This window comes from Hippoglossus hippoglossus, chromosome 5 (genome assembly GCF_009819705.1).
Source record: "Hippoglossus hippoglossus isolate fHipHip1 chromosome 5, fHipHip1.pri, whole genome shotgun sequence".
Lineage (NCBI taxonomy): Eukaryota > Metazoa > Chordata > Actinopteri > Pleuronectiformes > Pleuronectidae > Hippoglossus > Hippoglossus hippoglossus.
Window position 1 is genome coordinate 2,950,442 of NC_047155.1, and position 72,089 is coordinate 3,022,530.

A 72,089-nucleotide genomic window follows, 5' to 3' on the forward strand; every position below is an offset into this window, starting at 1 on the left:
TAGTACACGTTTAGTCTCATCACAGGACAGAAAACTTTCATGTGATGGAGACAAAGCCCAGAGACGTGTTTTCTCGAGCATCTTCACTGAACTGAATTTGTGTTCTCGTTGTGCGACAGGTTCATCGGCCAACCACCGGACGGAATTCTGCTGGATCCCGAGGACAGTTTCTGGTGTCAGGCGCTCGAGGACCTGGAGACCTGCGGCCAATCAGAGCTACTCAGAGAGATCGAGGTCAGTCGGCACGTTAGCACTCGCGTCCTTCATCGAAATGGTCAAACTCCCAAAACCACAAATTCAAAATAAACATAGGTACTTGCTGTTATGTTCAAAACCTAGTTAATGTGTGTGTGTGTGCAGGCGTCCATCATGACAGGCACGGCCATTAGTCTGGGCGTGGATGGCGTCAACAAGCCTCCATCTGAGCCCATACTGAGCCACAACAGGATGAGCCCCCTGCGGAGAAACTCTCTCCTGCACCAGGGAAACCTCCTGCACCAGGGCACGCACCTCCACCAGGGGGCCCACCTGCACGAGGAGGCCCACCTGCATGAAGAGGCCCAACTTCACCAAGGTCAGTGGCAGACGCGTCAGAACCGAAGGTGGTTGTGTCTCCGGGCAACTGACAGGAGGACGGATGAAAGGGGAAAAACAAAATGCCGTGCGGCAAATGCTCGCTGATATACTGTCAACTACAAACCTGTGATTTCCCCTCAGAATCCCTCCTGCACCAGGAGATCCATTTCAACCAGGAGGCCCTGCTGCACCACGACAACCAGTCCCCTCTCCTGCACCATGAGCCCAAACCCAAGGCCTCCCTGAGGGTGTCGGAGAGGACGTGGGAGTCTCGACGGATTAAAGAGGAGATGCAGGGCATTCTGTCCCCGACGCCTCTGGAGCTGCACAAAGTGAGTTCAGAGCTGCGAGCGACCCAGTGAGTGGTAAACAGAAGGGATCGCTTCTTCCTTAAAAGATCAACTGGGGGACAAAGGTTTGAGGGATGCTAAAAGGCTTTTTAGGATTCTAGTTGAGAGCTTAGTGAGAAGATCCGTCCACTTTCATGGCCGGAACATGGGGTGAGGAGGTAATTTGAGGCATATGCAGGTTTTTAAAATTCCTTTCCTATTGCCAGTAGAGGTGTTTGCCTTTTGGTTTCTTTCCCTGCACCGCGATTCATTTTTGACGTCATGAAAGTGACTGAAACTGAAACGTTCTCTCCCGCTGTCTTGATGCATTATATGCAGATAAAAGGTCGCTGTCGCACGTTGTTCACAAGATGTAAAAAAGTACACAAAGGTTCATGGCTGTTTAAACACCAGCGCCTGGAAATTCAATGTGCGTCATAACGTCTCACAGAAAAATGTGCGGCGTCAAGACAAGAACAAAAATGAGCTCGTTCCCCCTGGTGTCCTGTTTCCATCACTGTCCATCAGAGCCAGAGCCGGTGTCATTGCAGACAAAAGCCAGATGTTACTGGGTGTTAATGGTTTTCTTCGACCAATGGAGAAGTCGCTATAGAGACAATCTGATTCCCCCTGCTTCCAAAATTCTAAATGATTTCTACCAGTGCTGCTAAAAAGTTCCGTCTAGTTTTTTCAAATGTGAAGACAAACACGTTTTCAAATGTCGTGAGGAGGAGTTACGTAATGTTCCTGACAGATCCGTCGTCTGGCAGCGGCTCGGCAGCAGCGGACAGTCTGTCGGCGGCACCGGGACATTTCCCCCGCGGGCCCCGAGGGTTGTTTTGGTTCTGAACATTCAACAGCAATGAGTCAAAGACCTCTCAGAATCCACACTTTCATTTTTATCATCCAAACGGGTGAGGAGTCGTGACCAGAAACCATCGCATGCTATTAACGTTAACGGTTCACAGCTGGAATAAACCAGCGTCCCAGTGCTGCTGATGGGCCGTCCGACCACTGACCACGACTTTCAGCTGCTTCCACTTTGCAAGGCCATAAAAACGACCTCTCCAGGATTTGTTTTTGTGAGGAAGACGTTACATTTGCACACTGCAGGGTGTTATGTAACAAAGTGGGGAATGTACTGCTCGTCTGCTCCGGCCTGTGCAGCCCGGGATGAGACAGACATTTGTTATCCAGGGAGAAAGTACATTAAAGTGAATCCTCGGCTGTTTCACTGATGGACTCGTTGGCCCTCAGCCAAAGTGTTACAGTCTTTAAATGGTGCCTCGTTAAAAGATCATGTAATATTCATACATCATGCGCTGCCTCTCCAGCTTTTTGTTAAGCCGTATTTCTCAGGAGAACATCTGGTCCTCATTACTTATTGTAAAAATATCCATTTTGCATTTAGCTCTTTGACTCTGTTGAATGGTTTAGAGAAGAAGCCGTCATGCTTCAGTGAAGTGATGCAACATGGCTGAAAACTGAACAGTGGATCATTTAGTAGAAACACATCTTAACACAAGGGGTTGGTTGTTTTTAAATAATTGATTCTCAGGATGTTAAAGTCTAACATATACATAAAAAAGCATTTAGATAATCTTGCCGTTCATTTACAAAGGTCTTAAATGTTGTTTAAGTTATTGTTATATACTTCAGGGAGGTGATGAAGAAATGTACGATAATAATAATGTATATTTCTAGGTCATCATACTTTATTACATAGGATTCAGGAAACTGTGCTTTTTTAAATCAGGAGGATTTTCTGTCACTTTAAGGGTGAAAGTAAAAAAAAGTGGCAAAATATCCTGCAGCCATTTTAGTTAGTTCAGCTCTTTCAATTAGTGGAACAGGAGCTGTCGAGACTACAGAAATAGTCACTTTACCTTTTTTGCACAGTCTCTATTTATGTCTTGCACCTTTCTTTTCATCTTTCACAAGCGAGTCTGTGGGCAAACAACACCGGAGACATTTTTAGAAGTTTTACAATTGAGTGACAATTTAGAATGATCGTCATCAACCGTTGTCTTTGTGTGACGTTCCAGGTATTTCCTAACTTAACAGAGAGTAGTCAGTCAGTTAGCTCTAGCTCGTGTTTCTTTTTTTAAATATAATCTCCAAGTATTATTCCTATCTCTCGAGCAGCCTTTGTTTTTCATTCAACTAAATTGAGTTAAACGAGCCCGTTTTCCCTCGTTCCTCTTCCGCAGGTGACGGTGATAAAAGACCCAGAGAGCGACGACTTTGGCTTCAGCGTGTCGGACGGTTTCCTGGAGAAAGGAGTTTACGTCAACATGATCAGACCTGATGGACCCGCTGACCGAGCCGGGCTCAGACCCTATGACAGGATCCTGCAGGTAATGATGACACCGAGAGAGCTCCACAACAGGAGGAGCAAAGGTGGTGCATCAGCAGGAGGAAACCTGTGGGTCTGGGACTTCAGATATTAGCTCCAAGGATTTAGCACTAAATACTAAGTTGTAATCAGGAAATATCGTTTAACCTGAGTGGATTTCTGTCTTTGCAAGTCACAAACTGGCGAACCATTTCCATTGTCTCTGTCCAGGTGAACCACGTGAGGACGAGGGACTTCGACTGCTGCCTGGCGGTTCCTCTGATTACAGAAGCAGGAGACCGACTGGAGCTGGTCATCAGCCGCAACCCGCTGGCCAACGATGACCCGGAGGACAATAACAACACTTTGGACCATCCACTAGACCTGTAACACACACACACGAGGACACGGAGACGGATCTGCAGACACACACATCCACTCTGTCTCACTCAGCCAGGAGACAAAGTGGTGGAAACTTACAGTATATCTGGAACTGGCCCAAACATACACACACACACACAAAAACACACACACACAAAAACACACACACACACACACACATTCAATCCAGCAGCTTGCAATAATTCTACGAAAGCGGGGCCAGTGTGCAGAGAAACCACCAGAGGCTCCGTGACGACTCGGCTCGGACGCCTCACGTTGCTGCTCGAGCACAAACGACCACTAACCTGGGACGTAAAAAAAAACAAAACATTTTAACTGATACAGATTGTTGTTTTTGTTTTTTTCTTAAAACAAACCTGAAATTTGAGCAAAGTGATTTCAGCTGCGTTTCAACGTGAGGCCCACAGCTTCGCAGAAAGTCCCAGTGCTGATGGTTCCAGACGAATCTGCCTTATTACACATTCTAGGAATTTCCAAGTGCAACTGAAGTGATGAAGAGAACACGGCCTTGCTTAGGTTTCAGATTTTGTTTTGGGGTGTTTTTTACATTGTGTCTGTACAGATGTGGCCATATTGTTGCTAACGTTCTGCTCAAATATTCCTGCTCCCATGCAATTCCCGAGAGTCAGTTCCTGGAAAAGGTCGAGTGGAGCTGTTTTTCCAGGTGTCCGGTCCTGTAGTCGTACTTCTATATCGGATGTTGCACGTCAAGTCACCACGCTGCTTCAAAAAAAAAGGAAGAAAATCTGAGTCTTTGCCATCATCACATGGTCGAGACAACGATGTCAACTGCCGAACTCTCTGGCAGCTGCGTTCGTTAGATAACAACTTGTTATACCACTGAATGTGCTGTGTGTAGCACTTCTGAGAAATCCAGTAGAACAGGAAACAGGGATTGAGCCGTACTCTATAAAAACACAGTTAAAGCTTGTGAGCTTGATAAAAACAGATGGCAGATGAAATGAAAAGCCAACGCGAACGTGTTTATCCAACTTGGTTAATCTTTACATTAGAGGAACAAACATGTTGCATAAGAGCCATTGGTAATACCCACTGGCAAACATCAGAACTCGCCTGGGCAGGAAATGTCAGCGCTTAAGACCAGTGCTGACCCGTGAACACTCCACATCCACTCTGTTAGCGAGCTCAATGTTGAAGAACGAGCATTGATGCTTCCCACTTGCACTGGTAAAACTTTCCGGCATAACTGAGCAAGTTCAGCATCGTTGCTGTTGCACATTCTTCTGCGACCAGAGTCACAAAAACAAGCAACTTCATAACAGGAAGCAACAGGTTCCCAGTGTTGATTAAATGAAATATCTCAAAGCATTAACAACACCGGCGTTGCAGAACAGATGCTCACAATTATCACCACTACAACAAGATACAACAATTTTCAAATGCTACACACAGCACTTCCAAACGGTTCCAGTGGATCGATCATGACCACTTAGTGTTAGTGCTGTGGGGGGAAACGGCCCAGATCCCAGATGCAGATGACGGTATCATCTGCAAACAGTGTGACTGGATTCGTCCGGCTGCAGATGAAGCACCAAGTTGTTCAGACTCGCGGCGTGTCACACACACACACACACACAGATATGTTTACACAAGAGGGCCAGTATGCAGTGTGTATGTGACTTTACATTTGTTCATGTTCCTGGATGTTTGGATCTAGTGGACTACAGTGATCAGTGAGTGATTTCAGACACAACCAGGATGTTTCCCTCTCGATTCAGCTGCTGAAGCTTCTGTGTCGTACGATCACTTTTACATCGTAACTTCACAGACGGTATAAACAGGTATGAACTGGAACTTCTGCCAACTTCAACATCGGCCAAGAAACCACAACGTTATAACCAGTTACCAGTAGAACCAAATGTATAATCTGATGGTGAAGGCCTACGTTGAACCCATAATCTTTAATTTCTGAGACATCAAGTTTGGTATGGAAGAGGATTTAAAACTGCATTTCCCATGAGCCTTAGCTGCTGTTGCTTTGGAGACAAAGCCTCATAACCCCTGTATCAATTTCAATGCTCAGTCATTGCTGTTAAAGACAAAACCACCGTAGTTGTTGAATTCATCCAAAAGTGAGAATTCACTTCAGTTAATCATATTAGTTCTCTCATTAATACGTTTTTTACTTTACCGAGTTTTAACCTCTGTTATGAGACATTTAGCATTTTAAAAGAAACAGATGCATTTGCAAATATTTTACATGGAGGATGAATCCAAGCAAATGTCATGTCCATCCACGTCTGTAGAGACAATGTGTGATGGACCAAGTATCTCCTCCCTCTTTGCAACTATGGCGAGAAATCCAAGACTATTCTTAACCCTCCCACCGCTCCTCTAACTCATATTTTGTTCCGTTTGGTAACGACAGATTCTTCCACTTCTGTCACCTCCTGTTTTTCATGGTTTTCTCATGATTCCTTCCAAAATAACTTGTGTGATTCCAGTGTGGATCGACATGAGCGCCCTTCCCACTGCAGCTGAGCACACGTGTTTATTTGATGGAGGGAGAACGTACACAGGTCAGAAGGTGACACATGTGTGGCAGAGGAGAGAACTCACAAAGTGATGTGTGTGTGTGTGTGTGCAAAAATGTGTAAAAACTACACAACACACAGGAATAATACACGTGAGAATGTGTGAAAGAGAGAAGGAGGGAACAGGAACAATCACAGCTTCTGTTCTCTCGCTCTCTTTCACTTGGGTTGGGTCTCTCACTCTTTCCTCACATTGTTACATAACACAGTTAGAATCCAGCTGCCCCCTCAGAGAAGGCCCCTATATATGTGTGTGTGTGTGTGTGTGACTTTTTATTGTCACGTGTGCATCTGTGTGTGTGTGTGTGTGTGTGTTGGTTTCTGTGTGCACTATATACATGTGTGCTTACATGTGTGCATGACTCTTTTTTTCTTTCTTCCTTTTGAACCCGTTTTAACTCTTCTGAGCTTCTGAGCTCGAGTGTTAGCGAGTGTGTGTGTGAGTCAGAGCGAGCGTTAGGTGGTGTACATTTCATTGTACAGTGGTGATTTCTATCAGGGCCGTTCACCAAAACCCTGAAGAGACAGAAAACAGGACAGACTCGGTTTCTGTGAGCGAGCCAGAGAACCTTTTCATGAAGAACACACACAAAAAAAAACTAAAGGGACTTCAACCTCTTTCCAAGCACTTACTACAAAAAGAGAAGCACACTGTTGAATACCATGCACTGTAAGTATTTTCATGTACAACGTTAAAAAAAAAAAAAAGAGAGTTTTTATCTTACGCAAAAATCAAGTGGCCAAAAAAAAAATGAAATGGAAAAAAGCGACAAAAGAGAGAGACGTTTAAAAAGCCTTCCAAACTGTTCTGTTGGTTTTCATGTATGTATGTAAATACGTATGTGGTCAGTCATACTCCCTATGCATTTCTGGGGTCAAAGGTCAGTTCAAAGCCAAATCCAGAATCGTAACACAACAGTCAACAGTGGAGTCGAGTTTTTATTGTGATTTGTATTTTAACGTAATTTCATGTTTACAGTTGAATGGTTGAGATTTACGATTGACACTGCAATTATACTAATGACTATTACTGCATGTTATGACTCCGCCCTGTCATCACCCTGAAGCCATTAACAGATAGTTATAAGCTTTATAATCTGGAATCAGCTGCAGGAAGTCGGTGTCACGTGCCCGCCTGCCCCCCCCCCCCCCTTTAATACCCACACATCCCCACAAAAATCCACTGTGTTTACATTGTTCACCTTTAGCCTGAAGTGAATCCACTGTCTAACGAGGAGGATTCCATTTTTCTTGACCAGAGAATCGAGCCTGGAAGAAAAGATTTTAATTCCTCATTTCTCAGAGTGACAGCGGCTCGTTGTGTTTCTACAACAAGTTCCCATGTGTTGAGGTTTCTGTCGCATGGATTCTCACGTGCAGTCGATCCTTCTTTGGAGACACTTGAGAAAAGATCCCGATGCTGTTGTTTCCTTTCAGTTTGGTTTTTCTAGATAAGGAGAGGCCATACTGAAAATATAATATACAACTACACTATATTATATAATATATGATATAGTCAACTTACCATTAGCTTTCTGCCTGGAAAAGTAATGACATTTTGAAGCATATATCTTGTTAAACTATTGAAATGGTCTTATCTTCTCTTATCTTATCGGAGCTCATCCATCTTGGAATTTATCAACTCGTCTCCTCGGCAGAAAACCGCCCAGATAACTGATCTGAATTCATCGAATTTGCTCCATTTCCAGTCAAATCACGTGAATCAATTCCCGAAGAACCACCGTGACTGTGTTGCTCAGTTAACTTGGTCATCTGAGCATCCGGTCGTTTAATTTTAACCATATGGACGTTACTGTAAACATGAATTTAACGTTATACTCTGGACTTCCAGCAAACTGTCTGTACACAAAAGGGGAAATGTGGCATATTTCCAAAAAAGCACATTTTGGTGTCTCTGACTATCTGTTGGTATTTTCAATATTTGCTTCACATTTCTGATAATTACATGTCAACATTTGGCATAACGGCTTTTTTTTTGTATGTATTTGTTCATTTTGACATTAAATCATTTTTGAAAAGATGTGTTGACAAGTGGCATCAAACTGTGTTACGATTCCGGATCGTGTTTCTTGTAATGTATGCGACGTGTTGACATTGTGGTTTGTTTGTTTTTTTTCAGATTGTGTAAAGTTCTATTCTATGTAATATAGTATTTTTCTATGACGATATTACAGAAAATACAAAACAAACAATATGAAAAGGGAAAATAAAATGTATAACTTTGTCGTTGTTTGTCCTTTTTTTTTTCATTTTCTATGAAACAAAGCGTGTACTGCTATACTTCTCTTTTTGAGAAGAACGTGAGAAAAAAATGAAAGAATAAAATGTCTAATTTTCTGACCGGGGTCTGTCGTTATTTTGATGTGAATGTTGATAAAACTGTTTTAATTTTTAAACTTTAATACTTTATATTTACATCAGGAGCGGCTCCTCTCTACGGAGGCAGCCATGTTTTTTTTACAGTAGCCCAGACTGGACAAACTAAACCTTTTGAGTTTCTATGACAACTGAAGCTGCCACAGGTTCTTTGTCATGTTTGGAGGGGAAGGGGGGAGGTGAGGGGGTGTTCAGCTGCAACATCACACTTCACCACTAGATGTCACTACATTCTACACAGTGGACCTTTAAATCTGGGAAGGACACACTTTGATATGAAGTAGTTTTCCATATTGATGGAAAACTACTTCAGAAACTTAGACAGGAACCAACTTTAAATTGTGTTTCCCTAGTTCCATAAAATGTCAGTGCATTGGAAGTAATAAGCACCGATGGGACATTTCTACCACTTACACCAACACTGCAGCTTTTCACCTGCAAAACAACATGATCGAGGCTTTTTGCATTATATTTAGAGATGGTCCTGAATATGTTGGTGAAAAGGCTGCGTGGACACAACATTACTGTCATGTGCACATCTTATAAAACGTTGTGTTTCTCTTTATGTGTGTGAATGGAGCCTCTTTGTGTGTATCTGTGTGTAGCTCGTGGGTTTTCTCCATTTTCCTGTGTATACTGGACTTTACATTCTGCCTCTGCTGACTTAATTATGCCCGAGAGCCAACTGTTATATAACCAGTCCAGCACACACAGCTCACATACTGACGCACACACACACAAGCAACAACACATGTTAAAGTAGTTCAACACCCAATGCACACACACACACACACGCACTATTATGCACTTTATAACCCTACCAACATTAACACAAACCATTAGATCACAGATTTTCATCGTGATTCCACCAGCAGCAGTGGAAAGTGACGACATGTGGGTTCAGACGTTAGAACTCCAAGAAACCTTCCAACACACATAATGACCGACTTCCTCCAACAACTACACAACGACTGGTCCACGGTCGACACATGATTGTGTGATTAGGAAACACAAGCCCCCTTCTGTACCAAACTGAAACGGGTGTTTCAAGCTGCTCTTTAACTGGACTATTTAATTCTATTCAACCAAACTTTACAGTTACTGGTGTCTTCAAGTAAATAAGGTGATTTATACCGTTTCTTTTCGTACAACAATTCTGCTACAAAATATTCATAAAGTTAATCTTTTAAGTATTTCTGTTTTGTACTAATTACGACTTGTACCTTTTCTCCTCCATTTACTTGAGAGATATCTATTCATCTATTTATTTATTTATGTAATTTTGCCCTTGGTACCAAACAGTCATTATTTCAGGTGGAACCAACAGCAGCAGGTTTATTTTGGGTTTCTGTACAGTGCGGGTGGAACTGAGGGGAAAACCCAAACCTCACATGTCGCTGAGTTACAGTTACCAGCGACTGATCCGAGGAGGAGACGGGGGTGGACACGTCCGATGGGAATAAAACTGGCAAAAATTAGAAAACATGTTCGTTCACATGTGTCCCTGAAGGGATAGAAAACTGGTCACGTTTGATTCTCTCACCATCTTTAGCCGCTCTTCCATTTCCTGTTCCTCTTCTGGTTTTTTTACTGTCGAACAAAAGCAAAAGCACAAGAAAACACGTTCAGTTTTTTTCTCACTCTGCGTCGATGCCAGAAAACTGTCGTGGAAGATGAATTGCAAACCAAAGATTCTCAGCGGCGACGTCTATTCTCGGAGCTGGCAGGCAGAGAATGGAAATATCAGCAGCGTGCTTCTTTCTTAGGAGTGAGAGATATTTAAAGCTCAGGCCCCAGAAACACAACAGCAGTATTCCTCTTGTTCAAACCACAAACACCGTCTGAGCTCCGGCAGAACTCTGAGGTCAAACCGGATCAATAACCACAATAATCACATCTGAATTTGTTTTTACACGTCTCTGGGAAAAAAACTATAAATCACAACAGCAATGATGACAGAGGATTAGCGACTGGATTCCTGCAGAGCTTTCTGACGACTTGCTGGGAAGAATAAACACAGCGTTTTTAAACAAGTATTTAATGTTGCACTGTAAATACTTCCCTGGGAATCCTCAGGTTTAATGTGACCCTGCAGATATTCTGGGAAAATTACAATTAGCTGTGTTGAGTACACACACGTCTGAGCCTTTACTTCCTTGTTGTGTAACGGATGTTGGGGTCAAAAAAAGATTCCATAATAAACTTGGTTTTAAGAACACACAGCTTAATCCTGGGCGGGGGGGGGGGGGGGGGGCTTGTTTGTATAGATTTGTTTATATCTTGTTTTCGCCGGTGAGCAGCTTAGATGGTGATTTCTGTTTTGGTGTATTTCTGTTTGGTTGAGTGAGCGCACACTGGATTTATTTAGCTCAGGTTCTGTGGGTTGTTCTGCCGAAGCGAAGCCAAGACAAACCGTGAACTCCGGAGAAACAGTTTTTAAGAGATGATCACATGAACAGCACGTGGAATAAGAGTTGACTATAAAAGGAGAGAGTCTGGAGGCTGCTGGGATCTGCAGACGCTGCTGCGAGGAAGCCAATCACAGACCTGGATCCACCTGGGCAATAATCTAAATCAACCAATCAGTGATCTGCAAAATATGTCAAAGCATATATACAAGTATGTCCACTGGGGATTTGTGCAGGGAGGGTTTTTGTTTACAATATCTGGAAATGATAAAAAAGAGAAATATGTGAAATCTGAGAAAAAGAGAAATGCTCTGCGGCGGAAATGTTTGTGCAACTTTATGTTTCGATGAACTAACCTCAGTTCTGGATCTGCTCCAAAGCGATGTGGAAATCCGTCCAATAGCTTATGTGCAATCTTGCTCACAAATAAACAAATACACAAAAAGACCAACTCCATAATGTAGCTTGACATTTTTATTTCCTGTACATGTTTAAATACACAAACACAGTATCAGTTGTGTAACAGCCAGCAGCATCTGTACAAGCTTTAAAGTAACGATAACAAACAGCAGTAATGTAATTCAGTGCCAAAATAACCATGTTCATCTTAACGATGTGGCAGGTTATCATTATAGTTTTATTGTTATTGTCCTGTAGCTGTTCTCAGTGAAAGTGCTGCTGCAGCCTCGTGTTTGTAGACGTAGATTAAATCTTGTATTAAAAGGCTCTGAAGGTTTAAGAGTTTATTATGTTGTCAAAAGGTATTTTATTACAAAGTAAACGTGATTGAATGACAAGAGTGCACGTGTAAATAAAGTATCCTGCCAAAAAGAGAAAGGAAGATCTAGAGTAGATAATATTAAAATGTTATCTTTGTTTCAATCACAATAAACAAGATAACGTGTTATTACTGCACATCTGTATAAAAGTAAACATTATTTCCGGTTCTTGAACAAATCAACACAAACACTGAATATAATAATTGTGTTTTACTGCAATTTAAAAGTTTTTATCTCCGGCTTTAGGATTCGAGTTTATTTTGTTATCATTAACATGTCCACTGTGTGTGTGTGTGTGTGTGTGTGTGTGTGTGTGTAACAATCATCCAAACAAATAATTCAATATCCAAACAATAAAAACTCGGCTCATTTTCTGAAGACAAATTTTTTATTAAGAAATAAAAAAAAGTTTTACACCTTTGCAAAACCTGTTCAAACACATTTTTTTTTTTCTAGCTCACAGGTCGGCCATAGAAATAAAAAATAAAACCTTTCAAATTCTTTTAAAAATGTTTTATCCTTCACCAAGGATTAAAAACACATTTTCCCCATGTACATTCTCAAAAAGGAAGGGCTGGTATTCGGTATAATGCAGGAAAGACTGAGGCGTCGTCATTGGAGACCACGCTCAGAATGAGGATGGGGGGGGGGGATGAGCAGGACTCCATTTCCCAGAGGCCTTAGCGCTGAGATTGCCATCGTTCAAGCAAGTAAAAAGGAGAAAACTTGATTCAGATATTGTTTTCTTCAAATTTTCAAACCAAAGAACAAAGATGATCTTTGCATTAAGGATGATTTTTTTTTTTTTTTTTTTCCATCTTTCCAATAAAGAGCAACTTTAGTGATTAAAAACAGATGTGTCAGCACAAAGCGCACATCTGTATGATTACATGTCACAGGAACAAACAACCCGACTCCAGCCTCTGCTGATGAGTTGAAAAGCTGAAATCCAGCTGTTGGCTGTTCTCGTGTCGGTGAACGTAGAGTTAAAGTTTCCTGATAAAGTTTTCCGGTGGAGGGGGGGGGGGGGGGGGGGGGCGGATTCAGATAGAAACGTCTGAATGAGCTGAATGTAGAACTTGCATAAAAAGAAAAAGACCACATTTGATAAAGTGTAATCTGTGTTTTATTGGATTCGCTGCTTTTGCTTTTCCAAAAGCAGCCAGATTTATTCCTCCACGGTTCCATCACAAGCAGATTGGAAACGAGAGCCTTATAAGGACGTGTTTGGATTCTGCAGACGTCCGATGGGTTCACAGATTATGGAGTCGTGAACTTTGGTGCTGACATGTTTTTGGAAAGCTGCCTGATGTTTAGCAACAAAGCAGTAATGAGATTCAAGTGATGAGTATTAGAGCCATAAGGGAAAAATACCAGACTACTCAAGAATAAAGTTGTAAATTTACAAGAAAGAAACTGTAACGTCGAAAGGAAAAACGGAATAAGTTTACGACTTGTGCAGGAAATAGTCTCTTTTGTGGAGAAATGATTTCTCAAGAGAGAAGAGAGCATGAATTTCCTTCAAAGCTTATTTCCTTGTATGGTTTTGTTGCTTTATTCGTGCAATGATTTAGCTTTTTTCTCGTTAAACTAGGACTTTGTTCTTGTAAATTTACAACTTTTTTCACTTGATATTTTTACAGTTTGTCAAATTATGACTTTTTTCTTGAAATGCAACTTTTTCTCAATAAATTAGACTTTTAGCATAAATTTACAATTTAACCATATCACTTTTTTTCATTAAACAACGACTATATTCTCATAATTTAAATAGCTTTTAATGTAATGACTTAAATGTGTGTGTTATATTACAACTTTATTCTTAATTCTACTCGTAATTACTAATTTCTCACTAAATTACGACTTTTCTTTTAAATTTACAACTTTTTATTCCGATATTATGACTTTATTGTCGATATCCCAGATATTTTTCCTTCGAGTGCCTCTAATACTCTAGAACTGAGATAAGTAGGCGGATGGAAAGACGGTGGTCTTAGTGGCAGTGTCGTACCCCTCAAACTCTCCACTTGACTCTCAGTGCATTTCAAACCACGTGGTCTTTGATGGAATAGTGGTTTAGTTTAGTTTCACACTGCAGAGCATTTTTGTTTGGATTTAAAATGGACCCCGAAGATTCAAAAAAAAATATTTTCACAGGCTTTTAATCTTACGTCAAAGGTAAGTACCACCTTTAGAAAAAAAATAAAAACTAAAACAGCAAGAAAAATAAAAGTTTTCTACAAAGTATTGCACATCACAAATTGTAGCTTTTTCTGTTGGTTTGTTTTTGATTGATAGTTCTACAAGTTAGTCCGATGACAGAGGTTCAGATACACTATATTTGGAATAAAAAAGGCAAAACGTGACAGACACACAATCAAAATGTAAAATAAAACAAGAAACTGCTCGATTCAACAAAAAAAACCAAACAAAAATCAATAAAAAGTCATAAGTAATTATTTTCTTAACCTAAAAAATAAATCTTCAGAAACTTTTACATTCACCCGCAGGTGACGTTCACATTTCAACATTCGGCGGTAAAAACTTGTGCATCGCTAATGCTTCAATTCTCTTGCAAATTCATTAACTCTGAGAAAATAAGTCAGTTAGCTTAGGTTCATTGGTTTTACGTAGGCTAACTGATGGGAAGTGTAAAAAGGCAGAGGGACATGTACAAACTGTAAATATACACAGACAGGCTGAAGAAACCAATACATGGCTGCATGAATCACTACTTCTGGTTCATGGTTTCACCAAAGAGAAGAAGGGTCTTAGCACTTTTTTTCATTTTCAGCTGCAGGATGAGAAAAGTTTAAACTAATTTGTGGGTCCGTTATTTAAAGTCTCCAACTTTTTGAGATGCATGAAAGTATCTCAGTAAAACCAAAAGGTAATTCCTTGGTCAATGTTTTGCATGAATTATTTAAAAGGTTCATAAAGTTAAAAGTTTTTGCAGGAAGGAGCTGACAGATCTTTAACTTCCGCTACATTTCAGCAAATATCTTAAACCTGCAGGTGGGTGCTGAGGTGGTGACGGGGGAAAAAGGGAGCGATGGGAAATATTTGCAGCTGAAACAAATTTGCCAAATTTGGAGGCTGTGCGTCGTGGGAAGGCTCTGGAGAGGGACGCTTTCCCCAAATCACACAATCTGTGCTAAGACCCTTCAGGGGAACGGAGAACCAGGTCTGTACAAAAGAATAAAAGCTGTGAATGTGTATTAAAACGGGAGGTCTGCAGTGGGAGCTCCGCCGTACAAACAACTCATATTAGGAAAAAAGTTTGTCACTGTATGAAAATAGATGTGTGCTGCGGATTTGGTCTTACAAATCCCTTTTAATGATATGAACTACTTCAGTCTATATGAAGAAATTGAATAAACTATTTATTTTTTTTTACTAACACTAGATAGATTAAACATGAAAACAGGCCCTGGTCGTACAATCACGTCTGATGTTTGATTCCTGCAATGTGAAAGCGGATGGTGACGTGGTTTAAGGGAGAGCGGATGAAGTTGAGGTGTGTCGACAGTATTCAGATATTTGTACGTCAGTGAGAACCCTGAATAAAAAGATGGCAGTGTTTTTCTTCTTCTTCTTTTTGGCCTCATCACTCGATATGACGTCCAAATTATACAAGTAAGGTGCAATTAAAAACTCACTTTGATTCACTCCCACTGTATTTTTGCCTTTGACTCTGGATAAAATAGGCAGTTAAGGTGTGATTTCTTTTTTTCTTTTTCTCCGTTCTGACTCAACGGCCTTTCGATCTCGATGAAAACATTATTTTCTACTGCTACCGTTAAATTTCAGCTCTTCGTCTCCCACAGTTTGACGTCTAATATATATATATAATATTTTTTTTGGGATGCTGGGATAATAAAAGCACGACAGAAAAAGGTCCTGAGTGGATGGTCGCTGGTCACACAAACACATTGGAAACCCCTTGTTACACAGACATATTTAAAATGAAAGCGACAGTTGTTCCCGTCGCACTTCGTCTAGTTTGAGTTGTCAATGGTTCACATTGTCGATATTATGGCCCCTTTGCTATTGTGAAGAATGTAATGTAGTTTTATTTTTGTCTTTGTTTAAATAAAGATGTTTTAAAAAAAAAAAAATTATAATAATAAAATCAGCCAGAACAGAAGCAGACACTGTTCATGTGTCACAGGGCACGTTTCTCTCTCTGGGTCCAGTGACTGACGGAGTTTGGACGGAGCAGGTTTCAAATGGAATCAACTGCTCAGATTAATTTAGTTTGTCATGCATAAAAAAGAAATGCATCGATATTCACCCAATTTCGTCCAAATAGTAAAAAGTACTGTTGACGATTTCATTTATTTTGACCTCAGATTGCTTTTTGAGCAGTCTGGGCTCCCGGTTTGAATCCCGAGCCCAAACGCGGCCAAACTCCGTCGGCCAGCGGCTCCGATTCGTCAGCTGCCTCCTCTCTCAGTGTCTGGACAGGAGTTTGGCACTCGGACGAGTCGGCAGGCTGACACTGGCTGATCTGCTGGGACGTGTCACCCGACCAATGGTTCAACGCCGCAAGTCGCAGCGTCGGTGACATGTTGGTTTTGAACCACTGGCTCCAGTGCCCCTGCGTGTCTGGCTGAGTTCATCCAACTTAAATACTGTCACCTTGTATTTACAGAAGAGGAAAAGCTATATAAACCCCCCAACAACTACAAACTTACAGATGGAGCCATTGTAGAAGTCCCATTTTTTTTTTGTGTGTACATTAAACTGCTTGTTAATTTATCCCCGCGCGAGAAAAAATCTGGTAAAAATCAGTTTACGTCGTCTTAAAACTTCACCACGAGGAATGTGCTACAATGGCTGCCACTGTAAGTGTATGATTTGTATAATAGCTTAGCATTTTCACCAGATGAAAGAAGTATTCCTTCTTCTATGTAAAACTACAGCAATAATCATCAATAGTGAATACCAATAACATTATAGTCTTAATAATAAAAAATAAAAAAAGAATCTCTAAACATTGACAGAGGAAAAAACTAATAATAATGTCACTTCCTCTGTAGAAAACAAAGTAAATCCAATCCAAACTCGTAAGCCAAGAGTGCCTAGTGCAGTCACTATGTACTGTAAACTGGTCTAGGACAGAGAAAGATAGATAGAGAGATAGATATAGATAGACTGATTAGCTACTACTGTACAGTACGCCACAGACAACACACTCAAGGGTTCAACCTCCACACTTCAAATCCTTTCAGATACGTCCCTCTTTGTGCAGGAGCGGGTTCTCCCCCCCCCATGCAGCGCAGTCTCAGTGCTCGTTTCTCTTGGACCCATCGTTTACGGCTATGGAAGATGGGGGACTTTGTGCTAAGGTGCGTTTAAGAACTAGGGTCCTGCTTTGATAAGGGGCGTCGGCTATGGCAGTGTCAATTCTATATTATTTTTTATTAGCTGCACCAGGCAATTTTATTAACGTCGCAATGCCCCAAAGGAACAAGAGCTTTTGGGCAAGTTGGTCGGTACCAATCCAGCTGGTCTGCGATTACACGACAAGAAGGAGGCGGCGTAAGAGAAGAGTTTGACTTTGGTGGCGACAGCTTTGGATTTCTGCTCTTTAGTTTAGATTCGTCATGTCTTGCTGATGCCAGACTTTAATTTGAAACAACAATTTGGAGGATTTTGACATTTACGTAAGTTTGGTCGTGGTTCTGATTGGTAAAACTTTGCCTTTCGCAGACGAACAAAGTTTCAACTTCTACAATTTATACACAAATACGTCCAATAGATAAAAAAAAAACATGACTTTAGTTGTACCTGCAGTGGCTCGACCTCCTGCCTGTTCAAAAAGCCGAAAGCTGAACCCAATGGCACATTTGCTCAGTCAGAAAAATCCGTATTTGTTAATCTATGATAAGTGTAGATAACATTTTTCATATAGTGGCTACAAAAGCCCGTTTTGATTCAAAGACTCGATAACCACCTTCTTCCTTCTGTTAGAACAATGGCTTATTTTCTGCAAAACTAGCTGTTGGACCAAATAGAAATCCACCAGCGTATCACTGCGCCTTTAAATAAGACAACTGTGGGACGATTTGTGGTCACATGAATATTTAAAATAAAATACAAAAAAAAACAAAAACAAAAAAAAACAGCGTCTGAGTATTTCAGAAATAGATTTGAAATGTGATCGCTACCCTCTCATTAAAACCACCAACAGCAAACTACTTCCGATGTACTCCTAAAAGATTTGAAACTGGAACTTTTTTTTTCTCCTAAAAACCCTTATCAGTCCACCAGACAGACAGATAGACAGATAGACAGAGAAGCTAGCTAGCTTTAGAAGCATTTCAGAGGACAGGAGAGGAGAGCGATCTCATGGAGAGCCTCCACCTCATTCCTTTACATCATCGTTTCTACGATGGTGTGGGTGGGGGCCTTCAGGAGGCCCTTGTTCCCATTGGGATCCAGTGGGTAGGTGAGGTCCTTGGGGCCGCGGTGGTCTGCGGGACGGGAGCTGGCGCCGCCACGAACCGGGGCAGCGACCGCCTTGATCCTCTGCAGGAGGGTAGATTGAAGAAAAGCGGGAAGGAGGGATGAGATGAGAAGGAGAAGGGAAAGAGAAAAGAAGTGGTAAGTGACAAAAGTATTAATGGAGACATTGAAGGAAACGAATGAGCAATAGTCCAGAGAGCATGGGACAGAGAACATGACAAAGAACGAGATGCGTTTTTAAAAACTGGTCTTAAAAACAAGCAGATATAAGCAAAATAATGTTTAAATGGTTCTTGAATTACAAATTTTAAGTAAATATTTAAGTGTGTGGATCCTCCTAACAGTCACTACAAGAATTCTTTTGAGGATTAATTTTATGCAATTTTAATTGCGATTATGGTCACGCCTCTTGAGCGGTATTTAATGCCCAGTTCAAAGTAAGATTCACTAAGCTGATTAAGACGTGTGGTGATATTCGGTTGTGGTCGGTCACGTTGGTTGGGCAGACGCACACGCCTGTAATCGGAGAAACACAAACTCGGTGCAGCTTCGAGTTCAGCTCGGGGTCAGTTAGTTTTCTCTCGTGGCTCAGACGGGTTGAAAATGCAGCCAAAGCCGCTCTACGACAAAAAGGCTCAGAAGGAATGGAAAAAAACTAAAGTAATCCTCAAGAAACTCTGTGCATGACCCTTCAGGCGCCGTACAAATCAGCGAGGGAGCGACAACACAAGCACCCACCTCAATGAGCGGCCCATCAGATTGAATGATCTTGATGACAACCACCATGGGGATACAGATCATAGAAGCCAGGGCCAGGGTCCAACCGAGTCCAATGGCCCCGTCAGGATACTCGTAGACCTTGTTATACGTCAATGGCTTGTATTTGACCAAGGAAAAAATAAAGCAGCCCTGAGGAGGAAAAGGAACAAACGTTTGAATCAAGGTTCATCTTCATCAAAAAGCAAAAAAAAGTTAATTTACAGCAGATATACTTCATGTTTTTTGGTAAATTTAACTTCAAGTGAGCACAAGTTCAAATTGGTGATTTGTCTCTTTAAGACAAGTGTGAAGAGGAATGAAGAAAAGATTGTGATGACACTAGAACAAGTTTCAGGAAGCGGAAAACGTCTTAGAATAAAAAAGAGGAAGAGGTCGGACTCTAGCCATGTGAAACGCAAAAGAAAAGCTCTTACCGCACACAGTGTAGGAGTGATGAAAGACCAGCTCCACTTCATCCATGGATTTGGTCTGTAGCCAATCATGTCCTCAACCGCATCGTAGAAATTATCAACGCCTGCGGAGACAGGAAAAAAAACTAATTATCTTCTCCTGAGAAAAACTCGCTCAGCAACAGAATGTGCCAGGAAGTTTAATAGGAAAGGCAATATTATCTGTGAGGCACATTTTTATTTGAAAGTTCTGTAAAAACAGGACAAAGAACATTTATTCTCCCAAACTGGCTTTGATTTACCGTAGATTCGTAGATTAAGTAGATTCTCTTTGTGACAGTGCAAAAAAATATATAGTATCGCGATATATACAATTTTCGATTTTATTCTTTTCGAAAATAAAGTTGCTTGATCTGCTTCCTCTTGCTTTAGTCGAGGCAAGAAGATGATACCACTTTGGTCCAGCAGATGGCAGTATACATTGACGTCTTACGTAATGACATTTCAGAAAAAACTAAGCGGACGTGAGAAAGCAGAAAATACTCGATACAACCTTGAGATCTTAAATCCAAAGTTTGGAGGAAGAGGTTACGTTTTTTATTGTTTTCTAATGGCACTAGCTCAATGAGCAAGAACAACGATAACTATAAATAAAACAGTTTCGTGATGTGCGTTGTTTTTGGAAATATAAATCATATTATATAAAGTGTTTGGTAGAGAATCTTCAGCTTTTTAACCACAGTCTAGTGATTAAAAAGAAAATCTTATATCAAATTGTGATACTACTTGACAACCAAGTATCGTGATAGTACTGAATCAGGAGAAAGGTTCTTCGTCCTCTCGAGTGCACGTGAGCATTACATTCAGTACAGACACAAGATAATACCTCAGGAGCATCAGGCCCCTTTGCACTACAGGAAATTAAAAAATAAAAGATATTAAAGAGGGATGTTACTCACCATATACCCAGGCAACAGCAATACATTCAAAGAATGCCACCCACAGAAGGCACACACCGCTCGCTGCATAGTAATCAAACAGCTGGAAAACATACATGCCACCCTGCACAGAGACAAAACACACAGAAAGACGGCTTTAAAATACTGTTCAGAAAATGTCCCGTTTTATAAAATCACACTAAAAACAACTGTGTGGGATCTATATGCTTGGATCTTCTGTTACATAGAGGTTAACTGCAGGAGGAAGGTTTGGCACTAAGCTACAGAAACACACACACAATTGTTTAAGTATCATGTGAGTATTAAAATATGTGGTGTAGAGACAGAGATATAAAAGAGACAGAGATATAAAGAGACATAGATATAAAGAGACACAGATATAAAGAGACAGAGATATAAAGAGACACAGATATAAAGAGACAGAGATATGAAGAGACACAGATATAAAGAGAGACAGATATAAAGAGACAGAGATATAAAGAGACACAGATATAAAGAGACAGAGAAACAAAGAGATATATTTAGACAGAACATGACCGGCAGACATGTCGGCACGTGAGAAGACAACTGCCTCTGAGTGGGTGTGCATGAACATGCCTCTGTGTGCTCACGTGTGTGTGTATGTGTATATATGTCCGGGGTGATAACTGTTTTAACAGTCATGGGAATCCTAAACTTAAACCAGGCCACCGCAGCCATAAAAAGATGTTGTCATGGGAACGACAGAGAGGGAGAGGGAGGGAGGGAGGGAGGGAGGCGGGGCAGAAAATAGAATGACAGTGAGAAGGTTATACGTTGTGTGAGAAGAGAAGTGAAGGCTGGGAGGGTGGTGGCGGTTTGGGAGGTCGGAGGAGGAGGAGGGAGTGACGATATATATTCTGGTCGTCAAGGAGACAGAGGATGAAAGGTGCATGTGAGATGAGGTTCGGAGACACGAGCTGCACAATGAATTAACATGGATTCAAAAAGGTCTCATTTGCTTTCTCCCCCCCCCCACATAAATTATTTGAGTGTTTCCGGTCTTAATGTTGGTATTCGCTGGGACGAGCCGGTAGCACAGGGGCTGATGGATATTTCACGTTTCTATTCTAGGAGAGACATTTAAAAGAGGAACCGACAACAGTAACAGTAACTATGTCCAAACAAAGACTCCCAGCTCGTCTTCACACTGTTCTGTATGAGTCTCTTTGTCTTAATGTTACAGCAGTTAAAGATTCATTCTGGTACGTCTCACACCAAATTCTTCAGACGTTCCAGTTGCTTCAAGTGGTGAATGTTTAAAACATGAATTGATGTTATATATAAAGAAATCCAGATAGAGATGAAGGGATATCTAAAGGACGTACAAGGCTAACCAGCCAACAGAGCGGAGCAGCAGAGAGATTCACACATTTCATTTTGTCTTGTGACGGGGACGAAAACCACAAATTTGTTGCCTCCTTTGTGTGTGAAATAGGAATTTGACAGTTGGCCAGTTGTTCATAGTCATAATTTATTCATAATTTTCAGATGAATACAAGGCACGCAGAGATGGAAAAATCGTCTTTTTTTTTTTTAAATGCTCCAAGCGCAGTGCAGGTAATGTGACGGCTTGTTAGCTCAGACACTGTGGTTTCATGAAGCTCTGTCTGACACAGATCAAACTGGATCTTTAGTTCATGCAATTTTTATCGTTTTTTTCCTACTAAACACGAAACGCTAGAAAATCTATTTATCCTTGTTTTGGCTTTTCTCTTAGTGCATGTGGACGTCCCCAAAAAGATACAGAGTAAGGAAACGATAGCGGTGGTGAAGCTTTCCAATGTGGATGAACACAGACGTAATGTGTGTGACAATCTGTGTTGTTGTTGCAGAAGCTTTTTACATAAGACTGATATTGAAATAACTGTAACATCAAACTTAATCTGATTGATCAAATTTAGCCAAAAAACACAGATGGATTAAACAAAGTTGAAAACTTCAAGCGTCAATAGATCTTTCTTCTTGCAGACTTTGCTATGACTTCTTATATCATGAATATCTCCGGCGTAACAGATGAAACAGGACATTACTGTGTAGCTGCTCGACAAAGCCACAGCAGATATCCACAGTATCAAGTCCCTGAGAGAGAATGACGACCACACTTCATTTGAGAGGTCAGTGATGAAAAGAGTCTGCTGGTACAGAGCAGGTTTTGTCAGGATGGTGCATCACAATGATGCGTCTGTATTATTCAGGAGAGGATAAATGTCACAGACTTGCTTTGTGAGTCACAAAGGAGAGAAAAGAAAACCCGTCAAGAAAAAGGTATGAGGAGTAAAACGAGTTCAGGGAGGAGAAGATGGACAGGACAGACGAGGAAGAGGAGTTCAGGCCGAAGAGGGGAGGTGGAACAGCATGGCAGGATGAGAAGGATGGGAACAAAGAATGATGGGAAAACCATCGGAAAACAGACAGAAATAGAAAGAGGAAGAGAGGAAGATTTGGAAAAGCTAAGTCAGGTCTAAAGAATCTATTAATACTGGAGATGGGAAGGGAAGTTCTCATGACTTGACAGTATAAATAGTTCCCTGTCATCTCCCCAGGGACGGACTCTAATAGCCGCCTGAACACTGGTGGTTCTGGTGAACGGAGCTTTGGGCCAGAGCCGATAAATGAGGTCAGCAGCCACAATATGTACATACAGTGGCTACTGTAGTAGTAGTTGCATGGAGCCTTTCCAAACAGTAAAACTCACAGGTGACAGTATATACATCATTCACAACACTTCACCTTGGTAACCATGGTGAGTCCAAGCAGGTAGCTGATGCTGCAGATGATAGCGATGAAGATCTCTCTGTTGTAACCCTTCCTTAGGAAGGACGGATACAGATCCACCAGTGATGTGATCTGCCCTTCCACCTCCACAAACTGCAGGGACACACAGGTGTTGTCAGATCGATGTTACATGTTCATTTGTTTGTTAAACTTAAATATTTTTCTACCGTCGTCATGTTGTGAGATTTACAAGTATTGTAATTTAACTTCTATTTCTGTTCGTTGGAGAAACTTACATGTGAATTTAATTAAAGAAGCTTTAGTCACAGTCATTACTTCCACCAAAGGAGGTTATGTTTTCACCCTCGTCTATTGGTTCATTTGTTTTTGGTGCAGGATTAGATGAAAACCACTGAATGGATTTACATGGAATTCGTCACCAACCCATTCGATTTTAGCATGGATCATGGAGTGTGAGCAATAAAATATGAAATATGACTCAACTGAGAGGCATTCTGGTTAATTCTGTGAGAGTCAACTGATCCCACATCACCCCTTTTCAGGAGGTGTGTGCATGTCGCTTTCAAACGCAGGCACGTGAGGGTCAGCGTGACACGTGTGTGAATTCTAACAATGTTTAGTGTGTGCAATTCATTCCAGATCAAAATAAAAATACGGACCTGGTGAAATTAAATATGATTTTATAAGACGTTGGCGAGTGTATTAGCTCGACTTAGTGCTGTAATAGTTTCGAATGAATTCTGTTTTTAATCCACGTTAAAGAATTAGTTTCGTCTCTGGGTGCCTGCACTTCCTCACACATATTCCTACGTCTACAAATGGCCAATAAGCCGTTAAGAGTCTTGCTAATGGGCGCCTCAACAGTTACAGCTTTGTATCACCACTTCTTCAACATTTACAACAGCTGGGACTTTTTTTGGCTAACCTGACTGTCGAGGCCAAGCAGCAGCAGCATAACGAAGAAGAGCACTGCCCAGACTGTAGGGAAAGGCATCATGGTTACAGCCTTGGGGTAGGCGATGAACGCCAGGCCAGGACCTGCAGAGGGGAGGGGAGGGGAGGGGGGCGGGGGTGAGAGCAGAGAGAGGGGCATGGGGGGGAGGCGACATTAGTATCATATGATGAGCTCATCTGATCTGCATCCATGTCGGAAGAAAAGCCCCAAACACATGGCGACGCAGAACCAGATATGAATGCACATGATGGCAAACCGACAAACTACAAATAGATGTTTATGTGTCTTTATGTATGTGTGATTGTGTGTGTGTGTGTGTGTTGTGTATTAACATCAAACTAGGTGTCGTTAATTCAAGTGTCTCTGATCTGACTCATCTTTACTTACCTCTTACCTCCTCGGAAACAAGCTACTTATGACATTACTGAAGTTTTGTATTAACACGACTTCATTTCACATTAAACAACAAAAACATGGAACGTTATAATAAAAGGAGAACAGATCAATAACAGGAATACAACAACAATAACAAACATGTCGAATAGCATCTGTAATGTCATTTTTTGTGAGTATAGTTAAGTCATGAGAAATTCGTAAAGCAACCTACATATTACCTAAATATATACATGTGTGTTGTTAAGTTAACAAAAGAAATATAAAAACAAAACAAAAAAAGAGCGGAAACCTCTGGAAACAAATCAGCAATTACGTGAAAAATTTAACCTGATGAAGAAACGCATGAGTCACTTCTCCAGGCGGCTGAGAGCCTTTAACACGGAGACGATCATCTGCCTAGAGAAGGTGATTCAAGTGCTTCTTTCTTAGTTTCTCACTCTCATTAGTGTGTAAGTATGTCAACACTTACGTCACTCAAGTCATTTTACATTCCTGGCTGAATAAAGCATGTTCCTCTCTTTGATGAATGCAAAATGACTGATACAAAACAGCAGCAAATGCAGTCTGTGATGTGGGAATAAAGAGCAAAACCTTTTTTTGCTTTTCGAGGGTCTAATTTGATGTTCAACCAAGAAGTCAAGAAACAAGGAAGAAGCCGGAACAGCAAAACAGAATTGCAGCTGATAGCAAGATATGCAAATGTGTTCCGTTTTTTTTTTGTCGTGAGTATGACAGGGCATCCAACCAAACACCGCGATGACTCCGGAAAAAAGTACTTCCAACCTCCAACTGCACAAGCAGAACGTTAATCAAACCAAGAGTATAACTCATGGAACAGGATCCACATCCGTTTGATAATTCATTATTCCACTCTACTAAAAAAGGATTCTAAAACTTTCTTTTCAGTACATTCTGGAGTTAACAGAACGTATAGCATGGGTGCACAGCCACACTCTATCCTCCGTGTATTCAGTCAGCATATTCTCTCATGCAGATAACATGCACTCTTCTGTCAGATACATCAGAATCAAGCAGTCGCGGTTAAGGCTGACTTGCCTGTGATGTTCCTTTGATATATTGCTTACCTGTCAAAGCCTGATGGCCACTATGAACACTTATGGTAGTTCTGCAGTAGATTAATCAACCTGCTGGTCTTTGGCTCATGGATATATTTTCTCAATTACTGGATTCTATGCTGCCCATGAGCCAGGGATGTAAGACGCATCTGCTCCAACCCAAAATCAACCAAATAGCCCTCACAGTGTTGATATTGGACAATTCCAAAAACCCAACCAGACTGATTTGACCTTGGGACATTAGATGAAGCCTGGGTTTCTTAAAAGTACTTGAAGCTGAAACTATCTTCGTTCTGTCGTTAGCATGAATTGCAAGATCCAGGTTTTCAATTTTTGTCCAACCAGATGCTTAATGTCTTCAGCAAGTAATGAGTGTATCACAGAAAACAGAGTAAAAATAAGTTTCCAAGTAGTATCGGCTGTTATTTATAGCTTGTATGAGCGTGACTTGTATTTCTTAAGACTAAAGAAAGTCCCCTTTTCATCTGAAAAACAAGCATGAATAATTTCTCTTGTGTTTTTCCTTGGAAAACCGGGCAAAGTCCACAGTAAACAAAGTTGCACTGTTATTAGGCTTCAGCAATTCTGTACATTTTATATATACACTGTAGATCTATGGGAGAGATGATGGCACTAAGAACTTCTTTGAAGCTTTTCAACCACATCTCACTCTCCATGTTACAATCAATACAAAAAAAATAGAGGCACTGAGGGACAGTCTCTTCTTCCTTTGGCAAAATGTTGTGTAGCTCATATTTCCCATGTGTCTTTGTGATTGAGCTATGGTACTTACTGGCTGTGGACCCTCAGACATTGCAAGCTTGGCAGAAACTACTACTAAACACCATTTGCCAATATGTCACTGAAATAGATAAGTTACAACAATGGTCATGGCAGTTTGTCACGTGTAGACAAGGAACATCTCGAAAAAACCAAAACTCTAGCACACTGGCACAAGAGGTACTGTTTTTTGCTAAGCCCTAGTCCATGAAACTTCCTCAACTTGATGCGGTGATACAGGTTTCCTCCCATTCTGCGTTTGTCAAGGAGTGTTTGATTGCGGAAACTTCCATATTCAGATGCCGTCATTTGTAATTAATCAGGGAATCCTTTTGATTCCAAATTACAATTGAATTTGGAATTAAACGTATTGGCTAATTCTCTTTTGGGTTTCGTTGCTGTTTTTCTTTATATTCACTGTTGTTTAATTTGTTAACCAGGAAGCAGCGCCCACCATCACTGCCGCCTTTACAGAACCCTCGTACCTGACTCTGCCACCTCAGCAATGTCCACCCCTTGCTCTTGTGCCATGAAGCCCAGGACGGAAAATATTGCGAAGCCAGACACAAAACTGGTACCACTGTTGAGGGCTCCCAGCAGCAAACAGTCCCTATGTCACACATATGTCATGAGGAGGATTTGTTAATGAACACACAAGGATCCCTCTCTCCCCTACAGCTAACCCCCTCACTGAAACTAGCACCTCACCTGTAGCAGTTGTATTTGTACTTGTTGTAGCTCCCCAAGGACGTCATGGCGCCCAAACAGATGGCGTAGGAAAAGAAGATCTGGGTGCCAGCGTCAATCCACACCTGCAAAATGGGAAGAGAGAGCGGGGAGAGAAAGGCTGAGGCCACTTGATGAGGGGGAACACAGGAGCATGATCGATGTGTAGAGAAGCTCCGACGACCCAACTGAACAGATGCTAACTGTAGCTAATCAGTAGCCTATGCAAAATCGATAAACTGCTAATGTTTGGTTAGACTACTGCAGAGAAGAATGGCTCGCAGCCCACTGATGTCACGTAAGATGAGCAAGGGCACCAACCTCTGGGTCCTTCAGGCGAGCAAGGTCAGGGTACAGGTAGAACTTGATACCGGCTGAAGCACCTGGCAGTGTCACGCCACGAATCAACAGCACGATGAGCATGATAAACGGGAACGTGGCTGTGATGTAGACCACCTGAGGGAGATCACAGAAACAGCAAAGCAAGGTCACATTAAGAAAACACTCAACATCCTCTTGTTAGTATTCTGGAGGAGGCCTGTTTATACAGCTCAAGTGTCTGCTCTGCCTCTTCCAATGACAAGGATGTTAATTTGTTATTCGGCCCCTGAGATTACATCTTTGGTTTCATTACACAGAATTATGCCTGATAAATATTTGAAGTCTGGAAGTTATTTCTTCGATTATGACAGGAGCAGACCACTGGCTGCCAGTTGGATCAATAGCGGTGTATCAGTATCGGTTATACGGAAAGCAGTGACCACACTTGGCCTTGTAGGAGTCTTTATTACCAGAGTTACAGCATGTGGCTACCAGAAAGCATAAATCCGACCAGACCAATTAGACTGTTGAGGCTATAAAAAGAGTCTGGGATTGATTGAGCTGCCTCTGGTCTCATGGCGAAATGTTGTTGTCGCTGTAGCAGCAACAAACCAAGGTCTTAAATGTCATGCAAGCTATTCATCCTGCAATACTCCTACAAACCGTGATAATCAAATGAGCCAGTTTCTTTCCGAGTAAATGCTTCGAATTAACCAAAATAATTACTATGCCGATATCAAATTTGAGCTAATCACAGATAAAAATATTCATGTTTGGGCGATTCCTGTACAAAAACAAACATTTATGGGTTTTTGATCAAGCCAAAGTGTTTTATGTTGAAGTGTTGAGTAATAGCTGACATTTAATCATATGTTTGGAACTCTAAAACATAAATACAAACAGTTAAGTGTTGTCAGACATTACCAAGAATACTTGCTATTTTTCCGGTAAGCTAGTTTCGAACTTCAATTGTGGCATTATCTCCTGTGGTAAGCCAACTAAGGACCTAGACCCTCTGATGTTTCAACAACAAGTACTTTTTATTGTGAAATGAGGGTTTTTTTTATGTTGACAAGATTCCTCTTTGCTTGCAACTCAACTTCAAGTCCGTTTAGCCATTCTTCTTTACCTCAACTATATCACTAGCCTTACAGAGCGAGCAAGTCGTGACAAAATGTTGTCTCTACTAATTTTAAACACGGACCCCAATCAGCATCGGGATAAGAGGAGTTCGATTTTGAACATGACAAAAGGTTTGTCATACGTTTATGGCAAACACAGAATGACACATACTTCCTTGTTCCATTTCTAAACATTTTCTGTTTCACAAGATTAATAAACTTCTTCATACTAAGTCCGGGAAATGGTCAGACAACATTGCATAGAATACATTTGCAACTCCCTCAGTCTTGAAAAAAAAAAAAAGAAAAAAAGAAAAAGAAAAGCGCACTCGGCTCGAACAGAGCACGTTATTGTTCTCCTGGTCATGTGAGCGTCGCTCTATCAGTGTTTTCTGCATCAGTGTGATATATTAACAGTGGATGAGTCAGTTCTCGGACTTTTTGAGTTCAGCAAGTTCAAGAGGAATCTTACAACACGACTGTTAATAAACGACAACAGTACATAGCACAGGACACGTTATGTATGTATCTACCTTGCCAGTAGACTTGACTCCCTTCCAGATGCAGAAGAAGCAGATGACCCAGACGAGCAGTAAACACAAAGCCAGGTCCCATTTAACAGGACCAATATCTTCTATACCATTGCTGATACCCAGCACGTTATGTCTGTGAAACAAAAAAGGGAAAGTTTTAGAAAGACAATATGATTTCGAACTTATGTAAATGATTACATTACTAATGTTTCAGCTACTTTCTGTGTCCTGGAGACAGACGAGTTGACTTTGGCAGGTTTCACCAACCACGCAAACCAGTAAAGATTTGAAAATATTTAACATGTGTAGCTGTAGCATAGGGTTTTGGCATTTGCCTCCTATACAAAAGTGTTGAGGTTCTCTTATATCAGCCAATCAGGTTGGTTCCAACACATTCTTTAAGGTCGACCCTCTCTTTCTGATTGCAGAACATTAATCAAAAGGCAACTCTAAACCGGTCACGTGTGAAACGACATGAAGAGTACATGTGATTAAATGAGCATGTGTGCACACGCTCTTATGTAACTTACTCCCAGAACTCAGTGACGGGGGAGGTGAAGTTGGTGATGTTGGAGGCCAGCCAAAGGGTTTTGTTCTTGCGGAAGGTGTCCTCAATGCAGCGATCGGTGTTCCAGGGCTGATTGCACTTGGCCCAGGGCAGCTCCGGCTGAAAACACTGAAATGGAAAAAGAACAATTCACATTAGTGATCACTCACTATGCTGCTGCTGCTGTTGTTTTTTCTTACACATAGGTCACTTAAAAAAAGCTGTGGTTTTCCTCGAAATGTCTCTAATTTCTAACCTATACAAGTTTCAGTATAAATTAGCAGAACAGGTTATGCAGATGGGGAATGGAAGCTATGATTTGGAGGGTTTGATTTAAAAGTCATTTTGGTCTAAACCACTGCACATAGATCTGACTGGATGTTAAGAAGCAAGCTACAAACTGTTCTTTTTCCAGCTAAGTTTAATTAACCTTTGCAGAAAACTACAATTTTTCCTTCAGTTTCACTTGGAACATGTTAAAACCAGTGGAACCTCATGCAACGCTCATTCGTGCAACTATTGTTACTTTTCTATTTCATGGTAGTTTTGATCCATCTCCTTTTCTTTTTTTAAACATGTTCCAGTTTACAGCTCACACTTATGTGCGTAACGATGACATGTGATTCTACCGCCAGCAGGATGAAGAACAGGTAAAACAATTTGGCCCATTACACTTATTTATATTTAATAAGCGGTGACTTGACAGATTTTTATCTTGCATGCGTTGCCAGATTCCTGACGCGCCAACACACACACACCTACACAAACATTAAGTCAACACAAAGGCCGATTCATCTTGGCACACAAAGGGCAACGTGCAAAACAGGAACACCTTCCCAAAGCATAATGATAGGGTTGTTCTCGCAGATCAAGGACAAATTGCTAATTTGTCATCACATTATCTACTGGATCTGTCACTCTTCCAGTTAATGATGGACTGCATCTGTTGATCATTTCCTCAGCCAGGAAATGTAGGAAGGTTTTTTTCCTTTTGGTGAGAGATTCACTTTCTTTGGCTGATCCTGATACTCAGGACAACACTCAGGAAGGAGATTCCAACCAGCCAGTATTTAGTCGGTCGAAAATACAAAGTCCAACTAACATAATGAATATTCATTGTCTCTAAAACACAAGTTGTGTATGAAAGGAGTAAAAGAAAAAAGAAGGTGCCATCAGTCACTTCTCTCTAATCCTACCTGGAATAGGTAGTAGAGACCCCAGGCCAGGATGACGATGTAGTAGATATTCAGCAGGGAAACGATCACAATGGAGGCATAACCAATACCTGCAGAGAGAGAGGGGGGGGAGAAAGGTCACGATGATGATACAGGAAGACGTCTGCTGACAAGGTGAAAAGGCAACAAAGGTCACAATGTGATTAAACTCAAGAAAACTGAGTCATTAATGTTGTGCTTGGAAAAAAAACAAAACAATGTGGACATTCTTTAAAATAAGAAACTGGGGCTTTAACGTGACAGAACTCTTTGTCTTCGTGACCCCAGCGAATGACATTTTGAACTTCCTCAAAAAAGGGTTCACTTTTTTTTTTCTTCTTCTCTTTGTTAACTGTAAAGCCTGCGCTTGTTGCGTAAAGCGAGGAAGGTTTTGAGAGGCATGTGGTGAGTGGCCATAGAACAGGATGTGAGAGCAGTCGCTTCATAATGAAACAAGTGTCACATTTCATGAAACTAAAAAAACACACACGTGATGTTCAGGGGGGTGAAAGTGATGCATGTACATGTGGAGTACATCCTGTTGTGAGAGCCGCAGAGACAGTCTGCTGTCGAGTTTATTTTTCTTTCTGCCGCCATAAAAAAAAAAAAAAAAAGTTTAATAAAATATAAACTCCGATGCACGAGATGAACCTGGGTCATTCAAAAAAGGTATAAAGAGAAAAGCTTTCTACAAACCAGCAGTCACATCCTGACGCCGTGCAGATGCACTTCAGTGATAAAAGTGTTACTTCCTGTTCTGACTGATTTCTCTTTTTCTGTTATGTTCAGGAAACACATTTGTGCACGTTGTTCACACTGGAGAAACCCGTGTTTGAAATGTACTGTCATCGAGCTGAAAATCCAAATGTCTCTTCCTTTTTTTTTTTTTTTTTTTTTTTTTAAAAACAGCTCGGGTCACTGTGGCCCTTCACCCTTAGCTAGTGTTACTTACGGGACAATTTCACATGCTGCTCAAAGCCGACAAAACAACAGGTTTTAGTTTTTTAACCTTCAGTGGTGTCAGTACTGGAGCTGGTGGTAAACACAGGATCAAGGCTGAGTGTGTGTGTGTGTGTGTGTGTGTGTGTGTGTGTGTGTGTGTGTGTGTGTGTTCATACTACACAAGGGTATGAAGATAAGAAAATCCTCTAAAGTAACAACAGGTGTTGGAAGATTGGAACATGGATTAGGTTAAAGGTTAAGTAATGATCATGGCCACAAAATGGTGTGTGTGTGTGTGTGTGTGTGTGTGAGTCAGCACAGACAGTCGACAGCTGCCATTCATCCAAATTAATGTCCTTCAACGTCATTGGCCATGTGTGTGTGTGTGTGTGTGGTGAACTGTATGCATTAATTCAAAAGTTCTTCAGCCTGATTCACCATCAGTGTGTACGTCTGTGTGTTTGTGTGTATAAATGAATGTGTGAACTACTTCACTGTCGCATCATGTCCTTTTAATCACTCAGCTAAAAGCTAATTAGCAGCTGCCGAGCATCTACATCTCTGACACACACACAGTCACACACACAGTCACACACACACACAGTCACACACACAGTCACACACACACACACACACACACACACACACACACACACACACACACACACACACACACACACACACACACACACACACACACACACACACACACACACACACACACACACACACACACACACACACACACACACTTGCTCGGATCACATGGCACAGTGCTGATCAAACAAACAGATGTGTTCTCCTCCATGATGTAATTTCTTGTGCTCATCTGCTGACCTCAGCTGACCTCGTTCAGTTCTGTTTACATATGGGATCCATACTTTTAAACTCGAACCACCGTAATTTCTTTCACTTTACAGACTCGGGTGATTTCCAGATAAATCTTTTGGAAAGTTGAGTCTATTATTGAGGATTGAGACTGAAGAATGTATAATATTTTTTTGCGTCAGTACGCTGCTATTGGGCTTTTTAAAAATGTCTAAATCCGCCTTTAGTGTCGTTGACCTCGTTTCCAATGGAAAACTAAGGTTAGGAGCAGATTGTAAATATGATAATCCTACAGCCATACAGTGGGCTACTGATTTACTCGAGCTTCCTTCAGCCCTCATCAGCATTCGTCCCTGTCTGTCTTTCAACTCCCCTCGCTGACCCGTCTTCCTCTGCTGGAATCCTTCACCTACATGCAACAATAAACCTTTAGTTGCTCATTCTATCTTGAGTCCTGTGTTTGCATGGTGTTAAACCACCCGGCCACCATGGAACCACCAGACTTTAAGCCCTCATCTTCCAAGGCGTCATGAAAGGGAAGTCATGGAAAGTCTCTGGGCCTTCTCTCGAGTTCCCTGGTGTTTCAGGAACCACCATCAAGACGGTATAGATTGAGCAACAGCGGTATGAGAAGGGTCAACCACTAGTTCTTCTTTTGACAGTTTTACTGCTGAGATGAAAAACATCCTTCAGTCATGAGAAGCTGTCTTCTCTCCTTCTGGGTATTTGGAGTTCAGAAAACTAGCAGCTGATTCTGGGTAGAATCGTGGTGGCAGAGGATGTTTTGAAAGGTGACCTTGGACTCACTCTTTTCCCCCCGATCGCCCCTGAATGACAAAGTTCGTCGAGCTTGCCCTCATTTGCCTTCCTTTCGCCCACTCGCATAAAAACAAGCCCTGAATCTCTTCTTACGCCCTGAGCTGTTCCCAGATCTGCGCCTCCAGCCTCTCGGGGAGAGAAACGTGTGCAGCAGGGTTGTCCTCGTCTTTTTGCAGCCTCCAGAGAACAGGACGTTTTCTTGACACCTGCTGTCTCTAACCAAAAGGGGACGGTCACCTGTGGATGGGTCCTGGTGAGCTGCTGAACGCAATTTCATGCCACATTATGCTGGAATGAAACAGTCCCCGACCTTCCCTGCTTCGGTGGAATCCTCAGTCGGTGAAAATTTCTAATCCTGTCAAGCCGCTTTACCTCCTCATAGACGCCAACATGTCAGCTGGACACCTCCTGGTGCGAGTCACACACCGACCCCGGCTCCTCTTGCTTTGTGGTAATCAACGAGAGACAATCCCGTTTCACCTCACCGCCTCGCTTCGCCCTCCTGTGGTTCGGCAGGAGCCAAGGCTGAGACAACACAATCCCCTTCTCGACTGGGCCACTGGGGAAATTGTGAGTTGGAGCTCTTCCCCAGCCCCCCCGCCCCCCCAATCACTTCCTGAACCCCAATATTTATCCTCGTTTCTACTGAGTATCATAATCTGGGAGAGATTTTACTTTCTCCACATCATAGACTTGCATCTCTGCCCACTTTTCTACGACGCTGGATATTCCCCCGTTGCTGTGAACGTGTCTGATCGGGAGAATCTTCCTCTGTCTTTGTCAATCTGAAAGTGAAAGACTACAGAATGTTCTAACCCAACTGTCCGGACATTTTCCAGAGTACATGTCTGACAACGCCTTTGGTCCCTTTGATTATCTTGTCATGCATCTTTAGTTTGAGCATGAATCTTCCAGGCTCTAGTTGTCTGATGTTCTCAGAGACTTCCTGGAATGGTTCGTCTCTGTTCACATGGATGATTCACTCATCCTGTCACAGTTTAACTCATATACGTAAAGAGAAAAAAAACATGTGGGCAACGGGTGCAAGGATCAGCCGAGTCGATTTCACTGTGAACTGCGTTGTAGAGCAAGAACAACTCGATTTAGTGAACAGCTGTTTCTCGCTTAGGAGGTTGACTTCGGTAGCGGCTGATCCGTACTATTATATTCTACCTTTCTCTTCTACTTTGTATTAGCTCAGTCATTCAATATGTGTTGGTTGTGTTGTCCTTTAAGAAAACAGGATGATCACACAGGGCCTGACAGTAAGATCTGTTTATGACTTTAGTATTTGGTCTGTATGGCAGGATTATCTTATCCTAAATGATCGGTATTGAATCACTGTTTGTGCTGTCTGCACAGAGGCAGTGGTGGTTTCTCAAAAACAAAATATACGATGATATAACAGTTTTTATTTCTTTAAGGCGGCTTAGAACAATTTGTGCAGCTACACTGATCTCATCAACACTGGCCATCTTTGTTTTTCCTCTTTGGTTTGGACTGGTTCCCTGTTTTAATCCCGCCCACACAGCTCTGATTGACTCAGTTGTTTTTAAAAAAGCAAGAAACAAAACCATCTACTGTCGGCCGATCCTTATTCTTCTGTTTTTGTCTCAGTTCAGTTCAAACTCCTAATGCAAAACTACACATTCATAATTACCAGCCCATATTTACACAGTGGTGTCAACAAAATAAATAAAGATACAGGAGAAGATCTCTCTCTCTCCTCTACCTCCTGAATTATTCTTTTCTTTAACCTTTCTTATTTATCATTCTCTTCTATGTTTCCCCCATTTTATCCTTCCTTCCTCAGTCTGTAACTATTCTCTCCCCCTTCTTTTCCGTCCCTCCTGCCTTTATTTTTCTCGTCTTCATCTATCCATCTCTATGCTCCTCAGATCTCTCTCTCTCTCTCTCTCGCTCTCTCTCGCTCCCTCGCTTGCCGTGTCTCTGATGTGTTGCAGCGATGTTGCCATAGCAACGCGTGATTTAGGACACTCTGTTCGCCATCTTGTGTTTGTGTGTGTGTGTGTGAGCTAGACGGCAGAGGGATAATGTATCGGAAAAAGGAGAAACAACGTCTGCATGTGTGAAAGTGAGAATAGCGGCATAAGTAAATAATTAAATCAAGATAATGAAATGACGACGGTCGCGACGATAAAATGACTGAACCGAATCTATAAACATGAGGATGGAGGCCTCGGCGTGTTGGTGTACCAGCGCAGGCCTGGTTGCCTGGTAACAGTTGCAGGGTAAAGTCTCAGCAGACTGCAGGCGAGCCTGGTGTGACTCAGCCGTATGTTGCACAGCCAATTCTCTGCGAAAATTATCAGAGGTCTGGAAAATTTAAAGCCTGCAGTTGGACGGGAAAAGGCCTCCGACACCGAGCTCTGTTTTGAATCAGTGAGATTGCTCAAGGGTGGGCAGTGGGTGGAGCTCGAGTCCGGACGCAGCAGACGACAATAGATTTAATCATTTGCTCCGTTTTCAATTAAGTGAGAACTGTAAACGATACGACCGGCATCATCTTTACATGTCATTTTAAAATGTGTACAAGGCCTGGATGGATCCAACTATGGTGATATTTTATGCTCCTTTATAATTTGACATGTTGCTTATTTGCACATCCTGTTACATTACATTACAGAGCAACATTTGTGTTTCTTTCGGCTCCATTTTGGGTCTCTACCAACTCCTGAGGGAAATACATCTCGAACCACTGGTTGTTAGCGGTGTGCCTGCTGTTTGTTGCCGTGAGCACAAACGGTACATTGTGTTCTTAGCGCTTTTGCTCTACTGCTGCTTGTAAACAACACGAGTGAGGATGAACCAAAACTGTACATTTGTGCCACGGTTAGTTAAACAGAAAGCTAAATAATTATAACCCAAAAAAATACTTACATTTCAACAACCACCCCAATAGCCACACCCTTTATTTTATGATTGAGATTGTTTTTAATTTCTGCCTTATCGGGGTTAATCTATTCCACACTGGTGCATTTGTGAGGGGCTACGTACCAGTAAAGATGGGGCAGAGCTTCCCCCAGCAGGTGATGCCACCCTCGGAGGTGAACTGACCCAAGGCGACCTCCAGGAAGAAGACGGGCAGACCTCCGCCAAACAGGAAAATGAAATAGGGGATGAGAAATGCACCTGGGTGGAGTGAAGGAGGGAGGACACGAGAGGGGGGGGAAATAAAGGAGTTAATAATTAATGAGCATGAATTCAAATCCAAACAATTCAACAGAGAATGTTTGATAAGCAAATGTAAATAGATCCATTATTTCTCAGGCCTCACCTCCACCATTCTTATAGCAGAGGTATGGGAAACGCCAGACGTTCCCTAAACCAACGAAGCCGCCTGCCACGGACAGAACAAAGTCCAGCTTGCTGGACCACTTCTCCCGTTGCGGGTGTTTGCCCTCTGCCTCGTCTTCAGGCCGGGTGCCAGGGCTCTTACCGGGCGATGGCTTCAGAGTGTCCTTATGGAAATCCTTCAGGCACTGAAGTTTCTCTTTCTGCGCCATTCTGTAGAAACAGGAGACAGAGAATCGTTCCAGTGAGACTAGTCTGCAAATAATCAACTAACAGCAACCACATCTACTGTTGCTATGGCGAGGGGACAAACTTAGGAACAACCCAACTTTCCAGCTCCAGATTTTGGCTGGTGGCAGAAGTTTCCCCGTCCAGGTTGAACAACAAAAATCTCCAGGAAGTCGAGCATTAAAATGTTCTGGAAGAATACAGGCACATCTACGTGGTTTTCGATAAATGCTCAAAATAAAGACCAGGAAGTACTGGGTCTTAGGAATAGAAAACTATTCAAACAACTTCATGTACGTTTACGGTGGTCATTAATGACCCCTCCTTAATAACTCATCCATTAGAAGGACGGCTGAATGAGTCAGGGTTTAACCTGAAAGCCTTGAGGGCATGAATTTGAGATACACAAGTTTTCACATGTGAGAGGTTCCTGTCCCAGGATGGACACAAGTGCAATAGATGTCGTGTGTAATCCTTCAAAAATCAAAGTTTTCTGGTCTTGTATATTTGTGTACATGTAAAAAAGAAGAGTCTATTCTACGACTCCCTCCCTTCCTCATTAAAACTATAACGTACGACTCAGGGATCGGTCAGTGATCAGATGTCTGTCGCTCTCTGTCGGACCGCTGCCACTCAATACTTCTCCCTCTCTCATTCATTCCCCGTCCATCTGACTTCCTGAACACAAGACATTTGTTTTCTTCCGTCGCTGCCCACAGATACACTGTAAAGAAGGATTTCGGAGGGTGCTAGATACAATCCATGCAAATTGTTTAAAATTGACTTTAGTATATTAGTGAGCAGCACATGCAACAGACTGTTATTTCCCTCTAGTCTCTTCTTCCCCTCTCCTCTGTACGGTGACATATTCAAGTACCGACAATGTCTTGTTGGTAAAATAACGGTTTGAACTTTTGGAAATATTTATAGAATAATACCTATACATTATAACCCTACAGATGATCCTATTTTGCTGTGAAAAGCGATGCAATATCCTGCCATCTATTTTGTGAAGTGCATGAGTTGTTTTATACAGTGTACACAGCATGAATGTCAAGTATCTATATATAAAACGTCTGCATGAGGCATAACAATGCAGACAGCAGCAGTCAACAGGAGTGTGAGTGTGTAAATGATATCTGCCATCTTTCCCACTGTGCTTCTAACGTTCCCTGAAACAAGTCAACGATTGTGTTGAAGTGTTTCCTGCTGTGAGATTGTAGACGCCGTTATGTCTGTGACAAGCTGTTAACATGGGGAGATAATAACGGCCATGACGGATAATGATGTTACTTCCAGTACAGAGCCGGATTGACATGTTATCGTGAAAAACTAAACCAACAATGCATTAGAGATAAAAGCCAATCCTGCTGGAATAATCAATATGTAGTTTTTTTTCTTAAATGTTAAAGGTTCATTAATTAAATAATTAATGTTTGTACTACTTCTGAATATAATATGTTACAAACCTCAAATATTACGATTTCAGAAATGGATGGATAACTGCCGTATACATTCAGAAAATATATGAAAGCGAAAACAAACTGAAAGATTCAGTCTTTGCTGCGATAGAATTTAACGGTAGAGGACCCAGAATCGAACCTTGTGGCACTCCATGAAAGCCTTCACCATCTGTACAACTGTATTACATGTACCACATAAAGTATAAGTAAAATGTTTTCTAATTACTTTACCAATATATAAAAAGAAATGATGAAAATGCCAGAGTTCTAACTTTAGTTTTTATTTTCGCATTGAGCTGTTCTTTATCACAGTATTGGAAATAACTCCTGATATCCTGCCATCTACAACAATCAAGAGAACAAGAATAAAAAGAAGAGGAGCTCGACAGGAGGAGGAAGATTAAGGGAAACAATATTCACTGTAGAATACCAATGAAAGGATCCAAAATCAACATGGATGCACATTGACATCAATTATCAAGGAAGTAAATTATTCTCAGGTATTGCTTTACAGAATCAAAATCCTGTGTGGGAAGAGATATTTCATTTTGCAGTTTCTTTGGTAAATGCTACTTCAATTTGAAATACCTACAGCACATGTGACATCCTGCACTGGAAAATGCCTCAAAAAGGCCACAATACCTACCATTGTGAATAAGTCGCATGCTTTTGTTGGCTTCAGCTGAGCCTTGTGCAAACAAGCGGACCTTGCAGTTCTCTGCCCTGTGCAGAACAACTAGGTGCTCACTTGATGGAAATAATGAGATCAAGGATACAAGCAGCTGAAATTAGTTTCCTCTACAAGGTTCGGAGATAAGCAGGAGCTCGGATATCCTGTCGTTTTTCACGGTCGCCTCTTGAATGCCTTTCGATGGTGCAGTTCCAGACATGTCCCGCAGTGTGAGGACCCCTGAGCAGGACACACTGGAGGGATTACATCTACCATCTGGCTGGTGAAGGCGTCAGGATTCCCAGGAAAGAGGTGGGTGCTGTGGTTGGGGAGTAGGATGTGAAGGGTACCTTGCCTATTTTGGTGCCACCACAACCCAAGGTACCACTCTGGATAAGAGGCGGAAAATGGATGGAGTGGTGTGTCGAGCGTAAGCCGCAGCAGCTGTTGTGGCTGATCAGCCAAAGAAAACTACGCCACCTTGAGAAATCCCAAAAACAACAACGTCCCTGGGCTGCTGACTTCTAAATGTGTAGGATGAAGGATTTGCTGATTCCCATTTCGAGTGGAGGGATTTGTCTTCTGCAAGTTGTGACGGCAGTGAAAGTCATCAGCGTCTCTCAGCGACAGAGGAGATATATAACAGCGGGAAATGTTGTTGTTGCACCGCTGCCCATAAGCCGACCTCCAGGGAGCGAGAGCGGCCGTGGGAACCGCAATGAACTGTGGGACGATTTAAAGCTCAGGCCAAAAGCCTGGTGTAAAACATAGAGGCTCATTGTCTAGTGGTGTGTGTGTGTGTGTGTGTGTGTGTGTGTGTGTGAGTGAGAGACGACTGGACACAGACTCTGGACTTGTAAACTGTGACTTCATAACCCAGCGCAACACCAGATAAAGCGCACACACAGACACACAAACACAGACACACACTTACTTCACTCCCTAACCTCTTACATAACACACACTCCTATTTTAAGACCATGTACATTTCCACTGGGCTGACCGCCTATTTCATCCGCCCCTCCTCCCCACACTCAGCTGCAATTTCTTTCACTCCGTCTTCTCGTTCTGACTCCCTCCCCCCCCCCCTCCAGTTTTCATTCAATCACATCCCAACGATACGTCTTCGGTTTCTGAACATTGATAGAAATCACTGGATCACAGTCTTATTCCCACCGATGTGGATATTAAACCGAAACAAAGTTGTTTCCTCTGCGTTTCAGTCGTTCACACGAAAGCAGCATTTGCACGTCACTCAAATGGAAATTTTTCACAAACGCCTTCCAGAGTGCAGATTTAAAAAAAAATGAAAATCATCAAATCTTTCCATCATTGTGCTGCTAACCATCCTTACTCTCCTCCTCTGCAGCTCTGTCCCCTCCTTCTGTTTCGCTCCCTTCCCATGCCTCCCTCTTCTTTTTCTCCTCCTCCCTTGAATGTTTACTTGCTCTTTAACTTTTAATAAACTCTCCCCGCCGGTATCTTCTCCTCCTCCTCAATTACTCCCTGCTCTGCACATCATCTTGTTTTCGTCCCTTTCATTTATACCATCGCTCTTCATCCTCATCCATTTGTATGTCTCGCAACATTTTCCTTTCCTCCATCCAACATCTTCTTCCTAATTTATCGTTCACGCCGTTTGAGACTTTTCTCTCACTTTCATGTTAGAGAAAGATAAAAACAGACAGATGTTTTTGTGAGTATAATTGTTTGAGAAAGAGGGGACAGACAAGGAGAGACATGAATAGAGGGAGACAGGGAGAGGTAAGGGGTGGGAGGAAGAAAGGGACAGAGAAAAATAGGTTGAATGAAAGAGCTGTTAAAAGTTAACCGAGACAAATAAAGTGAGAGGGAGGTAAAGGGGAGGCAAAAAAAACAAGGGGGGGGAGGGCCGTACCAAGATGGAGAGCGGGAACTAAAGATTTTATGTGTCACAGAAAGTGAGATAATGTGAGAGTCAGAGAGAGAAGTGGGTCAGAATAGATGCGACTGACACAGATAAAAACGAACCCTTGCAAGATCAGAGATGGCACCGGACGACCGAGACGTCAAGTGCAACAGAAAACAACAAGTGCGAGATACGGAAACACACAGCAGAGATAAGAAGTTAAAGAAAAAACAGAGAGACGTGCATGTGTTTCCCTCTTATCTAACCAGAGTCAACAGTCACAGGTTACAGCGGGTCAACAGTCCTGTTTAAACACAACATCAACATAATCACACGGCCCCAGACTCACTAAGCTTCAGAATCTGTATCGCTTTGGTTCCAAATCTCAAAGGTTTGCCCTCAGAGATCAGCTTTATCATGAATTTCGTGCTCGCTGAAAGAATACGCCAGATTTTAATCATCATTAGCACACCCGAGTGCAAACGGCTAAATTCACTTGAAGGCAGTGGAATCAGACCAGATCCGGGGCGCCCTGGTGGATCACTGGTGGTACATGAGGAAATGGTTTTACTTTGCACACGAGGGAATTATCTGTGTACGCGTCATGCACCTGCCAGTGTGTGAGTGCATATCGTTATCTTTACACCCTTAAAATAAACGTGAAATACTGCACCACTGACATCAGACGAGCTTTTTCACGGTCAAAAGCAGAACCGCTTTTCGCTGCTTGAAGATAATCAAAGATAATGTGTCTAATCACTTGTCATTTTGAGACCAGCACGCTCATGGGAGCTCAGATGGTCACAGGTGCATTTGCTATTTAAAAAACGTGGACACTCGACAGGAAAATGTCTGAAACTCGTAAAGACACTAGATTTACGACAAGGCCACGAGTCTGAGTCATGAGATACTTAAAACAGGGGAACTATTGCAATCTGGGCAACAGATGGCGCACAAACTAGTATCCATGCTCCATTGAATTCTGTTATAATAAAAAAATGATTGCAGAAGCCTTTAAAAAGATCTTCTGATATGGAAAGTATAAATTGGCATGAGTTGAGACTTAATATCTTAAAATATGAACCTGTATGAGGTTCTGTTGTCAATAAACTTCAGATATACAAACTTTCCATTTAATCTTTCATTTGGGAGCTGCCTCTGATTGCTGCTTCACCGTTTCCTGTTTTTCGGAGGATTTGTGATGCAAAATTTGGGAAAATCCAACATATCTGTGGTGAACAGCCTCAAGGCCTCAAGGGGGCATTCACCTTGCATCTCTATGATTCAATTTCATCATCCTGGCAATGAACGAGGACGTGCACTTGGTGTCAGGCTACAGAAATAGCCGATGTTTATTTTAATCAGATTAAGTGTGACTCTCCTGTGGGTGCCGGCTGTAAATCAACACGTTCAACACCTTCCCCGTCAAGGAAGATGAAACCTTTAGAAGCTGCAGAGCACTTTCATTAGCTGCTCAAACCACAACTACAATGCAATTAAAGAAAATCATGCTGGACTAATGAGGCGGCTCTAACGACATTAAGATGACGTGTGCGATAGCGAGTGTGTGTGTGTGTGTGTATGTGGGTTAGTAGTTCACGCAGAAAGCACACGAGCAGCGAAGGTCAAGGACGTCCCGTCGTAAAAAGTTTGTCAGCGGCTCCTTCGACGTAACTGGGCAAGGTTTTCTATTCAGTGTCAGTGTCCACTCGCTCAGCCGCGCTTTCATTTCAAGAAGCTACTGTGAGAATGCTGCCGTGCCTGTGGCTGAGATTTCACCAACACACACACCCTCACCTCAGGTTACTGACTTAATAAATGATTTAACAGCAAACAAGCCTGCAGTTAATGAAGCAGCTTTCACTGCCGCTCTGACAGACGTACAAGACGACAAAGAGCCGCGTCTCAAAGCCACAAACATTCCAGTAAAAAAAAAAATGTTCAATTAGTTTGTCCGATTTGTTCAAAACTAGATTTTAGGGTGAATTTCGCCAGTGTACGAAAAAAAGGGTTTAATTTGCTTAAACATACAACTGGGACCTTTTTCCTTGAAATAGCCTCCAGCGCACAGGAAGTGACGCATGTGCTCAAGTGATGCTTCTCTCATAATAAGATGAAGAACTGGATTCTTGCCACGGGCAAAGTCTGGCAGAGCAACTCAAGTGGTATTTGACCGTTAGTGCATTCATGTGGTGTCGGAACAATCTGAAAAATTTGCTCCTGACTGGGAAAATACACAAAAATACAACAACCACACAACCAAGTCGGAGCAACAACTGGTAAAGTCTGCGAACCTGGTCTGATCCACGATCCCTGGTGGAACACAGCATCATCTCCTAAGTAGACGGAACAGACAAATGCAAACTTTCTGCAAAGGAGGAACTTCCCCCCCCCCCCCCGAACCACTCAAGCAAACGATTTTTCTCTGTCTAGAAAAGTTTCACTTCTCAGAAACTCATTAGTTTCACAAAAGTTTTCCACCTTTACAGATGTTTGCTGCCACTCAGCTGAACAGAGTGGCAGCCATATTGTGCGTCACCTGATTTAAACGCTGCACCGGGATTCGCTGACTGGACACATGGACGTTAAGAGCTTTGGGTGGAGTGGATGGGTGGTGATGACATCGTCCATTAGCCCAACCCCACTTTAGGTATACAGGAACTTAACCAGATCAGATGTGATGGGTCTGATTAGATCCGGAGCTCACAGTGAGTAATTCAGAAGGTTACCGCACATCAGCTCCAGCAGGAGTCTGCAGCCGTGGAGATTAGATTAAACTCAGGGCCGCGGAACCAACACACACACACACACACACACACACACACAGTCGTCCTGCTCCAAAACAACGGAGGTTCTAGCCCAACAACAGCTACCGAGGGAAAAAAATTCCAAAAATGTCGTGTCACACTTTGTTTGTGATGCGTCTCTGACTCCGTCTACATAGTTTCTATCCAGATTCAGTGTCACCACGTGTGGAAGAGCGGCAAACCAACAACTTTCTCCAGTTCTCATTAAATTAACTGTTGCTTCGTTTTATTGTCCCACTGTGATCTTAAAGATGGTTTCGAGGGTTTTGATATCCTGCTAAAAGCCCAATAAATACCTGCTGTAAAGATGCTTCCATTCAAAACCTCATGTTAGTTTAATCTCGGTGCAACGTCATCGCCCCAGAAACAAAGGGTTTGGACAAAAACTTGTAAAAACAGCTTATTAATTCTATTCAGCTTTCACTTTCAATGCTTTTAAAGTTAAATGTCAGGAATTCTCATTTTAAAATGACAAAATATGTTCAAATTATTCAAAGTAAACAGAATTTATGGTGTTTTTTCGTAGTCGTCTGAATGTGTTGTGCAACTCTTCACTAATGCAAAGGGGAAAAAAAGTGCTAATCGCTGGTGGACTGTGGGCGTCAACAACTGGGTAATTTTCCAGTGTTGAAACAGAGCCAAAATGGAGGCAGTTACCCGCTATCACAACCAACCATACATTCAAAACCCTCTGCAGCTCCCACTAACTCAGTGTTTCTCTTATTTTAGCACGAGGTCACATAGATGATACTAAAACAGACACCAGAATAAAATAAAATAAACATGCACATAAACAGTTAAAGGACCAAAGGCCAAAAAAAAAAAAAAAAAAAAAAAAAAGAAAAAAACTGTGGAGGCGGGGGGAAACTTCATGTTTCAAATAAAACTCATTATACAACTGCACGTAAGATGACACATGAGGTTAGTAGACGTTAGAAATAGAATATTTGCTTTCCACAACAACACAGCGCCTCTGGTCTCGTGTGCACTGCGAGATTGTGCAAAACAAACACAACTGCACTTGTTTTATTTGCGCACTGGCACAAAGCTCTTAAAATAGGCCCCGGTCCCAGAAGACAAAAGTCACCTTTCATCAGAAAAAAGGGCCAAGTCAAACAGAGAGGGGAAGAGCGCGCGAGACAAAAGGTAGAGAGATAACAGGCGAGAGAGCGAGAGGAGGGTGGGGGGGGGAGGAAGAGCGCACGATGTGCAACGTGCGCCTGAAGAGCATCTCCGCCTCCTCCCTGCTCCGAGCGCGTTACTTTCCTCTCTAACGAATTCTAATAATCACACAAAGTCAACAGAAATAATCACGCAAATAATAATTAAAAAAAAGAAGAGCCGCTGTTCCTTTCGATTGAAATGACCTCAGGTCCACGTGCGTGTCTGTGCGTGAAAAGGGACAAATACTGGACAAAAAGGGAGAGAGACAGAGAGGAGAGACAGAGAGGAGAGACAGAGAGAGAGAGAAGAGCCAGCGGTGACCTGGAAGTGTTAGAAATTGAACGCTCGACATCCTCAACCGGACTGGAACCGCGGCTGATGTGGGTTTAATCCGGAATAATGAAAACAGGCATCTGGCGCGTGCATGTGGGGGGGGGGGGAAACAGCGTGCTCCTGCCACGAGGAGGGGAATAAACCCAAATTGGAATAAAGCACTGAAAACCAACATATGATGGCGCGATACCTGCTCGTGTTGCATTCAAAGCTGCTGAGACGTTCCACAAATCCACCAGCTATCCTCCCTGAGCGCACGAGCCAGCCAGCCAGCGCGCGCACAAGCACACACACACACACACACACACACACACAGCAGCATTTATCCCAACAAAATAAAAAAAACAGAGGACCCACAGCATCAGGAATCAACAATCCCTGAATCCCACACTGTAAATATAACAGGAGTCCCAACACACAGGCCACAGCAGTACGTTCCATCTCCATTTCCCCTCCGAGTCTATACATGCTCCAAAAACTCTTCTATTTAATTCATCATCCATGCAATAAAAAAAAACAACCTGCGCTCATCGCAATAGAATAAATAGAAATTAAAAGGCGTCAAAAATCCGGATTCTGATGGAAAATCGGAACCCAGCATCTCATTCATCCTCACCCGTTGCTTTATAGGTGTGTGTCGGGTCGGGGTTTTTTTTTTTTTCGTTACCTGCTCTGCTGATGGGATTTCTCTTGTATTGTGCTATTTTTTGTCCTTTTAATGTCCTTTACGCGCGGGTCCCTTGTCCGTGTTGTCTTGTCCGTGTCCTCCTGTGTCTGAGGGCTGGACGCGTCGGTAGCCTAATTTTTTTACCCTATTTATAAGCCTCCGTTTCTGACCTTTGTCTCTCGCATCGGGGGGATCAGAAACAGTGGAAAATTACCGGCCTGCCTCCTCCGAGCAACAGGAGAGCCGTGTATCTGCTGCCTTCAGGCTCCGCGCGCAGCGTCGGAATTATCCAATGCTGTGGCTGCTTATCGCCATGCTCTTGACTTCACGTGGAGGGGGGGGGGGGGGGGGGGGGGGGGGGGGGGGGGGGGGTGTTGGGGTTGCGCCTGAGGGTTCGTGCAAACTTGAAAAAAAAAATGCACGGAGCTTTTTAAAGATGCATTCGTGCTACAGAATATTTCCTCTTCTTTCTTTGTGCGTAATTTTCATTTTGGATGCACGAGGGGTTTTTAGCTCCTCCTGTTTTTTTTTCTTTTTTCAATGCATTTTTCTTTTATAACAATTTTTTTTTTATTATCAGACTATAAATACAAGTTCAAAGCCACTTGAGTTGAATATGATTTGAAGCACCACACAGAGGAGGAATTATCCAAAATCCATAGAAACCAGATTCAAATGAATTTGAAACGTAAACACGCCTCGGGCTGCTCATCCTCTTCCACAGAGCAGCTCTGTTCATCCGATCCTCCGCGTCCGAGGCACGACTGTTCGGAGGTTTCACACAGAGAAGCTCGGGTTTACGAGCTGCCGCTGAACGCAGCATTAAAGTGGCAGTTCCTCCCCCCCCCCCCCCCCCCCCCCCTCCCCATTACCCCAGCAGGCGCGCGCAGTCGCTGAGGTCCACGCGGTGCTGGGAATAAAGAGGCTCAGTGTGAGGAACCCGTGGAACCCGTGGAACCCAGAGGAACAGCAGCAGCTTGTTGTTCTGTTTCCACGTGCAGGTGCAATTATTAATATCAATGAATATGAATATGAATTAATTTAGTTCCACCAGTGGCAGGGTCACTGGTGCCAGCTCAGTCACATGACCTGCTTCACTGGGGAAACCCAATGCAACTCAGGCATCTTTAAGAAAAGTGCATTTCCTGCAAAAGTCAAACTGTCTCCTGCGAAAATGGTCATGACACAGTTAAATAATCATGTTTTATTCCATGATTTATAATATTGATCATGTCCAAGCTTGTTTTATTAGTACTAGTGCAGTGCCTTGTTTGGAATGGGACGTTTGCTCCGTGTTTAGCTTCTTCAGATTTGAAAGAGGGACGTTAGAAAACTTTGTGTCCATCCTACCTGGTTTATCTGCAGTAAAGATTTTATAGATTTTATATATCCATGTTCACGAGTGTGGCCTGAACATACGTTTGAATGATTTACTGAACTGCTATTATTTTTTTTCGTACATTGCTTGTCGGCTATTTTGTGTTAAACTACCGACACAATCTTCAGACCCAAGTTCACGACTTCTCCAGAGTTACAGATCGCTGCTGGAGTTCTTCAGAGGATGTAGAAGAAGACACGTTCAACCCAGTCACACTGGCCCCGCCCCCTCACTGGTCGTCTGTTACCTAGCATCGTAGCAACAGTGAGAAAAGTAGACGATACCGTCTTCTGGCGCCAGAAGATGGTATCAGTAAAGAAAATGGAAAAATTCTTAATTATTGTGATGAGTTTGATAAAGTGACTAAGGTAAGAAAATAAAGTTTTGGAGGGATTTTGTATCTGGGAAAGTTCCTTTTCAAAGTCCTTCTGTAATAGAAAATAATATAATAAATATCTATAAAAATACACCCAAATGAGGGCAACGACAAATATAATGCAAATGTTTATGTTCAATAATTTAGCACATGGCCAGTGAGGGATTTTATAAAAAGTGAAATGACCGTAGATAATCAATCAATCAATCAAATTTTATTTGTATAGCCCATATTCACAAATCACAATTTGTCTCATAGGGCTTTAACATGGTGTGACATCCTCTGCCCTTAACCCTCAACAAGAGTAAGGAAAAACTACTTAAAAACCCTTTTAACAGGGAAAAAAGAACGTAGAAACCTCAGAGAGAGACACATGTGAGGGATCCCTCTCCCAGGACGGACAGAAGTGCAATGGATGTCAAGTGTAAAGGAGAACATCAAGATAAAGGTTTTAGCAGCATTGATTAGGGTAAACATTTTGAAGTATAACTGAAGGTCAGTGAATTGGTGGATTAATGTCATTAATGGTCAAGTGTCTGAGGAGAAATACTATGTATCGAGCAGTCCTGCTGCAATCATAGTCCATGGTCAGCAGCCAGCAAGATCATGATCCACCATCAAGATCGGATGCCACTATAGTCCACAGTTATTGTCCACTGCCGCCATTAGGATCCATCATCAGCTGCCACCTCGGTCGTGGTCCACTACCAGTATCTGATGCCAACACGATAAAGGATCTGCCTTTGTTATCACGATCAGCCAGCACGATGCAGAATCCGCCATACTGGATCCACCATTACGACCTCTGATACGTGATCCACAGATCCTAATCCACGATGTGACCACAGCCGCGGCCCTGGATCTGCGGACGATAAGGCAAAGGGACTCCGGGGAAGAAGTCAAGTCAGTAACATGTAGTGATGGGATATGAATTACTTTGATGTGATAAAGATTGAGAAGAGGAAGGAGAAGCTGGAAAGAGAAGCTCCGAGTGTCATGTGTCCCTCGACCTTCTAGACCTATAGCAGCCTAACTAAGAGCAGGTCTAGGACAAGCCTGGACCAGCTCTAACTATAAGCTTTATCAAAAAGGAAGGTTTTAAGCCTACTCTTAAACGTACAGATGGTGTCTGCCTCCCGAACTGAAAGTGGGAGATGATTCCACAGGAGAGGAGCTTGATAGCTGAAAGCTCTGGCTCCTACTCTACTTTTAGAGACTTTAGGGACGACAAGTAAGCCTGAATTCTGGGAGCGCAGTGCTCTAGTGGGGTGATAAGGTACTAACAGCTCTTTAAGATATAATGGTGCCATATTGTTAAGGGCCTTGAAGGTGAAGAGGAGAATTTTAAATTCTATTCTAGATTTAACCGGAAGCCAGTGTAGCGAAGCTAATACTGGAGAAATGTGCTCTCTTTTCTTGGTTCTTGTCAGGACACGTGCTGCGGCATTTTGGACAAGCTGCAGAGTCTTTAACGACTTACTGCTGGAGCCTGATAATAAGGACTTAAAATAATCCAGTCTGGATGTAACAAAGGCGTGGATTAGTTTTTCTGCATCCTTTTGAGAAAGGACATGTCTGATTTTGGAGATATTACGCAAGTGAAAAAAGGCTGTCCTAGAAATTTGTTTTAGATAAGAAACATGATTTAATTAAACACCACAAACTCAAATTAAAAAAGCATCTTATCAGTGTTTGTTGATTTTATTCGTTACAGATTCACTGTTGTCACATGAATGGACTTTAGAGAGTGAACCTGAACCTGTGATCTCATCTCCAGCGCCACCATGAGGCCGTATGTTCTCCAACCATTGACCAAACATTTGACTATATATTCCAAGGTTTAGGTTTTGTCTCTTTCTTCTTCCAAACTCTGGAATTAAATGTTTTCTCAATGTAAAATCTTCCTGCAATTCATGTTGGAAAAGTCTTAACTTTAACAAAATCGTCATCCTTGTGTCGAGGGCGTCAAACATCCTTCAGCAGGACAATCGCTGACTGTAGAAGGTCAATTTAAAACAGTTCTTCAGCTGAAAGCATTCGTTTCTTCCCTCGGCTGCATCTTCATCTTTCTGCAGGCCGAAGCATTGTCAGTGTTGCCAAGGAAATAACGTTGTGGGAAGGAGGAGGAGGAGGAGGAGGATTTGAATCCTTAGACAGACGTGTGGTTATGTCTGATGAGGAAATGATCAGGCACAAGGGCAGAGGCTGGTTTACATATCCGATGTATTCAAATAAGAGGGACGGTGCAGAGACGATGATGGCCCACACAGAACCAGACACTTACAGACATCGTGGGTAAATGTTCACTTCATGAACTGAAACATTCGTGTGTTTTTACGACGTGTGTTCCAGAGTTTTGCTCCTCACTCTGCGTTGGACCGTATTTCAGTGTTTATTGAGCGTCACGTCTCTGCCACTCGGCCACGACAGATAAAAGACAGACATGGCGTCGACAGCATAGTTAACCTCTGTCCTGAAAACTCTTTATGGCCATGTCTTATCGTGTCTGGGAGAGAATGGGAGTCACCGCTGTTTTGCAAGACTGCAAACTAGGGTTGTAAAAAAAATGCAGGATTTGAAATCTATTGTTAAAAAGCGACTTTGCAAAGAAAGACAAGTTGATTCCCTGTCAGCCGGATGTGCAGAGTCACGACAGATCCTGCGAACCGGAGCACAAACGTCACCGTCTGTGAGGAACTTCCTGCGTTTTCCTGCATATTTTCTCATTCGGGAGTTTTCATTTCCTCTCAAGCTTCACTTTGGACAATTTCCTAAAAAATCTTGACAAAAATCAAATAATTGATTTCACTTTTCAAGGATCATTAATCGTTGAATATGATTTTTGAATCATTAGTCACCGAACTGGACACAACATGCACTCAGGCCAGATCAGGCCCATGCATCCACCAGGACGTTTTATCTGTGCAGAGCAAATGCTGAGCAGCCATGTGCTGCTCAGGTTAAACAGAATTTAGCACCGAGCCAAAGATGTGGTTCACTGGGCGAAGGCAGCAAAGCACAGATAAGAGGGGACGCGCTCTTTCTTTGCTTAGAGGACATGTAACGTCTCGCATTTGCGAAAAGAGGAAGCAAAACAAACTTGAAGTGAGACTTTGTGTTTTGCTCTTTTGCAGAAACGAAGGGAGGTGTGTTGAAAAAAAATCATGAATATGCAAAGTCACCTGCTGCACCGAGCGCTCTCATTGGACGGCAGCGTGTCTGAGCTGTGCAGTGGGCGGGGCCAGTTAATTTCCACCATGAGGTGATTGAACTCATTGAACTGAAACTGCCTGCAAACAAATTTTTTTAACACGATTAATGAGTCACCATCTACAGATTAAACACAGATGTGTCATTTATCTGACAATATTATTTATGTTGTTATATTTGAATCAATGACAGTTATGATAAATTATGAGGTTTTTTTCCTGGATTTTCTGCAGAGAAACAAAACGATTCAGTGTGTTGTCATAGTTGAGCTGTTTACACTGTCTGCTTACAGTTTGCATTAACTTGTGTTCAGTGTGACTCTCACTCTGCAAAAAGCATTTGAAAATTTGAATATTTAACCTCCAGGGAGCAGCTCTACTGACCATTATGCTATATGTATATATATATATATATATATATATATATATATATGTGTATTTCCTGAATGTGAAAGTCATTGAAAGGTTCAGCACTGAGCTTCTGATTCAGTAATCACCAGCCTGCAGCTTGAGACCTTCGGATGAGGTCGCGGCCGAAGACTCTTCAGCCTCCAAGGAGCTCGACCCTCAGTTCACCTGAAGAACTCAAGCTACAAACTTCAGCCTGTTTTGAAATCATCTCCAAAGTGGCCAACTGGATCTGATTGGACCAGAGGATGTGACTCTCATGTTGATATATGGACTTCATGTTTCTCTTCTGCCTCATACACTAAAACTGTTTTTGTGTTTAGAAAAGTTTATTTTATTTATACGCTTCAAAATCACCAGTTTCAGCCTCAGATCTTCCTGCTCAGTGGTTTGCAGAGAAATCTGTTCACATTTAAAAGCATTCACTTGCTAAATTACACACACACACACACACACACACACACACACACACACACACACACACACACACACGTGGAGCACTTCCCCAGCTTTGGTTTTGCTTCTCCATCTGTTATATAAGCGCAAATGTCCAGATTTGTTGCTGCAAACACTGAAGTAAACACACTGACTGGAAAACACTGCTTCACTCAAATGAACACAACAAACACACACACACACACACACACACACACACACACACACACACACACACACACACACACACACACACACACACACACACACACACACACACACACACACACACACACAACAAACACACACACGCTCCTTAAGGCAACTTTGCATCATCCGAATGAGTCAGTGCGATGTTCAGGGAACCAAACGTCCTGCGAGCTTTCCCACCAGATGAAGTGGTCGTCTCCGGGTTAATAAGGAGGCACTTCAGCAGCGCTGCAGCTACGTGTGATGACCTCTTCTCTGCAGTGGATCTGCACAGGGATCAGACAGGAGAGCAACGTGATGGAGATCAGTCACAAACCATCACAGCCTTTTCAAATCGGTTGCGACGTCAAGTTGGCGAGTTCGTAAATACGAAACAATGTTTATCGTACCCGAGGGAAGTGAAGAGGAATCCAGTTGAGTTGTACTAAAGTAAAATATATCAAACTTTATGGCAATTGTAGTTCAATCAGCAACTTCCTCTCACTGAACATGTTCCCTAAATGGAAATTTCCATTAACAACTTCTCTCTGGTTTGAGTCTTTTTCAACACGTCAGGGAAATTTCCACGAAGCTTTTACTGGAATGGTTGATAGTTGGTAAGTTTTAACACTTTGGTGCAGTCACGAAGTCGTGATCATTCTTTTATTAGTGACCACGTGGTTGTTTAAATTATAAAACTAAGATGGAGAAGTGAATCTGACGGTTTGGGGGAAGAAGTTGCTGCAGAACAGTTTTATCCAGACGTAGGTTTTCCTGCAGGTATAAGATCATGAGAATGTCCCTAATTTCCCTCTGGATCAATAAAGATCCATGTCACTAAAAAGAGATTGTGGCAATAACCACAAACCAGGCAGTTGTGTTATGAACTTTTATTGTTAAGTTTTCTGTTGCAAAGATTTGCTTTAGTTTGGAGGATTAAAACGACAACATATTTTTTTGTGGAGAAAGAACCACATGGATTTAGGTAAAATTTTCTCTGGACTAATTTTGCACATTATTACTTTTTTCTTGTTCAATTTCAATTTTATCTTTGTAATATTACAACTTTATCCTCAAAGTCTCAATTTTTGTTTTTCTTCGTATAATTATAAATAACTTGTATAATCAGTAATGTTATAATAACAGTTTGAGTCATTGTTTACCAGAATAGACTGAAGCAAGTTGTTAAAGGCTAAAAGCATAATGGGAAAAATGTATTTCCTTTTCCTGCTGAATAAAAGAAATGTCAATACTGGACTTAACGTCACATAATTCCACTAATTGTTAGAACATAATTAACCTGAGGTCAGTGTCCTATGGGCGTAAATGCTAAATGGACAGTATTTACACAGCACTTCAGCACCACTCAAAGAGCTTCACTTCACAGGTCACACTCACACACACATTAACCCACGGGGTTATGTGGGGTTCAGTATCTTCCTCAAGGACATTCCAGCATGCAGGATGTCCAGGATCCAGGGATCGAACCGCTGACCTGTGTGCACAACCCACTCTAACTCCTGAGCCACAGCCTCCCACGGTCAGTGCGACACCAGACACACGTGCCTGGATGCAAATTATAGTTCGATAATCGTCCCATCGCTGCAGTGGAGGTTGTTTATTTTCTCTGCTCTCATGCAAATCTAGACAAAATGATGTTTAGGCAAATGCACGAGTCTCAGAGGACAAACAGCAGGATACAGATGTGAAGAACCTGCAGGTGGATTCCATGTAGATCCACAGCGCACAGAGACTAAACATCATATTCTGACGACCCTCATGTATTTGTCTTTATCACGTTCTAATGTCCTTCTGGAGTTGTCACAGTTATTTCGACAACTGCATGAGACACATGAGTCCCGGGAGAAAACAAGATGGAAAAACAAAAAAGAGCTTTTGCAAAATTAGAAACAAAAAACACCTAAAGTGGTAAAACAGCAGCATCGGTACATTAAACGTTGTTTTTACAGATTACTGTTCACAGTGTATGCATGACAGACAATACAAAAATAAATGCATTGCCATATTCAACCATAACTTGCTGTGAGTGAAAATGAAACGTTTGTTGCTCGTGTTTTCTCTGCGGCTGCAGCCCCGGTGAAAAGCTCCCTGTGCAGTTTGCAGACGTTAACACCATGAAATGTGTTGTTGTGTTTCCACGCCGCTGTCAGTTGATGAGAGGTCATGTGACAGGAAAAGTGACAAACATCTCGATGGCGGCAGACTTCCTGAAAAAGAGAGAGAAAGAAGAAATGGCTGCAAACAACCTCCTCTCTGTTTGTTCCCCGTTGCTTTATTTTTACTGAACACAGATTTTCAACTCTGATCATTGTTTAGTTATATCTATGTTAGTTATATCTATGTTAGTTATATCTATGTTAGTTATATCTATGTTAGTTATATCTATGTTGGTTATATCTATGTTGGTTATATCTATGTTAGTTATATCTATGTTAGTTATATCTATGTTAGTTATATCTATGTTAGTTATATCTATGTTAGTTATATCTATGTTAGTTATATCTATGTTTAGTTATATCTATGTTAGTTATATCTATGTTAGTTATATCTATGTTAGTTATATCTATGTTAGTTATATCTATGTTGGTTATATCTATGTTAGTTATATCTATGTTAGTTATATCTATGTTAGTTATATCTATGTTGGTTATATCTATGTTAGTTATATCTATGTTGGTTATATCTATGTTAGTTATATCTATGTTAGTTATATCTATGTTAGTTATATCTATGTTAGTTATATCTATGTTAGTTATATCTATGTTAGTTATATCTATGTTGGTTATATCTATGTTAGTTATATCTATGTTTGTTATATCTATGTTGGTTATATCTTTGTATTCCATTTTTATATGAATCTAGTAAATTAGCCATAACTTCACTGTCTGAACGAAAAGCCACTAAAGTTTTCACGTTGTTTTGTTTCTTCAGTTTTTTATTATGTTCCCAAAGTAACAGCTCATCATTTAAATGAAAGTACTTCCTCATCCTTTAGTTGTCTCAGTCACGAGTGACAGTTTTCAACAGTGCAGGTAATGACCGGATCACGTTTGAGCAAAGAGACCGATTTTCACTTTATTTCCTGAAGAATAATTAATGGGTAACTGTGAGTGTGTGGACTATTGATTGATTTAAAGGTGACTATGGAGCCTCGGCGAAGGGAAGCACTCTACAGAGTGATGTCACCCATCTGATCTCACCCTGTGCCCAAGGATATAAACTTACATGTCAGCTGGGAAGTCGTTTCAGCCATAAAGAGCAATTAGGGGTTCAATATTTTCGGATGACGTTTCTGGTTAATGGACAATGACGAGGGTGGATGTTGGTCGTAGATGTGGGAATGTTTACCTCTTTTGAGTTTAGCGCCACAACTTTAAAACAACCCCATCCCTTGTTTTGGGTGAAAATCTGAGATGCAGTAAAAGCTCAGAGAGAATGAAAGCGGTGACTCTGCTCATCATCTGATCACCATCTCAGCCCACTTGTTGGGTTGAGAACCTGCTACGTGATGGAAGTGGGCTCGGTCCTAATCCCATATTAGTGAGCAGGCAGTCAGGCAGGCAGAGCAGAGATTAGCGGCTGTCATCTGACCGGCCAGGAGGATTAAACCAAGATAAATGCATCACTTCCCAGTAAACTGCAGGAAAACAGGGGGCAGAAAATAATGTTTCATGATCGGACGAGTGAAGATACTTTCGTTTATCCTATTCTTTAGGGAACGGAGGGATGGAGGCACAGGTACAAACTCATCCTTTGATATTACAGCTACAAACTTAGATGGTTTAACCTCAGCTCAGGTAAAATACTTAGTTATGGGTTTAGAGAAGATTCAGATTTGTTATTTAACAAATGACATGATGTAACATTTAAATCTCTACAGAAAGATAGAGAGATAGATGGATAGATGGATAGATGTTTCATAATAGAATCAGTAGCTGGACTTCCCTCAGTAAAACGGTTTTACATTGTGGAAGTGTTTATGCCCCGTGGAGTTAAACTCATCTCTCTCTCTCTCTCTTCTCTCTCTCTTCTCTCTCTCTCTCTTCTCTCTCTCTCTCTCTCTCTCTCTCTCTCTCTCTTCTCTCTCTCTCTCTCTCTCTCTCTCTCTCTCTCTCTCTCTCTCTTCTCTCTCTCTCTCTCTCTCTCTCTCTCTCTCTCTCTTCCATTAGTCAGTCTGTTTCTCCGTCTCCATTCATGTGTGGTTTCATGCAGCTCTGTCAGACCTCTGGTCATGACATCAAGATTATTCAAAGCACCATACTGCTGGTTTTAGGCATTATGAACTCCAGCTCCGGTTGGACACACAAAACCTTTTGTGATTCTTGCAGAGAATTCGGGATTCGTCTGGTGAAGTCTCAAAACCAGCAATTTGAAAATCTGCAGAAATTTAATATACAAGAAATGCATTTTATATGAATATTTGCTCTTTTCTTACATCATAATATATCATTTTCTAACTACACATGACAGACATCATATGTGTTTGAACAGTGTTTGCCTGAGTAAACCAAACACTCGATTTGCATCACGTCATTTATATTTACAAACACAATAAAACATCAATGCATTTCATCTCCAAATCATGAGCTTCACATATTAACATGGAGGTTATTTGTATTTTCAGGACAAGTTGTGTAACTGTCAGCGAGGCCAGAGACGGTTTTATGGCTGATCAAACCAAACAAGGTGCAGGATGTCCTGTCGTGATATCTCTGCTGCGCCGGGTTTTACGATCAACAGAGTTTAAACTTGAAGAAGATCTATCTCGAGTGGTATCTTGTTTATTGTTGCAGTTTTATCTTTCTATTCTATTGGATATTTGTATGTTTTCAGTCTGAGCAGTAATGCAAAGGTCAGTCTTTTTTATTATGGTTTCATAACAGCCTGCAGGATGTAATAAATAAAGCAATAAAGATGTAATATGAGAAAAAAAGAGGTGAGTCCAGTGATGTTAAACCTCTGACTTGAACATTCTGTCTGCACAGACTGAAATGATACAAGGAGGAAAGGAGAAGCGTGAGTATTGAGACATCTCTGCCGCGATTATGATTGTTGCCATGCAACTTTTGATAATGTTGCCATGGAAATAATCATCGGTGCCGAGTCTGAGGCAGAAAGTCGATCTGTTACCATGGCAGGGGCTTTGTTTTGCAGAGCATTCTGGGAGAGAGCAACGCTCTCCTGGGTCCTGAGTCTGTTGCTCTGTCCGTGTACAGAACCCTGCTGGTTTTCCAGACAGGTACTGAGGGTGTGTCTCTTGTCTGGTCTGTAACCCGTCGTGTTGAATACAGTGAAGTTCTTATCTTTATTATCCTGAGATGAAACAGAGCCAAGGCCTGTAAAGTTCAAACAGTAGCAGACACAGTCAAACGTTCTGAGGGGGAAACGAAGAAAAGGCTGAACAGTGTCTTGAGGGATATTCATTTATGGAACAGTTCAGATCAAACTCAACCATGGTTCCATTCGTTTAGTTTAAAGTATGATCAGGGTTTTGTCCATATTGTGAATAAAACATGTATTATAATGTTAAGAATTATGCGTCGTTGATACACTTCAGTGCTTCTTCACGATCATTCCTTGTCCTTAGTGAGTCCTCCTCAAACACTTTTACAACATATTGTCCCTTTTTACTGTTTGTGTGAAGAACTTTGTATAAACGGTCGATGGTGCAGAGTGAAGTTTGGTTTGTCATCAAATAACAGTGGATTTGCTTCATTGCTGTTCACGTGTGTGATTCGGACAGATGTGGAATTAGAAGGAAGAGATAAACTATAGGAGCTATTAACGTGTGAAGATAACAATATAATTTCAAAGTGATATTTGCATGTGAGGACAGGGGTCTTTGGGGAGGGACACGTGATAACCCATCTATGATGACACTAGTGATGAGTATCTAACATCTGGTATCTTGTTTGTTTAATCCTCACAGGAAAAGAAATATAAAAGGACAAGTCTTTACGGAATGTGTATTTCTTTTACCACCACCGCAAAGACTTATATGTTCTGTGTCTTCACCTGTGCAAAATATCCCTTTTTTAGTTTTCTGCAAACTATTTCCATTCGAACCGGGACAAACTAAGACCCTAATATGTAAAAGGAAGCATTTTAAGTCCGGCATTAAACTGAATTCCTGCCATATTTGCAGATGTGTCCTCTTGTGTGTGCGTCTTGTGTCTGGGACCCTTTACTTAACAAAAGACCTCATTATTGCCGTGTGGCTGCTGGTGGACTTAGCTCGCAGGCCAATCAGCGTCTCCTTAGCGAAGCATTATCCGCTCGGCTGAGATCCTGTTCTGCAACTCGCTCATTAAGCGCCCTAAGTCACTTATTTTTTTCTCCTTAGAAACAGACATCTAATCTCTGCAAAGCTTTTGGGGGGGGAAAACACATTCTGACGGTTTCTCTCTCTCTCTCTCTCTCTCTCTCTCTCTCTCTCTCTCTCTCTCTCTCTCTCTCTCTCTCTAACTGCGCTCTGTCTCTCTCATTCAAAGCATCAGACCAAACACGCTCATCTCTTTTTGTCTTTTTCATTTTTCTCTGTTTGTGTGCTTTGTTTTTTTCCTCGTGATCCATGTTGGTTTCTTTACATTCTCTCAATCTCTCCCCTCCACCGCTTCACCTCCTTTTCTCTCGGGGATCAACACATGGCCTGTGGAATGTGTTGATCCCCGATCAAGGCTGATCAAGGCTCCACTTCACCTTCTGGTTGTCGGGTCACTTTGCTCGACCGCTCCCCTTCTGCCTCCCCTCTTACTCGGGCTTGTCCTCTTTCTTGACCGTGAGTCTCTCTGTTTCTGTCTTCGGCCCTCACATTGATTTCAATGGGACCACTGTGTCCCAGGCCTGAGCTCCTGCAGGTCAATAAGGTTTCACGTCGCTTCTGTCTTTCCAGAACAGAACGAAACGCCTTCTGAGATTCGTTGAGCGAATTCCTGCAAGTGCACATTCCTGCTGGATTACTTTATGAAGCTAACTTCAGGGTAACAAAATCCTATCTCACGCTACAAACCACTGGGCAGGATTAGATTCGGTGGCCAGCTGCAGTACAGCTCATAAACCCCATCGCCATAAACAACTTGAGCATTTCCTAATCTACAATCAAACTAATAAACTACATTAAACTGTCCTGCGACACCATGCCACTGAGAGAAGGAAGCTGAACATCGAGGATTCGTATTAACGGCATAAAGGCTGAAAGTTCAAGCACACCAAATCAGAATAGAGAGTTCATATCGGCGTGTGTGTGTGTGTGTGTGTAGAGATACAGCTGTTTCAGATGTATTGAATGTTTATATTGATAAATAATGAAGACAAGAACATCTTTATTCACAGTCAGTGGTTCTCGTCACTAAAGGTTCAGGAGATAATAAAAATGAAAACAAAACTGAACCAAGAGGAAAGGCCGGAGTCAGCTGATGAGGAACAAGATGACCTGGCAACCAGGAACAGATATGTAAATACAGAAGGGAGGCCGATGACACACGTTAGGATCACGTGCAGTAATGATTACAAGAAAACAGGAGATGGACAGGAAATAAAGCCAGAGACACACGGGGAGAGACATTTGAATTTGAGAAATATCCATAATCAAAAAGAGTCCAACAGAAAATCTGAGTCATGACACTTGTTACCTGCTGAGTTACAGTTAGTTGATGTTTTCCTTTTGTCTAGATGACACAAGTATGAAAACTAAACTTGGCGGAAGGATGTGGTCAGAAAAGAAGTCATTAAACTTTGGTGCAGATCTGGATCAGGGGACAGATCAGGATCTTTTGTTTTTTACTTTCTTTAACATTTAGAGGTAAGGACATGTTTACAGGACTGATATTTATGAGTGTGAGTAACTTGATCCTAATAAGAATCTGATGAGGTTTCATTAGGGGACAGTTGGGCTGGAGGATGGAGGCCCCTCGAGTTTACATCAAGTATTTTAACTGACGTAGAGAAAAGCCGACCCTGTAGTTTTCCATCGCAGGAGATGATATCTGGAACATGCTCTGGACTTGATGAGAACATGGGAGCAAAAAGGTTAATGTCCCGAACCCTCTTCCTTCCTTACTACACCTTCACCTCCTCTCCTCCACCCTCTCATTTATCCTGACCCCCCTCTTGCTCTGCTTCCACGTCACACATCCCCACCTCCTCCCCTGTTCTTTTCCCCCCGTCACCTTTCCTCCCCTTCCTCCTCCTTGTCTGATTCATCAGCTGTTTCCACCGCTTCGCCGTCTCCTCTCATCTCTTATCACTAATGTCAACTCCTCCCTCATTCCACATCTCCCCTCTCGCGTCTTTATTTAACTCCTTTTCTCCTGATTTTCTTTTTAGTCCCTGTTTTTGCTCAGCGCTGTGAGGGCGCCACAGGCAGGCGATTAAAGGGTCATTTCTTAATTTAACTTGGCAGCCGAAAGCCACCCAGTTTCGGTCATGAGTTCCTGGGAGCGGGGGTGTCACGACCTCTCCGGAGTTCAAAAGAGGAAGAGACGCTGTGTTTTTCACGGTGTGGACATGTGGGAAACGTACTGTGATCATGTGATAATCCTGTTTAATCATCACCGTATGCAGATTTATCCAAAGACCCCCCCCCCCCCCCCCCCCCCCCGCTCTGTGGGCTTGATGGGTGGATTTCGAGGTTCCTCTTCTGCAGCGGAACCCAGCCGAGGTCAGTTTGGATTCGCCACAGTTACAACGGATGCCAGAGGATCTATTGTTTCCTCAGAGTCCGGCTGCTGTGTGATGGACACAACTATTTAATCAAGTGAAAGAAAAGGAGCCTTCAGCCTCCATTAGTCCGGTCAGCATGAGGCCGTGTCCGAGGGCAGATGTGCACAATGCAAAGATACTGAAGGAGGAGGAGCTCGGCTTTGATGGGCTTCGACCTAAATTCACCCGACCGTGTTCACACCTTGTGGTTTAGAACTGGTCTCACACCAGCACTGGACAAAGTTTGACCAACTCATCTTCAGTCTATCGTGAATGTGTATACATTTATAACTGTTGGAGATTTTGTGTCTTCGTGGAGTGACTGCTGTTTTATTTTTATTTTTTTATTAAGCTCCGGCTTCCTCCCACACTACAAAAACATGCAGATGGGGTTTAAATTAATTGGAGACGCTTAACTGACCATATGTAAATGTGAATGACTGTTTATCCCCCCCCCCCTACATGCATGAGATGACAGCCCCCAGAAGTAAAGCCAAAACATCTGGATCACGCCCTGGTGGCTGGTTGCAGTATGTGTTACAGTGGATGGGAAATGGACCAAAACAAGAAAGTCCTGGTTTCTGTTATTTTAGGTAGTTTTTTTTTCAAACTGATGTATTTTCATGAGTTCCTGCCTCATAAAAAAAATATAAAATGGGATTAACAGCTGGAATTGACTAAACATGACGTGAATTGAAGAGACAACATCTGTATCCAGGATGTTATGAAACTGTGGTGGATGGTTTAACACGATATTGAAGATTGTATTTTTGTCATTTCATTTCCAGGATTTGTTTTGTATCTGACACATTGAACAGAGTTTTGTATGAATGTGATGAAATCATAAACTAATAATTATGAATCAGCTGTTAAACCCCTGGGTCATTGGATGTGATTTAACATGTCTCCCATTGAACCTCCCCTCTGTGTTTGCATTAACACGGTTATTGTTCCTAAGTGGGACAAACAAGTCAATTAGCTGCTCGGCCTCGTTTTGTGAGCGACTACAACGTGCTGTCAAAGTCCATGTAAACTTCACAGGGTGATAATTGTGTTGCTCCAGTAATAAAGTGTAATGACAGAGCTACACACCTGCAATGAACCTAATGAATAAACCTCTTGTCAGTCAACATGAACCTAAACATCGTGTGACCAAAGAATCTTAAACTCTAAATGTTCGGTGGACGTCTGTTGTTCCAGTTTCGCAGAACAAGCAGCTGAACAGAAACCGAGTGTGAATGAATGAGCTAATAAGAAACGAGTCACAACAGGGACAGGACATGATGACTGTACCTTGTCAGTGATGTGTGTGAGTCAGGGTCAGTGGCAGGGGAGTCCCTGTGCTGCATGCCAGCAAGTGCTTAGATTACAAAATCAACCAAGGGCAGGTCCGGACTCAAACCCGCGGCCGCTGCAGGTTCAGATTCACGCCTCTGTACAAGCCTTCATATTTCGAAGAATTCATTTAAATTGATTCTGAGATAAATCGCAGTCACAACAGAAAACATACTTTAAAGCCGAACTCAATTAATCTAGATATAAAAAAATGAATAAATAAACAACACTCAATTAAGAATTTGAATATAAATTATTGTTTCAGCAATTGCAACAAATCTGCTTTTCACATTGTATCAGTGATGAGGGATTTGATCACAGACATTTCATTTTGAATTGTTTTACTTGTTGACACCAGAGGACGACACGACATCATGTTGTTAAAAAACTATTCAAACACATTAATAAACAATAAATTCCAAACAAGGTTCAGGACACGCCACGCTGTTTGTCTAACCTAAAAATTAATACGATAAGAACTTTAAGGTGGGAATCCTGTTATTATCCTACACATATTTGGCCTGTAAACAAACGCACACCTTCATGTGGAAGCTTCCAACCACAAACCTGTTCCGTCAGTGGTCCCTCCAGCTCGTGTCCCTCCAGGACGTTTACCATCTGCCCACGTAAAGCTGGCACCGGTTCAATTCTGCATGCTTCAGGGAGCACCAACCTGCCTGTAGCTTAACTGTGCAGTTTGAAATAACAAAACTTACATCAGCCGTGCGTTAGCCATGAATCAGCTCCACATACTTCCGAACACTGTCTCTCCGTTCAGCCGGAGGTGAGTCACAGTTGATCCGGAGTTTTTTGGGGCGAGTGTCAAACCGAATCTGCGGCTCTTTGAACATTGAGATCTGCATCATCAGCGCTAAATAGTTCCTTGTAACATGCTGAAAGTCCTGGCACGGCGTCAGCATGGCAACGGGAACAGCGCTAACTACGTATAGATGTAAACCGAGGGCACGTTGCAATGATAGTTATGAACAATCTGACTGTTGTTGGACGATAAGTGACAAATGAAAACATAGATGAAGAGAAAGACGGAACAACCACATGGACCAAATATACTAATATGAGAATATGTGTCGTTGACGGACGGACGGAGAGTAAACGGAGAGTGGGACTGATTAACACGGTGAGAACAACACTTAAATACAGACAAACAGTGGCAGCGCAGCCTCTTCCTGTTGTTGCAGCGCTGAACTTGAGAGAGAGAGAGAGAGAGAGAGACATCATGTCCAGTCTGCTATTGACGGACAGTTAACTGGTAATGTTGTCCGATTGCTCTCTGTTCCTGGAAGCTTCCCCCCCCCCGCTCTCTTACAGGAGAATCTACATCTCGCTCGATGCTTTTATCCAGACGGCTCGGACACGCCATGGGTAAACAGGGATATTCTACCAGGAGCCGACCATGTGGGATCTTAACTCTTACACCTGGTGATGAGGAACTTTGTATAAGGAAGCTGGATATATCTATAAACTTAAAAGCAGCTGTGTATATATATATTGACTTGTGTACTTTCATTATCTAAAATGTTTTCAGAAGTGTTCTGAGTAGCACACAAATCATGATATACTTTATCTCAAGACACTTTACACAAAAAGTGTAGAGAAACCAACAGTTCCCACAGTGAGCAGCACTTTGGTGTGGAGAGAAAAACTCCCTCAGCAACTGGGAGAAAGAACCAGACTCAGTGTGGACGACTTATTCAGATCCACATTTCATAGACATTATTATTATTATTAGTCATTGACTAATAAAGCAGCGTTTGACTGGATCAGAGAAATCAGCCGGTATTTCCCATGACAACCTGACGTGGCTCCACAACAGCAGCGTCACATGTTCATGTTATGGTCCACCCCCCCCCCCCCCCCCCATCGACACAGACGTCTCCGTCAGATCAGATGTGATTTTCAGATCAGGGGGCGGGGGGGGAGTAGGAGTGTGAGGACAAACTGAGGGATACGAGCTAACAGATGGTTGGCATGGAAACAGGAGCCCGGCGGGACTCCTGACAGACGAGGTCTGTGGCAGCCTGGATAGTGCTGACACACAGATGGGACGAGAGGCAGAGCACAATGTGTTATCATCATCCTACTTCTGTTGTGTCTGTGATTATTGTTGTGAAAATGTACAATTTCTAAAAGTCCAGAGAGCAATCTGAAGACAAACGTGTCGTTTATGGGATTAAATTAAGTTAAATGAGGTTTGCTGAACAGAGAGTATTTACCAAAGGTTGTTTAAAAAAACGATGGATGATATTATGACTCAGCAAAAGTGAAGCCAAAAGGTCTTGATGGCCCCCTGGTGGCTGGTATAGAGCATGAACCCTTCCTCATCCATGTTAGCAGAAGGGACATGGACCCGACTACACGTTGCATTTTACTCAAAGATGGTTTCCATCATTTTAGGTAGTTTCTATCACAATGATTAGTAGAATTATTTATATTAGTGATATTATTAATAACTATTAATTATGAATTGGACATTTCATTTTCATGCAAAATCATCCAATAGTTTTTCTTTCATTATCATTTTTGCAAGTCGTTTCTTTTCTTAAAAAAAAAAAGAAACTTTATTAAAAAAGTCTTACATTGAATTTATAAATGTATGAATGGGTCAATAGAACTATTATTAATTTAATACTTAATTCAAAAATGTATGATTGACAGCTGTCACTGTTAACAAACGAACAGAACGCTGTGTCTTATCCTGGAAATTACAAAATCCGCCCATCCAGGACACCTGATTATGTAACTATCATTTCTATAAAGGAGCAGAGGAACAAAGCAGAAACAGCCTCGGTCGTGTAAAGTCTAAATAAAACACTATTTATTTTAAAAGTTTAAGTCAAAGAACCAGAGAAGAACTTTCATGATTCATAAGAGTTAACATGGCGGCCGTGGACCCTCTCATAGAGCGCTGTGTGAGCGTGTATGGAAGTTCCTCCCGCTCCAGTGACTGAGGCATCCACTGGCACGACCACGGCATCGAACTGTAACTGTCAACACTTAACATGTCTGAGCGGCTCGGCCCCACTGTCCCAGTAATAGAGGCTGAGTCACGTCCTGGGGCATCGTCTTCAGCTATAGATAGAAGAGCAGTCAGGGAGGGAGAGGCAGCTGTGTGTGTGTGTGTGTGTGTGTGTGTGTGTGTGTGTGTGTGTGTGTGTGTGTGTGTGTGTGTGTGTGTGTGTGTGAAATCTCAGAAATTGTTCATATTGCAGTCACTGTATGAGAAAGCCTTTTGCCATCCTTCATCATCGGTGCTACTTGATCTCACACGAGGAGATAAAGTTCCAGAGAACAACAGAGAGTCAGGCAGCACTTATCTGCCCCCCCCCCCCCTACCTCTCAAAGCGATGACTGATCTATGAGCATCTAGCTCAAGGAAAGAGCAAGTGAAGGAGAGAACAGGAGGAGGACAGAGATAAGGAGAGAGGAATTGGAGAAGAAGGGAAGGAAGGGAGGAAGGAGGGAAATACTTGTTATCTTGATGCGTTGGGTGCGGCTGGATGAAAGTGTTGAGAGAAAGGAGATCGTAGTGCTGTTGGGAAACTGGTGTAATGGGGGGGTGAAGGCCGGCCGGAGCGAAAGCCGTGATGGTAATTAGAGAATAAAAGTGATGTTTTCACACTCGTGTCGAGGTCACTGAACAGTTCTGTTGTTCAGGAAACATCAAGGGTGAAGAGGAAAGAGCCTGAAAGAGAAAATCAGTCTTAAAAACCTTATTTTCCTAAAACTGCTGATGTTTGACATAGAAATGAGCTTTTACAAAACCACACAGACAAATGTCAGGAGGTTGGTCACAAAGGTGACTTGTGCTGTGTTCACACCACATTGTGTTACCAGCTCAACACAAGTAAACACAACCTGCAGAGGACTCAGTCTACGCAGCCGACGTTGGCCGCATCAAAATGATGACGTTTTCGCCTCGCCGCCGCCATTACCTTGTTGAATAGAAGCCCGGAAGCGCAATGAATCATGGGAAATGTTTCGCCATCACTGATATTAGGAAGTAAAACTTTCCGTTACTGATTTATTCTCAATGATTCCTATTTTCGTTATCGAACCCTTATGACGAAGAAATGTGACTGAGTCTTGATATTTTACAGTTTAACTATAAACTTATTTATAAATATCGATATATGGTGATGGTCATTTATACTTCTCACTGCTCAGAGGAATGCGTTGATGGAAAATAATGCGGCGCTGGAATTGTTCCCAGGACATGACGGCGATCTCAGATAGATTCGTCTCCGGTAGCACGCAGAGAGCACAACAAGCACCCAGTGCACACGCACACACACGCACACGCACACGCATGCACTTTTTACAGTGAAAGGTGTATATTGTGTACAAAGTCGACTTTTTAATTTTATTTTATTGCCTTTTTATATTTTTATTCGCTTGTCTACCTCATTCTGACCTGACTGATGCTGTAACAGCTGAACTGTGTGGATCAATAAAGTTTTATCTTATCTTATATGTGATTGTAGTGGGACATCATTTCCAGGAACAGGATCTTGTCACGTTTATGTTGTAATCAAAGATCAGAGTAAATCACGGTCATATAAATATTATGTCGTAAATCAGGTATTGAGTCATAATTATGATGATTATTAACTTGAACACCAAAGAGAAAATATTGTTATTTAAATAAATTGCATGTCAATAATAAGTGTTGTGTCTCATGTTACTTTCAGTGTTCTAATCATGCGTACGGAGGCATTTGGCCGAGATGAGTCAGTGCTACAGATGCATCACATGTAATTGTTGGTCGTCCTTATGCAACCACTACATGTGATGGAGTGAACTGACTCTTTAACTGACCCTGACTCTTTAACTGACCCTGAGCTCGACACTGCCACAAAGTGAATGACGGACAAAAACCCAGAGTGAAGTCGGTGTATCGTGGTTATTTCAAGGGCACAATGTGATTATCACAATGTGAAGAAGCAGCTGATCTGCTCAGAGTGAAACCATTTCCTCTGCAGAGAAGCCTTCTCTCCTCCCACCTCGTTAACATGGAGATCCAACAAGGTGCGAGCCAACCTGACCTTTAAAGGCAACGGGAGCTTGTGCTCTTGTGCTCTTGTACTTTACATCAAGAGCCTTGAAATGTTCTCTGGGAAATCAGTAAAAGTATAAAAAACATTCATCTCAAATGGGTTATTTTTCCACAAATGGACTTGTGACCATCCGAGCACTCGTGTGTGTTGATGTGGTCGGGCACATGATCGGTGCATTGCTAACTCGAGCCAGTGGAAAGAGAGTGGCCGACACAAACCTGGATTGGAGTCAGTGGATCTTTATATCAGGGTTATTTTAAGGGCACATTATCGAGATAGTAACACACGTTGACACAGTTGTGTGCACTCTGCTCGCTACGCACACAAACGATGAGCTCATGCACAAAGGGAAACCGTTTCCTCTGCAGTTTCGCTCTTACGAGTGTCGAACAACCATTTTGAACCTTGTGCCAACATCTCACCATCACGTGTGCTGTTGTTTACAGACCAACACCAGCTCATACAGAGGAAGCAGAGGTGAGAGAGTTCACGACCTTTGGTTCAATCTCCATCACGTTGTATCACAGGTCAGAGATAACACATCAGACTCATATGAAATGTGTTGCAGCAGCTCCTGACAGTAAAATGTCAGTCAGTAGAGTCGACACCTCCACAAAGACCCGACAGCAACATTAAATTCAATCAAGCTGCCCCAAGCTTCCCACCCTCATCGATATCAGTCCTCAAAACACAAAACAACTCAAGATCAGTGAATTAATCCCTGAGAAATCAACGAAAATGTTGAAAAACTAATTTCACGATGCGATAAACAGAATTCCTAGATCTGAGCCTTGATCCAGATGTTTTAATCTGTCAAGTAGTTTTTGCATTAACCTGCTGAGTCACAAACACCAATGAGCAACTTGGCAGACGAAAACAAAATCACAACAAACACGTAGTCATCACAGCAGGAAACTGTAAAGTCAAAAAAAAACCCGGCTCTGTGGATTATGTGCTGTAAAAACAAAGAGGAGGTGGAATGAGGAGATGGAACAAACCGGGCTCAGGTGTTTCCCACGCTGCGAACGTGGCTCCTCATTGGTTCTGCAGCCGTGGAGATGAAAAGCTGTAAAAGTGACAGTTGCTTTAAACATTACTCATCATTTTACCACGTTTTTCACAAAGATCTCGTGGATGCAGATCCTCTTTCCCTGGTGTTTGGACGCCAACCAGTCCAAAGTTCCAGTGAGAGGCCTCATGGTCAAGAACATGACGTAGTTATTTGTGTAAATCTGAAATACACCTTGTTTCAGTAAAAGAAAATAAACAATGAATTGATAATGAAGTTATTTGAACACGTTGTCGTTTAAATGAAGCTTTTCTATTTGGCTGTGGAGGAGAATCAGAAGAGAGCGGTAACGAGACCCTGCTCACACTCTGTGTTTGTTTTCTGTTGTCGTCGAACTGTGAGCAGGCTCCGTCTGACACGTACTCTCTCGTACGCGCGGCATTTTCCCTGTGATCTTGTGCTATTTCGGGGATCAGCCGACCAGAGGGCGTCAAGCAGCTTATCTGATTACTCACTGTAATGTAAATATTACAGCTTGACAGTGAGATAAGCGTCTGGTCACCTCACGGCGTCCTCTGTCGCAGGCGGGGACGTGAGACGGGGACGTGAGACGGGGTTAAGGAACTTGACATTTTCACCAACATCCGCATGGGAAACGCACGTAAGGATGTTTTGTGAGGTGACGCCAGAAAAATGGCAAATTACATGTTGAAGTTTAACAAAGTCGAACACTGGAAATTTACTTAATAACTACTTACTTCTCTTAGTTTTTGCTTATAGCAGACATTTCCATCTAGGGTGCAGCTGGACATAAACCTGATGACAGCACGTGATCCCACTGTCTATTCATGTCGTGCAGAAGTCGATCCTGAGGTCACCTGAACTCTGTTGTGACTCCTGCTGCATTCTGGTTGGACTCTGTTTATCCTTTGTTGGAAGAACTCAGCTGACTGACACAACATCCTTACCATACATAACCCTGTTTCCTCTCCAACACATTTAGGATGCAGCCCTATAAGTCACACCTCAACAGACACACAACAGTACCTTCACACAGCCCCTCCTGCGTGTGTTTGGGGTCAGGGCGTCACTTAAATATGAGCACAGACACTTTTTCATCTCAGAACCTCGTTTGTCTGTGGCCGCCGTCGTTCTGCCTCTGAACATTAACAACACACGGACGTCTCCCGGGACGTGATTTGAGGAGCTGACATCCAATCAGAGTTCAGGAGGGTCTCCGTCTCTGTGGTGCACGCTGGATCTTGACCGTACCTCCGCTTTCTCAAGGTGGTTTTCGTTTCATTTATCCAGGCTGCATATCATTGTGTGGATACTGTGCGTTTATAACAGCTTCTCAGGACAGAGCTGGAAAAAGAGAGAAATAAACAGTGTGATCTCAACCTTGAGTTGGAAGTAGAGCCGCTTTCACCATGACCACAACAACAGGACACAGCGAGGCTTATAAAATGAAATAAAAAAAACAATGAGTAGAAGTTGCGGACTAGAAAACCAGAAGTTCAATTAGGAAGTGAGGGTTATCAGAGGTGTGAGGGTCTTGTTCTAATCACGCCGGGAATAGAAGGTTGCGTTTTGAAGTCAGGCAGTCAAGTGGACGGATATTAGCTCATCAGGGAACAGAATAACAGAACCGGGGACGGAGGAGCAGTGCACCATGAGCTGTCCACGTGTGCTCCGAGCAATACTGAAAATAAAAGCACACGCACGCACACACTCCAGCACATACAATTACATAATATACTGACCTTTCATGCCACGTTATAACTTGAATTAATACGCATGGAGGATCAAAAACTCTGGCGGCTTATATAAAAGGAAAACTTGTCGCACATTGAACCTTAGGCGCTGGGCACAACAGACGACTAATTCAAATGACTAATTCAAATGGCTGGCGTGCTCCCAGCCCTGACGCAGCATCAGTACATTGTGTGTTCGCTGTGCTGAATAACTCATGTGAGCACGCATGACATCGTGGAATGAAGATGAGTCTGAGCCCAGGGGGGGGTTTGTCTCCGGATTGATTTACGGTCACCATTTTGTTAGCATCACTAAAATGCAGATGATGATGCTCATTAACGAGAGCTTGCACATGGACGGCACGACACTCAGGTTCCTACTGATGTTTTTCCTGCTGACACAATGAGCATCGGCTGATGGAGGTGACGCACTGAGAAATGCAGCAACTGCCGTCTTCAAATGGAACTTGTAGAGATCGTGGTTACAATGTGGGACATGGTAACCGTGGCGATCAGGTGATTAAGCCCTGAGAATATACCGCCATCAGTGTCTAGAGGCCACGGAGGCCACCATTAGTAAACTAGCAGGCGTGATGACGAAGGGAAAAGATGAGACTGTTGGGAATATCAACATTAGCCTTCATAATAAAAGTACAAACAATATATCTACATGACTAAAATTATAATAACCTTTATTAAACGTACAATATGTAACTTCAGCCGCTCTCTATCAAAATAGGGAGCTTTTGTCGTCCCTAGCTGGAACGACAGGCCTGAATGAAACACAACAATAAAACTCTATATCCTCTTTTTCTGCACAGATATTGAAGCTCGAAAAAATTCATCTTTGGTGAAGCGGAGGACAAACGGTCACGTGCAGCGCACAGCATCTCCCTCACCGACAAAGTCCCTACACTTCCTGTTGTCCTATAATCACGGCCAGATTATCAGTGTACTGTATATGCATGCGTGTGTGTGTGTGTGTGTGTGTGTGTTCATGAGGAGGTACACTAAGCCTGACATGCAGTGTTACATAAGACCACAGAACATACCCACATGCACACAAACAAGTTTTGCAGATTACGCTCATGCTCTCCTCTCGTCAAAAACACGTTTTGATCCCAAGTCAATTCAGAGGTACACTCGTTCGTACAAAATTGTCTTTGTGAAAACATTTTGTGGCTCAATGTCAGAGTGCAGCTCAGTTTTCACTCATCAGATTGTATGGAAGCTGCGTTGCACCACATGTGAAGTGTAGTGTCCCAGTTTCTCCCATTTCTACTTCTAGTGCTTCGACAGTGACATCTGAAGACCCAGCTGTCAAAATCCTCATTTCCAGTTCAGATTTATTAATCTTAAATCGTAATAATTAAACATCATAAAGATGCTCAAAGATTGACCAATAGCACTTATCTTGAAACAGGTTGGTTACAAAAATGAATTGATAATTAACAGGGAAATGATAGTTCTAATTTAAATAAACAAGAATACAAGTTTGATGCTGAACTTGGAATATTACAAGTAACGTTTGCATAACCCAAACAAATTGTGACAATTTCATGAGCTTAATCACGTGTTTATTACAGTAACCATGCCGATGAAGGTTCAGTTTTCTGCCAGGTTGTGTTTCACAATATCAGCAGATGACCCTGCAAGTTGTATCAAGACTTAAATAGGACTTAATGTCGGAGGAGCTCGTTCTCAATATGACATGGAGCAGGAAGAAGAAGCCCCGTGGTGAAACCTGCAGCGTGAGTCACCTCAACATCGACTGCCTAGTAAAACATAGTAAACACATCAATTACAGCCTCTACAGTAATAACAGCTCAATAAAAGCACGAGGGAAGTGAAATGATAACCCGTCAGACTAATGACCCGTCAGCTGAGAAGGTCCCAACACCAGTTGTTTCTGTTGCTAATCACAGACTGAAATTAACTTTAAATAAGGGATAATGGAAAATAATACAATGAAAATAATGGAAGCAAAGAGATGATTATATTATGTATATATATATATATATATAATTATTTTCATTGATAAAGGGCGGTTGTGGCTGAGGAGGTAGAGCGGGTCGACAGCGAACCACAGGGTCGGTGGTTTGATCTCAGCTCCTCTGGTCTGCACGCTCAAATACCGAACGTCAAATTGCTGATGACAGTAATGGTTTGTGATCGTACAGAGGAGAATGGGTGAAGGTGATTTATATTGTAAAAGGTGCTTATGAGGAACACTGGGTTATACTCTAGGGTCTATTTAGAGCTATTACCAA

At 42.1% G+C, this 72,089-nt stretch overlaps 2 protein-coding genes across 15 annotated transcripts in view; one reads left to right on the forward strand and one right to left on the reverse strand.

Annotated features, from left to right (window-relative positions):
* LOC117761758 (glutamate receptor-interacting protein 2-like) overlaps window positions 1-3,695 on the forward strand; it is a 206,502-nt gene extending 202,807 nt beyond the window's left edge. For all 14 annotated transcript variants that reach the window (XM_034585966.1, XM_034585969.1, XM_034585959.1 and 11 more), the window contains exons 21-25: window positions 120-234; window positions 361-574; window positions 718-908; window positions 3,116-3,262; window positions 3,472-3,695. In XM_034585966.1, coding sequence (XP_034441857.1) covers window positions 120-234; window positions 361-574; window positions 718-908; window positions 3,116-3,262; window positions 3,472-3,630 — 826 coding nt within the window. In that variant the 3' untranslated portion in view covers window positions 3,631-3,695. The remainder of the gene's footprint in view (window positions 1-119; window positions 235-360; window positions 575-717; window positions 909-3,115; window positions 3,263-3,471) is intronic.
* Window positions 3,696-15,141: 11,446 nt separating this feature from the next.
* Window positions 15,142-46,177, reverse strand: LOC117761759 (sodium- and chloride-dependent taurine transporter-like). The gene is made up of 15 exons (XM_034585971.1): window positions 45,931-46,177; window positions 36,694-36,923; window positions 36,414-36,548; window positions 30,789-30,877; window positions 29,576-29,721; window positions 29,046-29,178; window positions 27,392-27,526; window positions 27,053-27,156; window positions 26,830-26,954; window positions 24,063-24,175; window positions 23,132-23,269; window positions 20,381-20,483; window positions 19,446-19,546; window positions 18,991-19,161; window positions 15,142-18,315 (listed from the first exon to the last, which is right to left on the reverse strand). The coding sequence occupies exons 2-15, from the start codon at window positions 36,920-36,922 to the stop codon at window positions 18,160-18,162; spliced, it is 1,878 nt and encodes a 625-aa protein (XP_034441862.1). The 5' UTR covers window position 36,923; window positions 45,931-46,177; the 3' UTR covers window positions 15,142-18,159.
* Between the last annotated feature and the right edge of the window lie 25,912 nt (window positions 46,178-72,089).

What these genes read in the sequence shown, in the direction of transcription:
- LOC117761759 (XM_034585971.1), bottom strand. Translation starts at nt 36,922, where the DNA reads ATGGCGCAGAAAGAGAAACTTCAGTGCCTGAAGGATTTCCATAAGGAC. An exon ending in GCTCTGCCCCATCTTTACTG is followed by an intron (nt 30,878 to 36,413) that starts GTACGTAGCCCC and finishes CTCTCTCTGCAG; the next exon opens with GTATTGGTTATGCCTCCATT. An exon ending in GACTCACCATGGTTACCAAG is followed by an intron (nt 20,484 to 23,131) that starts GTGAAGTGTTGT and finishes GTCTCTGTGCAG; the next exon opens with GGTGGCATGTATGTTTTCCA.